The sequence below is a fragment of the Lepisma saccharinum genome, chromosome 1 (assembly GCF_977018435.1).
Source record: "Lepisma saccharinum chromosome 1, izLepSacc3.1, whole genome shotgun sequence".
NCBI classification, from domain to species: Eukaryota; Metazoa; Arthropoda; class Insecta; order Zygentoma; family Lepismatidae; genus Lepisma; species Lepisma saccharinum.
This window is the reverse complement of record NC_139229.1, coordinates 161,658,219-161,721,201: the sequence shown is the minus strand read 5'-3', so window position 1 is coordinate 161,721,201 and position 62,983 is coordinate 161,658,219. Positions and strand designations below refer to the sequence as shown.

The window sequence follows — 62,983 nt, the reverse complement described above, 5'->3', positions numbered from 1 at the left end:
TCCTCCCCTCTTTTCTGATTATCTCTTTTTTTGCGATTCTATGCCCACTTTCCAAAATGTGTTCTGAGAGACCCGTTTTGGGAACTTTTTCCCTTATGTCCTTTTCATGCTCGCTCCATCTTTTACCCATATTTCGGCCCGTCTGTCCTATGTACTCCTTCCCGCATTGGCATTCTATTCGATAAACCCCCTTCTGTTTTTCCGGTATTTCCCTAGTTGTCTTTCCTTTCTTATAATCGGTGAAGTATTTTTCTACATTCTTTGGTGCTTTCATCCCGCAAACGATTCCAAAATCTCTCGTTATTTTTCCGATTTTTTCCGATACGGATTGATGGTAAGGGATGCCAACGTACTTTACCCTCCTATTTTCGATTTTTTCCCCTTCTTTTTGATCCCCTTCTTTCCTAATAATTTTCCGTGCTCTCTCCGCAATCTTATCCATTTCTCTATTTGTGTATCCGTTTTTTAATCCTGTTTTTCTTATCCACCGAATTTCGTTGTCTTTTTCTTTTTCATTATTGCATAGTCTACCGGCCCTAATAAAAAAGTTAAGGAATACGTTTTTCTTTGTTATTTCGGGGTGCGCCGATTCCTTGTTAATATATAAGTTCCCCGATAGGGGTTTATGATGTACTCCTGTTCTAATCCTATTCCCTTCTTTCAAGATACTAAGATCCAGGAAATTGATTTTTCCATTGCTTAAGTTTTCCCTAGTGAAGTTTATTCTTTCATCTTGTTTTTCTAATTCTTCAAAAACCTTGTTCAGTGCTACCCCCTTTCCTATAATCAAGATATCATCAACGTATCTCCCATAATATTTAATACCCATTCCTGTTTTTTCCAAAGCTGCCTTCTCAATGAAGTGCATAAAAATGCTCGCTACTATACCCGAAATGGGGTTTCCCATCGCCAAGCCTTCTTTTTGTCTATAAATACTGTCATTGACATAGAAAAAATTATATTCCGTTACAAGGTTATACCATCGTACATATTCCCAAGCAGTTAGGATGTCTATTCCTTTTTCTAACAGCCACCTTAGTAAACAATCTCCCGCCCGCCCCCTCGGTACACTTGGGTATAAGTTAACAACATCAAAGCTACTTATTGTGTCCTCGTCATCAATTTCCAGATTTTCTATACATTCTTTAACTTCTACGGCATTCCTAACGCTATATTGGGTGTTCTCATTTACCTTCCTTATTCTTTTTACCAGCATTTTTGCTAGCCCATATCCCGGATGTTCGTATGTTGGTATAATAGGCCTAAGTGGTATGCCTTGTTTGTGTGTCTTAGGTATTCCAAAAGCAATTGGTATGTTGCCAACTTTAATTTCCTTAATAAGGATTTTCTTTTCGCTTGTGCCCAATGTAATGCTTGTCTCTACCCCTTTTTTGATCTCTCTTCTAATCTTATTAATAGGGTCTTTCTCTATTTTCTCAAAATCGTTACCTTTAAAGCTATCTTCTAATTTTTGGTGATATTCCTCTCTGTCCATGATAACCATCTTGTTTTCTTTATCAGACCTAATTAGAAATACGTTATTCGCCTTCACCCATTTTCTTACATTTTTTAAATCGCGTCTTAGGTTTTCGTTTACTTTCTCTTTCCGTGTTCTATCTCCCTACGTAATATTGTAGAACAACACTTGCAAAAAGAAATTAAAAAGGAAACGAACACGAAAGGGGGAGATAGAACACGGAAAGAGAAAGTAAACGAAAACCTAAGACGCGATTTAAAAAATGTAAGAAAATGGGTGAAGGCGAATAACGTATTTCTAATTAGGTCTGATAAAGAAAACAAGATGGTTATCATGGACAGAGAGGAATATCACCAAAAATTAGAAGATAGCTTTAAAGGTAACGATTTTGAGAAAATAGAGAAAGACCCTATTAATAAGATTAGAAGAGAGATCAAAAAAGGGGTAGAGACAAGCATTACATTGGGCACAAGCGAAAAGAAAATCCTTATTAAGGAAATTAAAGTTGGCAACATACCAATTGCTTTTGGAATACCTAAGACACACAAACAAGGCATACCACTTAGGCCTATTATACCAACATACGAACATCCGGGATATGGGCTAGCAAAAATGCTGGTAAAAAGAATAAGGAAGGTAAATGAGAACACCCAATATAGCGTTAGGAATGCCGTAGAAGTTAAAGAATGTATAGAAAATCTGGAAATTGATGACGAGGACACAATAAGTAGCTTTGATGTTGTTAACTTATACCCAAGTGTACCGAGGGGGCGGGCGGGAGATTGTTTACTAAGGTGGCTGTTAGAAAAAGGAATAGACATCCTAACTGCTTGGGAATATGTACGATGGTATAACCTTGTAACGGAATATAATTTTTTCTATGTCAATGACAGTATTTATAGACAAAAAGAAGGCTTGGCGATGGGAAACCCCATTTCGGGTATAGTAGCGAGCATTTTTATGCACTTCATTGAGAAGGCAGCTTTGGAAAAAACAGGAATGGGTATTAAATATTATGGGAGATACGTTGATGATATCTTGATTATAGGAAAGGGGGTAGCACTGAACAAGGTTTTTGAAGAATTAGAAAAACAAGATGAAAGAATAAACTTCACTAGGGAAAACTTAAGCAATGGAAAAATCAATTTCCTGGATCTTAGTATCTTGAAAGAAGGGAATAGGATTAGAACAGGAGTACATCATAAACCCCTATCGGGGAACTTATATATTAACAAGGAATCGGCGCACCCCGAAATAACAAAGAAAAACGTATTCCTTAACTTTTTTATTAGGGCCGGTAGACTATGCAATAATGAAAAAGAAAAAGACAACGAAATTCGGTGGATAAGAAAAACAGGATTAAAAAACGGATACACAAATAGAGAAATGGATAAGATTGCGGAGAGAGCACGGAAAATTATTAGGAAAGAAGGGGATCAAAAAGAAGGGGAAAAAATCGAAAATAGGAGGGTAAAGTACGTTGGCATCCCTTACCATCAATCCGTATCGGAAAAAATCGGAAAAATAACGAGAGATTTTGGAATCGTTTGCGGGATGAAAGCACCAAAGAATGTAGAAAAATACTTCACCGATTATAAGAAAGGAAAGACAACTAGGGAAATACCGGAAAAACAGAAGGGGGTTTATCGAATAGAATGCCAATGCGGGAAGGAGTACATAGGACAGACGGGCCGAAATATGGGTAAAAGATGGAGCGAGCATGAAAAGGACATAAGGGAAAAAGTTCCCAAAACGGGTCTCTCAGAACACATTTTGGAAAGTGGGCATAGAATCGCAAAAAAAGAGATAATCAGAAAAGAGGGGAGGAAATTAGGAAGAAACGTGTATGAAACAGCGAGTATTTGTAGGGGGGGGAAGAATAATCTTAATAGGGACGAAGGAAATTTGGAAGAAGGGTGGATCAATTTCCTCAAAAAATGGGATAAAGCCTGGAAGATTGAACCCAATATCGGTTTCCACGTCACTCCGGAAGTTATGCAAGCTGCAAGAGAGGAACGTGAATTCACGTTGGATTTGTGATGTAATAAGGGGAAACGAGAAAATTAAGGGGAGGGGAAATATTCGTTGTGAATTGACCTTCATGTGGATGGATAAGCACAGTTGGGTAGGAAAGGCCAAACCTGCAGGTTGCATTGTGATTTATGCAGGTTTTTTAGATTTTTAACTTTTTTACCTGTGAATAGGTCTACTGTACAAGTTTTATTAGGGAACGGCTTGGTTTTTACGTACTTCTAATAGCAAAAACTTAATATTTTAAATGTACCCTAACCAACCCTTAACCACAATCCTCATATTACATTTTTGACGCAGTACTATGCCAAGTACTTAGTTTTTATACGAACCTGAGGAAAGAGATAGTCAATCTCTGAAACGTCGTTCTACAATAAGAGCACTATACTCACATACGTAAGTACAAATTTTTAACTTTCCTTTTTTATATTCTGGATTTGTGAGTAACACGCGACAAACCTATAAAATAAACTAAAAATAGGGTGAAGCCTACTTTCAGTTTCCCTTGTTGGCCACTATTATTGCTTTAATCTGTGATTTTAAAGCAAAATTAGTCAAAACACACATATACATATATAGATACATACATACATATATTATCTGATGCACACAAAACAAAACTGTATTTTTAGATGCTGACCGACTACTGTATCGTCCAAGGTCCAGTCTGAAAAGAGGTGAATGACTTGCACAAAAAAAGCTTGTGGAGTATTTTCTGTAACCTTGAAGTTAAAATATAGAAAACTACATTAGAACATTGTTAGACTGGCCGCGGTGGCTCAGGTGGTAATGCATCTGACTACCATGCTAAAGGTCCCAGGTTCGAACCCAGGTCGGTTCAAATCCGGGAACTTTTCTAATGTTGGAAGCGGCCCCAGCACCCACCCAGCGTCGAATGACATGGGTAACTGGGGGAAACCCTGGAGGGGTAAAGGTGGTCAGGGACGTGATGCTGATCACATCACCCCACTCACGACCAGATCAAGAAAGTATGGGGCGTTACCCCTATACGCCTTCATGGCATGGTGCTAAGCACAGGGGAGCACTACCTATTACATTAGAACTTAATTGCCTTTTCCCTTTGCTTTGATAGTTTAAACCACCAAACAACAGATTTTATCAAATTATTCAACTAGTCTCTTGTAATTTATGAAAATCAAGCTTTCTTCTTATGGGTGGAAATTATTTTTAGGTCATTCTGTAGGACCTTTTTTTAGAATTTTTAGGCCATCAACTTCCGAGCCATACTGATGTTTCTGCAAAGCAGCATTGGGTCTCACCAAACCTCTCATCAACTGGAATTTAGGAGCTAAAGGCAGCCAGAGTATGGTACCCATAACATCATTTTTCATCAAAACACACACATGAATAATGATAAACACTAAAGTGCGCTTCAAATCTCCTGCATATGGCGATAGCCAATAGCAGTGCACTGCAGCGGTGCCATGTGGAAATCTCACACGGAAAAGAGACAGCGTGGTTGAGCGAAACGCCTTGTCAAGGAGAGCACGGCAACGCCGCACGTCTGTGATTCGCTGGTGCTGTTCAGCAGTTCAAGGCCATATGCAGGAGATTTGACGCGCACACTAGTACAGGCAAATGTGAGAAACGATTCCTCTTCTCATGGACCTGCACCTGGGTGTAATGTACAGAGGAAGCTTTATCTCTTTTTCTATTTTAACAGAATTTCCAGCATAACTTGAGATTTCCATATTCATTTTTGTAGGTTAATAGTGATAATAATGATGAATGATTATCAAAATAGATGCAACATTGTGTGAATCCTGAACCTTAGGTTAAGCACCTCTCCACTTAGTGTGTGAAATACTTAGGGGAGAGGGGATTGGTGATTTCATCCACTAAAAATGTTGTCCTACAAACCCCCCCCCCCCTGAATTTTCTCAGGAGAGTTTTTGTTATAACAACAAAGATAAGCAATTAGGTTTGACCTCAAATATACTTTACTAAGGACCACACACAAAAGAACGAAGTATATTGTCAGTCTCTGTGTGGTTGCATGCTTCTCTTTCTCAATAAAAGTAAAACAAGAGTGCAAGACATGTATAAGAATGAAATCTGATTTATGTTAATAGAAAACAAAATTTGCATAATACAACCATTTCAACTATTTTATAATTTATTGACGTGTAATAGTTGGTAAAGGAATTAGTTTGCTACTATTTAAATATGATACATATAAAAGTAACAAGCAATTTCGTGTATGTATTTAATGATACATATATTTTTAATATTTAGTCATTTACTTTTTAGATGTCATTACATAATGTACGTGTGTGAAAATGAATATCTTCATCCATCAACCATTCTTCAATGATTTTGCAACCTCTCTCTACACCGAGGAGGTTCCAATACTTGATGATTTTAATCTTCACATTGGATTGCGAAAATTTTTGCTTTACACATTATTATTTATTTTGGGATTACTACCTTTTGCAGTTTTTCCCATGGCTATCACCTTACACAGATATATCTAGTTTTTTCTTTTATTTTCTCTTGCTAGCCAGTTCTAGTCTTACTCTCAATATTTTCTGATTTGAATATTCCTCATAACTTTAACATGACAAATCTGCAAACACAATAGGAGTAATTTGCATAATGGTGATTTTTAAACATGTTTTTTTTTCTTCAGTTACTTCCAATTTTCTGATTTTGAGACACCCACCAATTCTGTCCTTTCTTTTAACTGATGCTGTTTGAAAAAAAGATGCTTAAAAAATCATAATTGCTTAATTTACTCCTATTGTGTTTACAGATTTGCTGTATTAAAGTTATGAGAAGTGTCCAAATTATTCTTAGAGTGTAGGACAAAAACTGGTGGGTTATTGCACAGAAACACATTCAACTGTCACAATTGAAGTAGGATATAATTGTTGGACTGGTTACTATGACAACGATATGAATGCCATAACAAACTAGTTTTCACGACAACTACCAGGTAGCTCCATACTACCTTTCATGACATCATGGTGTTTGTAAAATTTACATAGGAAGCATTGGAGGTATGCATGACCTGTCCTGTGGAGTTCAACTGAGGAACTGCATCAAGGTGGCTGACATGCTGTTTCTCTTTCACAGCAAAAGAATTTGTTGTGTTAGACACAAATATATGACTTACTGTGTAGAAATTTTACCAAAAATTTGTGAAAAGTCATTTATTGTTCATTCTCAAGGTGAATACTGAACATTCCCCAGAGTTTTAACATTTTGGTTACGAACCTGATATCAGTGCTAGAATCATGGTTGACATGTCGAAAGTTCCAGTGGAGGGTAAGAGGAGTACCAGAATGTAAAATGGTCATGTCTGAAATAAACTATTAGAACTTTGTTATTTAAAATGAAGATGTGTGGTAGTGTACTTTTCTAAATGTGTGAAAGTTATGAAAAATAATCCAGTTCTTGGTACACAATGAGGATGTAATATTTGGAATGTAAAGAAGCTTAATTGATGCAAATAAAACTCTTATTGCAAAAGGAGAATGGGCAAGATTGTAGTTCTAGTAATCCAAGTTACTGAGCAAACTTATTTGCTGCTTCACCCTTGATTGTTCAGTCTGGAAGGATGGGACACACTAGTACCAAATACCCATCCCTGAAAGTGATGATATATCTTGCTTTTTTTCCCCTCCGATTTTAAATATATATATTCACCTTGAAAATTAGTGATTACATTTTTAGACAGTTCACGTTGTTGTCAAGAGAGAGGACTAGTGTTCTGGGAGCATATATCTATCTCTCTCGCACACACACACACACACACACACACAACAGAAGTTGAATTCAAGTAGAAAATTAGCAAAAAGTATATGAAAGTTCACCTTTTCATCAAGAGATTGTGCTAGTGTATTAGGACCATATCTGTAAAGTGCTTCTAATCTGATACCAAATTCGATAAATACAATAGTTCACCTTTTTGCCAATAGATAGCGCTAGTGTGCTGGAGGTATATTAGGTGCTTATGATCTCCTGATACCAAGTTTCATAAGCATAATAGTTCTCCTTTTCATCAAGAGATAGCGCTAGTGTGCTGGGGAATACCTCTTAGGTGGTTATGATCTCCTAATACCAAATTGAGGCAAAAACGAGGAATGTTGTGGTTTTTTCTAATTTTTCAACATAAATTTGGTATCGGGAGATCATAAGTACCAAGGAGGTATCTTCCTAGTACACCAGTGCCATCTCTCGATGAAAAGGTGAACTACTTTGTTTATCAAACTTTGGTATCAGGAGATAAGTACCGAAGAGGTATGCCTCCAGCACACTAGCCCTACCTATTGACAAAAAGGTGAACTATTAAGTTTATCGATTTTAGTATCAGATCATAAGCATCAGCGACATATATTGACAAAAAGATGAACTACCAAGTTTGTCAAATTTGGAATTTGATCATAAGCATCAGCGCCATCTCTTCATGAAAAGGTGAACTACTTTGTTTATCAAACTTTGGTATCAGGAGATGATAAGTACCGAAGAGGTATACCTCCAGCACACTAGCGCTATCTATTGACATCAGATCATAAGCATTAGTGCCATTTCTTTGATGAAAAGACAAACTATTATTTACCAAACGTCGTATTCTTGCTCGATTTCAACTTTTGGTATGATGAGATCATAAGCCCCCCCCCCCCCCCCCCGAGGCATGCAACCAGTACACTAGCACCATCTTTTGGCAAAAAATTGAACTATTGTTTACAAAATGTACTTTTTGCTAATTTTCGACCTTGGAATTTTATATCAGATCATAAACACCATAGATACATGGTCCCAATATACTAGCACAATCTCTTGACAAAAAGGTGAACGAACTACTCTCTCATACTTTTTGCTAATTATCTGAATTAGATTTCTGTTGCCAGGGATAATAAGTAACCCCCCTCCCCCCCCCCCCAAGAGATGTATTCTCCCACAACACTAGTGCCATCTCTTTGACAACAATGTGATACTCTTCACTAATTTCAATCTTATTAATGGTTTTTTGACAATAGTTCACCATTTCATCAAGAGAGAGCACCAATGTGCTGGGAGAAAAACTTTCAGGAGTTTTCCTCCCAATACCAAATTGAGGCTCAAAAACTAGGGATATGTTTTTGCTCATTTTCATCGTAAATTTGGTACCAGTAGATCACGATAACCTGGGAACTATTCTCCTAGTACACTAGCCCGATCTCTTGACAAAGAGGTGAACTATTATGTTTACCGAACTTCGTATCAGGAGATTATAAGCACTAGCATTATGATGTTTATCGAATTTAGTATCAGGTTGTAAGCATCAGCGATATTTCTCGACGAAATGAATTATTATTATTAGGTTGGAATGTTGTTTACCAAATGTACTCTTTCTGGTTTCAACATAAATTCGACTTTGTTAAGAGGGGTTCATAAGCCCCAAGAAGTATGCTCCCACCACATTAGTGCCATCTAATGACAAAATTGTGAACTATTATTATTACCGAATTTTGTATTGGGAGACCATAATCCCCCAGTCATCTCTTGATGAAAAGAGGTTTACAAAATGTACTTTTTGCTAATTTTCAAAACAAATTTAGTATCGGGAGATCATAAGTTTTCTCTCTCTCTCTATATGTATGTATGTGTGTGTGTGGGGGGGGGGGGGTCCTCAGTGCATTAGCACAGTCTCTTGATGAAAAGGTGAACTATTGTATCATACATTTTGTTATTCTACTTGAATTCGACTTCTGTTATCAACGATCATTAAGTACTCAGAGAGATGACATCTCTACCCCCTCAGCATTTTTGGATGACTTCACGTAGAACCTTTTGTTCTGGTGACTCTTGGATACCTCAATCGTAAAAAAATATCTCTTCCATGAACAGGATATTTTCATGTCTACCTTGTGTGTGTGTGTCACTGATGAAGGTGTATGGCTGTTGCTCGCCAATTTCCTTGAGAGCCGGTGTGAGGAGGTGTCAGGTTAACTTGTGGTAAGCCCTCAGATGTAGGTTGTCCCTGACAAGACATCGACCTCCTGTCTCAGACAAGAATTTTCCACTTCCAGCAGGGGTTCTGCTAAATTCGTTCTCCAATAGCCTTGATGGCTGTTGCCATCCAGACAGTCCTCAGATGTCCAGATCTTTGTCTGTCCTCAGCTCCCTGGAATTCCTTGTACTGTTTAATGCTTCGATACACAAACATTTTTGAAACATTACATAACATGATTTTAGCGAACAGCATATTGATGCGTCTGGTGCAGAGTACACTCAACTTGCAAGAAATGCCAAAACCACATGCTAAGTGCTCTAAACCTGGTCCTCCTGACCTACAATTCCACTTTGGTCTAATAATGTGAATGTGGTTAGGTTAGGGGAGTCCAGTTTAGAGCTCTTAGCATTTAGTTTTGGAGTTTGATGGAGTTATTTGGGATTTTGAGAAACAATTGAAATCTGCACTAGTAGAACTGATATGAGGGTTAAGTCATAAGTCATGGCAACTATTTTTTTTCTCGCGAACAGGGGCCAAAGTATGGAATGTAGTGGGAACCATTCTAATTCCCCGACGGCGGGGAGGGAAGCTTCTCCTTCCGGACAGCTGTGACTGCGAGGCTGTTGCTGGGGACGAGCCAAGTCAAGTGGTTTCTACCTGCCTGCTACGTCACAATGGGCATCATGCTACGTGGAGCTCACAAGCCCGAACTGCGAAGGTTGTGGGAAAGAAATGAAAAGATGCGTCAGATGCATTGCACATTATGTGTGCACATTTCAGCAAGGGGATATGTGCATGGTAACTATCACATTAAAAAACTGCACATTTCAGTGCACAAACTGTATGAAATGTAAAAAGATAATGAAGTCAGTTGTGCTGCATATACACTCATCTGGTGAATCAAGTAGAATAATACTAATACAATACTAATGATAATACTAATATTAATAAATTTTGAATAAAATTAGTATATTTTTATTAGTATTTAATAGATATTGTGAAATAATCATAACCATGATGATCATTATTATTTTTGGGCCTTGCAGATGGTGTATTGGAAGCATCATCGACTTGTAATCAAGGGGTCCGGGATTCGATTCCCGGTGGAGGTATTTAGTGGTTCGGATCTCACTTTAACTGTAGATCCGGTCCCGATTAGCAATTCTGTGCATAAGGTGCACTTAAAACAACAATTGAATCAAACTGTTCAATTCTATATTGTTTTTACTATAGATTGCTGACCCCCCTCCCATCACAATTTTTTTTTGGCGACGACCATGGTAAGGAGTTTATTAAAAAACAAACCTATGATTTGCTCAATTTTTTTTTAAGTTAATAGTTATGTGTATACATTTGCAACGTGGATTTTTGAATGATGTGGTTATTCAGGTTTGCTTTGAATTTTATGTCTATTTTCATGGGCGTTTATTATAATTTACTGACAATGAATGTTCACTTTTGAGGATAAAGTCAAGGAAAGCTTGCCTTCAGTTCAAGTATAGCGCCTGCTGTAGTTCAAGCATGTTACATGTTCTACGAGGTTTAGCTTATCTACAAATAACATTGTTACTCTTTAAAGTAACGGTAAACTCTGGAAATAGGTTAAATTCCATAAAAAGGTAACTGTCTTAGTTACTTTTGGGGCAAAATACTACAACTGGTTTACTATTACGAAGTAACTTTACAAAGTCTGAAAGCAACAAGCTCACGAAATTTCATCTGTCTGTACGCTGGAGAGGATAAGTTGCTATTAAAGAAATTCAACTCATTTTCAATAATTCATTTTCATTTCTGTCACATGTTGGAAAATATTTGACTACATTAAAATTTATATGTAAAAATACTCGTCCAGGGAGATTCGAACTTTAAACGAATCATTATTTTATTAGCTCAAAATACTTTACTATTTTGTCTTTAGCGAAGTTAATCTGTTACATTACGTGCATATGCTTCATATAGGGCTATACTCACCTAACTTTGTGTTTTGCCAGCTCCTGTGCAGATTGGTTGTCGGCGTCTGTGGCAGAGTGGTTAGCATAACATGCTATGAAGCCAGGGGTCCCAGGTTCGAATCCCGGCTAGGACTTGGATGTATGTGTTTGTCCAAAATGAGTCAAGACGAAAATACAGTAAAAATTGACATGTCTGAAAATTTGAGAAATGTGTGAATGACGGGGGGATACTGATTGGTTAGCGCATCGCGCTACGATGTGAGGAATCCCGGGTTCGAATTCTGGCCTGGGCATGGATGTTTGTGAGTGTCCATTCATCAATTTCATCATATCATCACTCATCCTCACCTTCGCAAATTAGCCAAAGGTGGCACAAGAAGCGAAGTAAAATAAAGAAATTCAATCAATCAGCTTTGTGTTTTAACTATTAATAGTAAAATACTTTGGGAAAATAATGGAAATTAACAAGTGCTTCTCAGGTTGCTGCCCGGTGATTTTGTTGAATTACTGCATTGTGTAATCTATCAACTTCGCTTTCTAAACGTAAAAACAAATTGATGATATTGATAAAAATGATCATTTTCACAGGATTCAAATCCCTCTGGTCTACTGGCAGACGCATTATCAATCTTACCTTGACATTCCGCACTGTAGTGTTGAGTTACAATCGTATTTTTAAAATATATAATCACATGTGCTTTGAAAGTAATAAATCCTTCATTCCTCTCGAAATCCATGGAAACGTTTATTACTCCATATATATATTCCCTTCGATGAATGCTGTTATAGGAGTGTTGTGAGCACGCAAAAAAATGGTTCTCCAGCTTGCCTGGGATTTCAAGTGCACCAGGTGCTCATTGCAGACACCACTTGGCTCGTACCCAGCGACAACGTCCTACCTGTCTTGAGGTGAAAACTTCCCCACTGTCTGGGAATACAAATGATTCCCACTGTACCTTCGAATGAAGCCACCAGATGAAGTCTGGATGCAGGAGACTCTCGTAGGGAAGCGGCAGAACACAGGACATTGGACAACAGTGTTTTATTTTGGCATGAACAACAAGTACACAAGATTACACTGTTTAACAACCTTCAAAGTATTCACCCAGGTTATCCACTGTTCGTTGCCAGCGATGGGGCAGGCGCTGAATACCATCCGCTGCATGTGCAGTGCTTACTTGTGCTACCTTTCGCTGAAATACTGTTACGATCTCTTCTTTGTTGGCAAACTGTTTCCCATGCAATGGCTTCTTCACTTTGGGGATGAGATCATAGTCACATGGACTTAGATCAGAAGAATAAGGCACGTGTGGAAGAACCTCCCATCCCCACTGCTGTAAGCGATGCCTAACGATGTCCGCCGTGTGAGCTGTCATGTAGGATAATGGTGTTGTCCAAAAGTTCTGGACATTTGGTCCGTACTGCATGGCGCAATTGTGACACCAAAATCGAGTGTAATACGCTGCATTCACAGTTTGACCCTCACACACTGGATGGCACACAAGAACACCTTGACAGTCGTATGCCAGAATGACCATAACTTTTGTGGGCGATGGATTTTGTCGAACCTTATGTTTCCATGGTGACCCAGGATGATGCCATTCATTTGACTGTCGCTTGAGCTCAGGTTCGTAGACACATGCCCATGTTTCATCGACTGCAATGATGCAATTCAACATGGCATGTCCCTCATTCTGAAACCTCACCAGATTGATGTGACATGTTTCGTAGCAAATTCACTTTTGTACCTCCGTTAAGTGATGTGGCACCCACTTTGCACCAAGTTTCCACATCTGTAGGTCCTTGTGTAAAATGCAACACACTGTCAATGTCGGTATTCCTGTATGCAGTTGTAATTCCGCCACAGTCCAGTGCCTGTCCTCAGGTAAACACTGTTCAATCACAATCACCCATACATCTTTGTCCTTGGACACAGGATGCCCACTGCGAGGCAGATTGGCAGTTGACACCCTGCCCCGTTTGAAGGACTCCACCCACCTCATCACTGTTCGATAGGGTATGGCATGCACACCCAGTGCTTCCCATATCTCTGTATGGCATTCCCATGCATTTCTGCTGCGGAGACTGCTATTTTAACATACAAACGTTGCTCCCGCTTCATGACCTCCATTTTTGAATGCTGTCATTCACCGACTGAGCTTGGGTCCGTGCTTACTACCCCACCGTTGATCACATACATCATCTGGTGGCTTCTTTCGAAAGTACATTCCATACACTTTCAAACGTATATCTTAGATTTTTCATGTTGTCCCCTGTTCGTGAGAAAAAAAATAGTTGCCATGACTTATGACAACCCACGTATGTATCATGGTAGTGAAGTCAGATGAAAGGAAATTCTGCTACAGTTCAACATCCTAATATACCACACAGACTACTTATGGAACTGACAGGATTGATACATGTTGCTAGACACACTTGAGGTAGTAGAACCCTTAATGCACTGAACATAGGATCATTCTCTCTTACTTTTGTAATACACTGTCTTCTCTCATGCACACTGGAGATGCCTAAATATTCACTTGTTTTTGGACATTGAATTACTGCAATGAGATGAACTGTTGCAAATGTCTATCAAGCTCTTCAGGCACCTCTGGAATAATTTTCAGTTATTTTTCAAAATCCCACTAACGCTGGCATTAAGGTTCACTCTGCCAGCACAGAAAACGTCTCTAACTTTGAAGATCCATTCTAATATTCTAAATTGTGGGAAAATAGATCTGCTTGACTATGTACAATTACTTAATTTTGCTGTTGTAGAGATTTGTAATAGTTCCATGGCATCATAACCATATTTTCTATTCTGAATATGTTGAAAGCGGTGCTCAAAGTGAGGGGGAATGGTAATCCTCTGATATCAGTCCGTTTCCCTTGAGTTAGAACCGGAAATTTTTAATTTTTGCACACTTTTGATATTTTCACAATATTCTATTTTTCTTTATTTTGCATGTTCCCCCTAATAAGACAAATATTTACATTTCAATGTAATAGTATTCAGAGTGTATACGATTTTGTAAAAATGAAATTCCCTGACTTTCCAGATTTTCCACACCAAGAACCAAAATTTTCCTTCCTGGAAGAAGGAAATTATATTTCAGCTAAATGCTTAGAATCTCACTAAACATAATACTGGAATACCTACTTCACAAGTAGAGAAGGGAAACTCAACAGTAATTGACTGTTGGGTATGGGGTGGGAAGCAAGTATCAGGGGTGAGTTTTTATGTGATACTTGATCATTTACTAATGACTAACAAATAATTATTTTTTGAAAAATCACACATTACTGCATAAATAATACATAATTATAGTACAATTTAATAACACATGTATTGTTCAAACTATCAAACTGACACAAAAAAGAAATTGTAAATTCTCATAGCCACCTATTGTAGTAGATTTCTACATGAAAAATAGTTAAAATTTTACTCCAAGAACTGGTAATGGTCATTATATTAAACTGAAGTTTAGTTTGTCAACAACTTTTAAATTTCTTGCTCGTCCTTTCTTCCTTTCTATGTTCAAGAACCTACTTTTAGTGAACTACTACAAAAATGTTGACCTTTTACAGACAGTACATTTCCCTGGCATCTCCACGAAAAAAAAATTCCCTGAATTTTCCTGGTTTTCCAGACTGGTAGACACCCTGAACCAATATTTTGAAAACCTGATTGTTAAATTAATTAAATTGTTAATTAATGCCAGTGAAAATTTTGAAGTGTGTTAGTTAATACGGTGCCAGTGAAAATTTCAAAGTGTGTTAGCATTAGTTCAAGGGTATATCAGATCAGCCCCAAAATTTCCAAAGATCCTCTTAATGACTAAAATATTTTTTTAATCAATTACACAACTATTTTTAAAAAAAATACAGAAAAATTACAAAATATTTCTACTGAAGTTTCCATGAAGTTTTCAGGAAAACTTCTGTTGCACAAGATCCCACCAGGATATATGAAGGGCAGTTCATTTCACGACTTGAAATTCTTAATGCTACAGAGAATTAATTCTTAACAGTCTCTTTGTAGTGAAGCTTCCTTCTCATTGTGTGGACATTGCAAAATCTTTCTTACAATTACTGTGCCATTTTCTCAAGAATAGTGTACCATTTAAATGTGACCTTGGTTCATTTGTAAAGGTTTTTTTGGGGGGGCTTCTTTTAAAACTTACATTTTATCCCACATTTGAGCCACAGATGGTTAAGATTTTCACCAATATCGATCTCTCTGTCCACCCTATTGCCTCCTGTAAAAAGTAAGTTAGTATTGGAGAAGCTACCTAGGTATATGCAAAAACACATTCCAAGTGGTATCCACAAGTAATTAGATATATCAAAAGAATAGGTTTAATATTTTTCATCCTACAAATGTCGACAATATACTAAATAAAAAAATGGTTCTACAGAAGATTCGAACCTTTGATCTTCAGACAACTGAGCCACTTTTTTGGTACTGCCCATAGTATCTGATGTACCTAGATAAGTATCTTGTCTTTCTGATGTGTTACTACATTATGACTTTACAGTTCGTCACAATGAAATTCAATTATGTGGTCTTGTTCATAGGCATCTTCAAAAACACATCCTGAATAAATACAGAGAAACTAGTACTCACTTTTTCCACAAAACTGTTTTCTTTTGTAGTTCTATTAATTTCAGTGGCCCCTGCCACCATTCTTGTTGGAACTTGTTGCACTGTTTCTTGGCATGCTTCTATTGTTTTTAGAAAAGCAACAGTGCAACAAGTTCCAATGAGGATGGTGGCAGTGGCCACTGAAAATAATAGAACTATGAAGAAAAAAAAAACAGTTTTGTGGAAAAAGTCTGTACTAGTTTCTCTGTATTTATCTACTACCGTGTCTCTCATTTCCCAAATATGTACTACACATCCTGAAGTTGCATATTATAAATATTTGTAAAAATATATTCATGCTGCTTACAAACCATGTATTCAAGAACAATTTCTTGGTGTATACTTAAAACAAAAAACCCCAGCTACCAAAATTACTGCCAATATTAGATCACCTGCCATAAAGCTTCAATATAATTCACTTATTAAGAATAAATCACTCGCACACCCTTGAAACTTCATACTTGCACACCACACCCATGAGTTGCATCAGCAAAAGCCTCTGCAATCTTAAAAGCTGTCGCATTCAGACCAACATCATGTATATTGCAAATCATTGCCACCACTATACCTTTTGGTGGATTTTCTACTCCTTGAGACCTTTTCGGAGGTAGAATAAGAAGTACACTACTGGCCCCCATGGCACCACCAGTGTGACCCACATAAAATGGCTGCTCTAATCCACCTCCATAAGGCATCCTATATGGAACAACACTCCAACCCATGCCATAACCATCATCAATCTCATAACTCTTCTCGGTTTTTGGTGCTTTTGTCCACAATTCCTTCATAGTTTCAGGCTTCAAGTAGCCAGGTACTAAGACACTTGATTCTTTTGCTTCTGCAACCTGTGAACTAATAGAATTGTTCTGTCTGCTACCAGGTACTTGCACAGTTTTTTCAACGTAGTCCCCTTCATTGATTCTTGTGATGTACTTATGTTTGCCAGCATACTGATAGCTGTACAACATTGCATTCCCAAACTTCATGAGGTCACCGACTGTAGATAAAAATCCACCTCCAGCCCATTTGTAGGAATTGTCCACATAAGGAGCATTAACATTTCGCCCTCTTTTGTTCTTTGTGTAGTATCTGGAAAATGAGTATGATTTAATACAAATTGTGATTTGATATTATGCCACAACCAACATGCCCATGTATAGTCTGCACACTTTTGGATTTTACAGCCCCATATTTTCAGTCTAGCATTACAACCCAGAGGTATCTGTGACTACATTTTGTATAGTTCATGTAGCAGATGCCATCTCATTGTTGCTTTTCTATGTATATACTACTGAATAGTATGGAAACCAACCTCAATGTAAATTTGATATCATTCTTACCATGCTCTTTCACACTTAAAAGAGCAGAAAAAAATTTAGACTTTTTGAAATAAGCCATGCAACTGTAGCTCAAAAAAACCAAAGGCACAGTCTTGCACTTTCTGAGTAAAGCTGTGAAATATATATAAAAAATCTGCATAATCGAGGCATCAATATTGTCAATATCACCATTATTAAATTTGTCAGTATTAAAATATGGATTTCTCACAAGTAAGCTTATGCATTATATTGCTTTTGACAGCAATTTAGAACAATCAGCACATAGTAATGCAATGTACTGTATAGGACTGACAATTGCCCCTCCTCGATTTGTACAATAACATTTATTTTGCTTTCTTCTTATTGACAATGTCAGATGTCAATTTAAAATGAAAAGGTAGATTGGTCAGCATCTTTGATTTGTTTGAAAGGATTTCTTCTGCAAATTTATCAACAGCTGAAAATTGTACTCACCCCATAAGAAAAAGCATTACCAGAACATGCTGCCATCTATTCTCTGTCATTTGAACTATTTTCAAAGGAAATAACTTGTTTTGGTTCTGAACAATTGAAAAACATGTACCGTTGTGTGTATGTAAATAACAATGGCAACAAGAATCATTTATCTGCTCAATGGCATGCCCAAGATTTTTGAAAGGAGGTGAGGGTACATATACTTTTTTTTAGTAGTTGGGCCATATTTTGCTATGGACCAAAAGGAAGGGTGTCAAGCCCTACCAACCCCCTCCCCCCCCCCCCTTGGGCATGCTACTGTATCCACTTCAATATGAATGAAAATCTAACACAAGTCCTGGCTATGACTCTTTTTCAAAGAATAGGGGAAGAATTCATAAAGTACTTTAGAATACATTTCTTTCCCAAATTTATGCAATTCTGAATATTTCCAAAAAAATTATGCAGCGAAAGCTATATCAGCATGCCAAAATCCTGCAGTGAAAGAGTTAATAATCTAGAACTTTTCTTGTGCAGTAAAAGATCTCAATCTGCTTCCTTTTGCACTGTATTCCTAACCATGCACCTGCACAGAAACAAGAAAGAAATTACTACTACAATGAGTTAACACTTGTAATGCATAAACAAACTTTCACTCGGACATATTAGCATCATTCTGCTGATGCATTAGATTGTCTAAACTCATATTCAAGAGATTCAAACACTTGAAAATTTGGGTTCTCAGATTACCCATCTTCTGCAGCTCACGAGACCTTTCAGTACATATAATGTCATCATCATTCTCACCTGGAACGGTTGTAGATAATTGGCTCATTCTCATCAAGGTAAGTATTCTTCATTCCCATCACTTGAAAAAACTTCTTCATTAATTTAGGAAATTTTGTTTTGGTCACTCCTTCTACAACTGCACTCACCAGTGTCCAACCGTGAGTTGAGTACAAGAATGTGGTCCCTGTAAAGAAAAAAAATACATATATGCTACTGCTATGATAAGCAGAACAACCAAAACTTAAGATCAATAAAGACTGAAAACAATACATCCCAGTTTTAAAGGTCTCCAATTAGTTCATTATGAATTGCTTACTAAATGAACTGACTCCAGAATTAGGTAATTATGTGTAAAAAAATTCTACTTTATGTATAAAGTATGTACAATACGTAAGAAATATTTTTGAAAACTAGATACCATCTACGTCAACAGTGTTTCAAAGGCAACAGATTCCATTGCAGGAGCAATGACAGAGGTAAAGCAGCAAGAGAGACAAATCAGGTGAAACCAGGGCTAGCTCTGTAGCTCAGTTGGTAGAGCATTGACGTAGTGCCACAGACTTCAAGTTTTGGTTGAGCCTGCATTTTTCACTGAAATTTCTATGTAGTGTATCACGAAATAAGGTTATTTAATTATTGTATTACTACCAATAGTTCCCTGTCTCCAACATATAGAAGACCATGGACCCCACTGTGGTAGAACTCGGCAGAATATGAACAATGAAGTCATCAAATGCAGTCTGCACCCCATCTAGATTTTGGAACTGTCGTATGATTGACCAGTAATTGCGACAGATGATAATCAGTTGGGGCATTTCTCTCTGTTTTATCTCTCTCCCCCTCTGCTTCTTTCTTTCTTTCTCGGCTCTCTCTTTCTAATGTCTGGGGAATAAGGCGGACACATCAGTGTTTCCAAACCAAGGCAAAGAATGGTGTCATATGTGACCTTAGCCATGTGTGGTCTCAAATTATGTGCTAAGTAGAGGACACCTTAGCAATTAACGAGTGCTGGTGCCATGTTTTTCAGTTTCTCATTAACACGTTTCAGCTGCTGAGAGTAAACAGTTGCATTGATTGTCTGTCTAGGTGGCAGCAGTTCACGATGCACAATACCCTGAGCAGTCCACAAAACACAGAGCACAATTTTCTTTTGATGCAGTGGTGATTTCAGTTGTTTTGGAATGGGTCCATATAATGCTAACCAATTATGACGGTGCTGTGGAGTATCATGAAGAACCCACTCCTCATCGCATGTCAGCACTCTGTCCAAAAGAGATATTTTTCCAGACATGACAGTAAGGGAACACAGGCATCTGCTTGCGTCATTTCTTGAGCTGCAGTCAAGGCATGTGGGGCCCACATGGAATTCTCCCAAGTCATGCCATGTTTGTCTTAATAGCCACCTGCAGAGCACCATTGTCTATTGCTGTTGGTCTTCCAGCATCATTGAGGAATTCATTGCAATTCTTGAATCTCTTAAACCTCCGTTGTCCTGCCTTTTCATTCACCACACCATTGTTGAAAGCCTGGCATATGTTTTTCCATGCTGCTGCCCCATTTGTTCCAAGTCCAAACTCATATGGCATTTAGGCCCTTGTACTGTTTGGAGTACCCATTCTACACCTGTTCTCATTGATGTTCACATGGAACTGCACTGAGCATAGCCTGCTGGATAAACATGTATATGGCCACCAATTGATTATTGCCTTGTCTTTCTAAACCTTGGAACTCTCAGTGTGTAAATGCATGATGTTCGACATTGCCAGAAACCAACGGAACCTTCTTGATTATCTTTACAGAATGCATATAAGTCATTTTTATGCATGTACTACTTGGGTATTTTGTACAAACATTACAGTTAAATTTCCCTTGTTCTCTCCTCCCCACCCCCATTACTTGTAAAGATGACAGACACCCAGAAAATACATTTCAGAGGATTTCAAACCCTTATATCCTATAATTCAATAATTTTGAATTTATGAGGGTCATCCAGAAAAAAAAAATGAATGTTTTGATGTAAAACACAAACGACAAATGGTGTGTGCAAAAAAATATATAGTACAGAAACTACATGCTTTACTCTACTTCTCCACATATTTGCTATACCCATTCAAGCCCTTATCATAGCATCATACCAGTTGGTTGATACCATCATTGTACTCGCTTGCCGCCTACCATGTAGTGACAGCATCCTTGAGTTCATCAGCTGTGGCAAAGTGCTTTCCAGAAAGAAGGAACATTCGACTGTAGCACACTCGACCTACGTTGCCTCCGTTTGAGCCAAGCAGCGAGACTGTGCACACGTGTACGGTATCAAGCTGTGAACCCTGTACATGTGTGACAAATTTGAGAATCTTACCAAGTGTGAGGTGCGGAGTGTGGTAAGGTTTCTGAATGTGAGAAAAGTTTGTGCCATTGAAATTCATAACCAAATAACAGAATTGTACGACTTTCCATATGAAATTACTCCATCCTTTCCAGTATCCTTGTTTACCATAAAATCAAATTAACTGTTATTGAGACTGGTAGTGACTGTAGACACTGAATTTGAAACCACACAAATTAGCTATATTCTATATAAACTGTATATAAATCCACTCTCTAAAGACATGTACATGGAATATTTTTTGGATCAAGGACACATGAGGGGTGGGGGAGCACAAACCTGAAAGAAAAAAAGATACAGTTATAAAAGAATACCATGGAAGGAAACTGACATTTAGATATCTAAATTAGAGAAAACAGGAACGTTTATGATTACCTGGTTCTGACATTAATTCATCATTCTGAAAGAGTTGCAATGCCTTCTCTACTGAATCATATTTTTCTTTAATGAAGAATTCCGGTATCCGATCTTCTTCTTTCAACTCTGATTCAACACTTCGCTTTCTCTCAGCTGTATTCTTATCTTTGCTGTTTTCTTCCTTTTCATTAGATTGCTTTACATAGTGTCTAATTCCTCCTAGATGGCTTACTAGCATCCTTGTTGTAAGTGTCACCTAAAAATATGAACATAAAAGAATACTTGAAGGAATCAGTAAGTTGAATGTCTTCTACAATACATCATATTTTTGTAAAAGTGCAAATGTTCGCTGACCTCAGGTCATTATCATATTCCTATTCAATCATGTATTTTTGTACAACAAAGTTTTCCCTTCCTGAAAGATTCTGTGAGTGAGATCTACTCACAACAGCATAGCAGCTAACACAGTGACTTGTAATCAAAGAGTCCTGTATTCAATTCCCAGTGGGGCCAAGTGCTGTAGTTTGGATTCCACTTTAAACTGAAGGATCAGTCTCAATTAGTCTGTCCAAGCATGAAAGTAGATTTGTAAAACAAATTTTTCTTTTGACATAAGACAGTGGAAAGAATATACAGCAAGTGTGTGTCTAAACGTACATTTTCACATTAGAGAAAATTTAGTGTGCACTATTTTTCAGATGGCTATTAGATCTTAATATTAAAATTGAACGAGAAATTTATTTCCTACATTTTCTCTAAGTCTCCAAAAGCCCAACAACAAGAACATAGAAAAGAGTAAAGTCTGGTGACTTGCAGTTTACTGACATAAAGAAGATGTGAGCCAGGTCTCTTGATGCTGGGTAAGGGAAATTCAAAACTTTAAGACATTTTATCTTCTTCGACTTCACTCTGTTCACTTGGTTAAACTTTAAATGTATGATTATGTCTAACATTTGGTGGACTGAGCCTGTCACATTATGCTACCACCTTTTGGAAACTGGGCTTTCCCGGCAGGTGCTTTTTGAATGTGCCAAGAAAAAACTCTTGAAGAAAACTAATTCTTGTAGAGGGCTGAAGTCATTTTTATCTTTGTGCTGAATAACAGTCCATTCAATGGTAATGTATTTTATCCTTGTTCTCTCCCAAAATTGAAAGTTGGAAAAAGAAAGAAAATTGAAAATTTTACATATACCGGGTGGGGCACCTAAAAGTAGGACCGGAAATATTTTGTGAACAACAATAAATATTGAAAAACTGCTTTCGCAGATATATAGGTATGAGAGGGGTTCATGAAATTAGTGGACACAATACGTTCAACAACGTAAGGAAATATGGTTTTCAACACAAACTTAGTTTTTTTTAATGGAAACCCCATTTTATTTTTAGCTCATTTGAAAATACAGAAAAATTTATTATGACTGAGCCACCGCGGCCATATGCATACTAAAGATAAAAAAAGACAACTGAAATATCATGTATAGTTTTCAAGAGAAGGCACGTTAATTGTTGCCAGCCACTGCTGGTGGAAATATCGACCATCTGGCATCATGGAGTATACATGTGGTGGTCAAAATTTCGACCGCCCGGTAGCTAAAGGTTAATGGGTTATTGTTCCAGGTTTGTACTATGGGAAGGGACCATTAATTCTGAGAGGGAATTGGTGGCAATCGTTATACACCAGCTTTCCAAAATTACAGAAAAATTTACAATTTCTTGCAATAAATTCCCTTTTTACAGATTTTTTTCAACATGTGGGACAGTAGCGTCATGTTGTTGATTAGTGGTTGTTTGCCATGATTACTTGCAAATTTTAAGTGATTTGCGTCCACACGTCTCATGCCAGAAGCACTTTTGAATAACAATGAAGACCTTTTCTTCTTAAAAAAGGAACACTTTTGTAAAAACAGTTTTGAAAAAAAAATGCTACAAATAACTACAGTTTTGTTATTCAAATAGATCATAAAATAAAATGCATAATAATGAACAAAAAAATTGAACTAAAATATCGTCATCTTTTTTGGAGATATGATTGTTACATGTAATCATATGGTGCTGATCCACACCAGGGTTCCTCAAAGGAGTATTCACGTGCTGGTTCACATTATGGATCAGTGGGCAATAAGAGGTTAACAATGGTATATTTCTCCTTACCATATAAAGTGTTGCATTACTGACTGCAGTACAATGTGAAACTGTATATACGAGAGTAGAGAGTCAAATATAAAATTTGAACCACAAAGATTTCAGGTTAATTTTGTACTTTTGGTGAACAGTGTAATACATTTCAGTCATTTTTTTCAAAATGTGCAATTAAGTCTCAACAACCAACTACATTGCAAAGGTAGCTAACAGCTAAGAAGTGAAACTTCTGAAGCATCTCATCTATGACATAATGTACTAGAATTAACTCCCCCATTTTTTTAAAATCAAAGTATGATTCACACTAAAGTATACTAGATTACTGTGACATACTGGAAGACTATGCAGTTCGTATGGACGTGGGCAATTACGAGGGACATATACAAATGATTTAGACTGTGGCTATGATTTCAATGCAGCAGGTGCCATCAGACTGTTATTTGGTGAAACCATAGTGTTGACCTTGAAGGTTATGTAGCTGTGAGATGGTGCCACAGTGCAGTTTGTCGTGGGTAGTGCCATAGTACAGTAACCAGGCTGACAAGCTATGGAGAATGACTACCATGGGCAGAAATGGGCTGCATGTTTCTTATGGAAGGAAGGAGAGAACGCCTAGTGTATTCACAGGCATTTAGTGGTTGTGTGTGCTTCTGTTGCTCCTTCATGTAGAACTGTGTTCAACTGGGTGACAGGTTTTGCATGAGACAATGGAATAGTGAAAAATCCAGCAGTGGTCATCCAAGAACACTGAGAACTCTGCAAATGATTTAAGGAGGTTCAGATCCAATCGTTGAAAACAAACAAATCCCTTTCCAAGAGATGATTACCGACATTGGTGTGAGTCACGGCACACTGCAACAAATCGTTTATGATGACCTTTAATGCAAAACCACACACTATTTAACAGACTCAAACTGAGCTGCAGTCACTACGGTTCACCATGTTCCCATGTCCACCATATTCCTCTGGTCTGGCACCAAGTTAATAGGCACTCTTCCATGAGATGAAGAATCGCCTGCATGGTCAATGATTTCCAGATTTTGAAGCTTTACATGATGCTGTCAGAAAGTGGGTCAAACACTCCCAAACAATGGTTTCGTTAATCAATACAGAAATTGCAAGGGAGATGGCAATTGTGCATTAACCTCCAGGGAGAATATGTGGAAGGGGCAAAATATATTCAGGGGACCACCTCCTTCAAGGATCACACAATGGAGGTTAGTCTGAATGATTTGTATACAGACTTTGTATTTGCCTTATTGAATTTCTCTTAACAATATTAGTCAAATAATGTCTATTTAGCATGTTGTTAAAAGGGAGAATTAGAGTGGGGATAAATTGCAGTTGGGACGTGCTAGCAACCGGCATGGAACCACCTGCTCTGGTAGCGACACGCTGTTGCCAGATTGAACTACTTCAGGATTTTCGCGAGCCCACAGAAACACATGTAGGATTAAACATCTGGTTAAACAGTCAACAACAGGACACTTCCATTGTTCTCATTCTCAGCAAAAACAACTGATTCTTTAACTACTACTTCTGTTCTTTCATTCATTTTTTGTTTTTACATACAGGTAGCTCGAAGCATTAATTACACATGTACCAAATGTATCATTAATGTTAAGGAAATCGAGCAATTGCCAAGCGTTTCGTTGTAATTTATTGAACTCTGTAAGTGGCCGCGGTGGCTCAGTCGGTAACGTGTCTGACTACCATGCTAAAGGTCCCGGGTTCGATCCCCGGCCGGTTCAAATCCGGGAATTTTTCTAACGGTGGAAGCGGCCCCGGCACCCACCCAGCGTCGAATAACATGGGTACCTGGGGGAAACCCTGGGGGGTAAAGGTGGTCAGGGGCGTGATGCTGATCACATCACCCCCCACTCACGTTACTCCCACACCACCTATACGCCTTCATGGCGTGGTGCTATGCACAGGGGAACACTTTACCTTTATCTTTTTACCTGTATTGCCAGAGCCTATATTCCCCATGTAGCTTCCCAAATTATCTCACTTCACACACCCACATGTGCCTCCCCAATGGTACAGTGGTAGGGTAAGCATCGTCGCCTTGTAATCAAGTAGTCCTGGGTTCGATACCCTGTTGAGGCACATAATGGTTCGGATCCCACTTCCAGCTGTAGGTCCATTCCAGATTAGCCGTAGTGTGCATAAAGTGGATTTTAAAACACCAACTCAATCAATTCAGATGCAATTGATTTGTTCTTGATAAATTCTTCTCCGTAATACAGTAACTCAGTTCTGTGAAATTCTGTTTTAGAGGTGATTTTTTGTAGATTCCGCAAAATATAATTTAAAAACGTGTTAATGAAACCAAGTTGTACGGAATTTGTTTATACGTAATTCACCCTAATTTTCAAGAAATACATTTCATTTGTACTGAAGCTTCAACAATGTTACAGAAGTATAAATTCCATGTCTTTACAAAACAAAGGGCGAGTTTCGTATACAAAAACAATAGGCGGGCATAGCTGCGGTCGGCATCGAGTTGCGAAAAAGACGAACGCCGCAGTGTGACAATGAAGGCAAAGAGAGGCGGCATGAAATCAAAGGAGAACGATTTGCCACAGTTGTTCATAACACAAGATGCATTTTCTTTTGTAGGTAATTGTGATACGATTCAACACAAGTAAAAAGATGCCGGTAGCTGATGCTTGCAATGTACCATAATAAAAACACAACAGAGGTTCATTCAGTGAAGGTTTTTGGTTGCTGTGTAGAGCAGGAAGATAAAATGTTTCATGCTTGCCAGAATGTAAAATTCACACGGGAAGTTAACGTTAACCTACAAGAAACTTCAGATTCAAACTTCTAGATTCGTTAATTTATCACTTTACGACGGAAATAACATATAAATGGTTTTGCAATAAGGGCGGGTCGATGTTGAAATGGAATAAAACAAGCTGTGTGTGAGGTATGAACGAAATTCTTTTTTTATTTGAAAGGCCCATGTATGGCATTATGTATGGAATATAACATTGTTCAAATGTCTGCCCGTGGCTTCTCACGGTGGCTCGTATCCGAGTGGTCCAATTTTCAATGACTCTGCCGCATAGATCCAGCTGAATTTGGCCTGGGTGATGATGACTTTAAGGGCATCGGTCGATTGCGGCTTATTGGCATAGACCTGCTACTTCAGGAAACCCCACAAGAAAAAGTCTAGCGGGGTCAAATCGCACAATCTTAGTGGCCAATTCACGTCACCTCTGCGAGAGATAACCATACTCTCAAATCGTTCATGCAGAATGTCCATTGTGGCGTCCGTTGTGTGGCACATAGCGCCGTCCTGCTGGAACCACATGTCGTCTACGTCCATATCGTTCAATTTGGGCCAAAAGAAATTGGTTATCATCGTTCTGTAGCGCTCGCCGTTGACGGTGATGGCCTCACCAATGTCGTTTTCAAAAAAGTACGGACCAATGATGCCGCCGGCCCAAAATCCGCATCAAACAGTAACTTTTTGTGGATGCAATGCCACCTGGTGAACCTCGTGTGGGTTGGCGTCGTCCCATATACGGCAATTTTGCTTATTAACATAGCCATTCATCCAAAAATGCGCCTCATCGCTAAAGATGATTTTTCGGCCAAAATTGGGGTCCTTTTCCAAATGCTCCGAAGCCCAGTCAGCGAACAAACGGCGTTGTCTATGGTCATTAACTTTGAGCTCCTGGGTCAGTTGGATCTTGTACGGGTGTAGGTCCAAGTCCCAATGCAAAATTTGCCAAGTTGAAGTCTGCGAAAGGCCGAGTTCTTGTGCACGGCGAGGAATTGACTGCCTCGGGTTCTCCTGCACACTTTCACAGACCGCACTGATGTTCTCAGCCGATCTGGCGTTCCTTTGACGTACGGGTGTTTGCTGATTGTTTACCGAACCGGTCGTCTCGAATTTGGCCACCAAACGTTGGAGAGTCGACTTTGAAGGGCCACTAACGAACACTCATTTTGATAATAAAGTTTTATCATTTGGACGTGCTGCTGAATCGTGTAACTTGCCATGGTGATTTGGCATCAGTGCCTGAAAAAGAAACAAAAGATTAGACAGACGCCACCAAAACAACATGGCCACCACAGGCTACCAACATCGACCCACTCTTATTGGAAGACCCTATATTAGCATACTGATACGTACGTGCTTAATTTCGCGTTATGTTTTATTTTTTCCCGAGCTTGCCAACAGCTGATTAGCCTGTCTGCCTGTTTGTGCGAATGTGGCAATGAGGAAAACCCCCAGCCACATGGCAGCCAACTAGAAGACAGAATTTGGTCACATTATGCCGTTATGCGTTATTGCACACCGCTTCTTATCGCGTCACAACTGTAACAATTGTACGATTGTACTAAGAGGACATGCTGAACAGTAATGCCTCCTATTTTTTTTTTACTTTTCAGCATGGCCTCGTATATTAATGAAATATATTTCATTCATCAACTACCAACTACACATCTATCTTTGATTAGTACCCACAAAGCACACTGCCATAAATGCAACTTCTACACAATAAAGTTAGACAAGAAGGGAAGGTTAAAAATCAGCCATAATGGTCATTCTGGGCTTACCTTACATTCTCAATTGCTGCCTTAGAGAAATAGGCAGGAAGTGTATCTTGCACTAGTCCTGTCTGTACCTGAATGTGCAGAAAAGCTCACCTCTTTTCCTTTGTATGTTTTCTTGGGAAAGCTAGGTACATATTCTTGAACTGGCTTGTCCAGATCTAACTTTCCTTCTTCCCATAACTTTGCAACAACAGCCATTGTTATGCTCTTACTAATACTTGCAATTCTCATCACAGTATTTGGATGGCAAGGCACTTGGTTCTCAATGTCAGCCAAGCCAAATCCTACAAGAAAAAATATCAAGAAATATTCAATATCCTTATTATACAATATACTTTATTTATACACATTTTACTATGTTCTTGTCAATTATGGGGATATCTTTTTTACCCATTGTAGATAGTACAGGGCTTGGGGAAAAGGATAGTGCTTGCATCAGACGAATTATCATCATTACTGTATCCAACAGATATCATGAATTATCTAATTACTGACAGCCTTCAAAACAAAGCCTTGTTACCAAAGTCGGTAAACAAATATGTACAAAAACACTGCAACTACAGAGAGAGCATGATACTATGACTTTAAGAAAAGAAAGGTCCATACAGAAGGTCTTCAGTGCTGCATCATTTTAGTGTCATATAAATATATTATTACTAGGGAACGGATTTATATGTATATAGATATCTTGGTATGATGCTAAAATCAATGTTATTTTGTATTATCTTTGAGAATCGTGGTATGTAATTGCAAAAAATACTATTTTGATTTTCCAATATTCCCATCTAATTTCCATATTTTCAAACATTTTCCAACATACATTCTATATTCATAGTCATGGGTGGTTCAAGATAAAATTTTCACCAGGGCAACGAGGATTTTTGGTGCCTCCCCTACTTTCCACCTTGCCACCACTCTCCTTAACTTTCTCCCCCTGGTCCACCTACTTTCCACCTTCCTCCAACAAAAAAAAGGCCCTGTTCATGCCGTTAGTACATTTTCCCTTCTTGTGTCAAATACCAAAAGTTTTCAGTTTACCTATATTCTGTTCGTTTCTACCCTTTATCTTAAATCTTGACAATAGACAATGCAACTGTCATTCTAACATTCTTGTCAACAATGAAGAATACAAGCTCAAGCATTTGAGGTGAAATCCATTCATTTTTTTAATGTACTTACTCCCATTGCATCATGCGGTAATAAATGCAGTTTGGAGAACAGGAGCAGATTTGCGTATCAGAACTTAAAAGCTTGGTAATCCTCTTAGTTTTGGTACTAAAAAATACAACACATTATGTACTTCAATTTTGCATTGCATTTAATGCTTGCTGTATGCTAGGCGAGCTGCTTGCTTAATGGAAATTACTTTTTTTCAGAATTGTAAGTGTATATTTTGATTAAAATAACTAAATATATATTCACATATCTAACACTTTCTTAGCACATATAAATCCGTTCCCTGAGTGCTACAAATACGTGTTTACTTCAGAATTAATTCTCAATTCACAGCATTCTACCATTCAAATACAAAGGGGCACGGAAGTGAGTACCAGCATGTTCTTGAATACAGAAAAAAATGGAACTTGCACCATAATCTGCCAGTCACTAACTACACACCCTCAAAAAATTAACTTTTTATTTAATTGGTAGATTTCAGTATTTAAAGCAACATAATGTTTATTTTAAGATGCAGAAACAAAAAAACAACTTAAGATATTTAGCCAAGTCACTTTAGATAAGTGCAGCCAGTGTTCACCCGATTCTGCACATTGTGGAGCAGTTCCACTATTTTCTAAAACAAAAAATCTCATGCACACACATAAATAGAAAAAACTCTCAAAACTTCTAAGCGTTACCTAATATTCCTAACCAAATAAAACCAATCCTACCACGAAATATATACACACATATAGAGCAACCACAAACAAAAGAACCTTCAGACAGAAGCTTTCATGCATCTTCCTCTCCATCCGTTCAGCTTGGCCCAGGGAGAAGCCTGATCCACTCTACCACACCCCTCCACATGTGAGTACAATGCACACAACATATGGTTCTGCCCAAGTTCTCTTGCTCATGGTCCTACTATTCCTTGAAAAATGTGCATTTCCCATTACATAGTTTCAGAGGTAAAAAAGATATTTGTGAAGATGTCAGTATATTTGTTCAATTCACAGTATCCTAGAATGGACGCACACAAAGAAAAAAAGATGGAAATTCTGACAGCATTAAACTTAATACTCCTAACCTAACAAAAATCCACCACTACTACCAAACAGCATTGTAACATTATAAATAGTCACACACAAAAATGTGCTAAATTTTCCATTTTCTCACTACTGTAATGAAGATCGTCAGCACTGGATTAACTAACTATGAGGAAGATGATCTCATCAGAGACCAAATTTAGTGTTCCAAGTAGTTTATTCCCTGGTTTTGTGTGTCAAATGCACACATAGTTTTGAGTAAGGACTCAATATGTTATTCATTATTAAAAGATGATAATGGAAACAACAATGTTCTAAATGCTCAATGTTACTAGATCCTGTTCTTAATCTAATACGTATATAAATTCATAGCCATGTCAGCATAAAGCCTTGCATAAGAAACACAAAAATTTATACACTGCTCAAAACAATTAAGGGATCATGGAAAAATATCTGAAGGTTGATGTATCATCATAGACATTATGAATGAAAAAGGGCATAATATTGCTCCATGACATGAAACAGCATAACTGGTGCACATAAGCACGTGTCTCAGGCAATTGTGGTGTCTGATGGTAGGTAGATGGGTCATTGCACAGTTGTGGAAATGGCAGTTGTTGTCAGACATTGTAAGAATTTGTGGAGAAACGTGGGCAGCAAGTAGTACACTCACCTCACTTAGTACTCCATCATTTGTTTCTTTATACATCACATTTTCACAAGATACAATTAAACCTTCAAGTGTATCAATTTACGCTGCATAAAACACACCTTATTACTAACTTCGTTGACAGTACAATGCTGCAACAACAAAATTTACCATAATAGTCATGGGAAGGGTGGAAGCTGTAGAGAGACAGCAAGAGGTAGCAATATTTCTTGGGAGTGTCTAAAAGTTCAACTTGCTGCATGTGGATTCAGTTCCAAATGACAAGAAATGTGCCGGGAAGGCAAGACCACCTGCAACAACAGCAAGAGACAACTTGTACCTTTTGTTAAGAATCCATCAGAATAGATGACAAGAGTGTAATGAAACTGCAATGTGCTCTTCTCACAGCAACAGAATGCAGGGTGTCATCTCAAACTGTCTGCACTCGCTTTCATGAAGATGGCCTTAAGATGATCTGTTCTTTTCATGGACGATAATGGCCATCCTCACAGAGCTCTGTCAAAATACTACAAGACAAAGGAATCAAGAAGCATGGCCAGTGAACTCACCAGACTTAAATCCTATTAAACATGCCTGGAATGCACTTGGCAGGCCAACTCCCCTAGAGCTCCAGAGCTATAGATTGCCCTAAGTGATGACTGATGAGCAGAGCTAGGAACTTTAGGTGCTGCACCTTAATTTTTTTTGTGTGACAATGGGTAAAAAAGTGACTCATCCCCAAAATATGCCCGTATTGAACTCTACTAATGGTGTTTCGGTTGCACCTTTTTGCACCTTTTTCACAATCAGAACCTTTTCGCCCTTTTTGCATCTTTATCATTTTTTTAATACAACTCGCATGCTGTTTAACCCCACCCACATTCGAGGCACGGCTTCTTGGGACGCGTTTCTTGTTCACCGCACAACAATGAATCGGCTTTCTTCAGTTCTTGTACGTTAATGTAGTAAGCGCGCGGACTTTAAACAGTGCCAACAATGACGCGATACAATTGCTAGAAGTTGTGCTCTTTTTGTCCTATGCTGTATTGTTTACGAATTGTTGTTGGAAAGCTGTTTTGTTTTCGTTTCCTTCTCCAGTCTCAGCGAGCAAGGTAACTGCAGTCCGTGATCGACTGATCGATGCATCGGATTTGTTTGTTCACCATGCCAAAATATTTTCTCGGCAAAACAGATAATGTAAGTGTAATGCAAAGTTTCAATGATGCATGTTTTGTATTGTAGCCGGAGGGCGTAAAATATGATAGTGTGTGGTTAGTTCTTACAGACCAAGCATCTTACATGTTAGCTGCATTTTCTAATCTGAAGAATATGTATCCTAACTTAAAACAAGTGACCTGCCTTGTTCATGCTTTGCATCGAGTTTGTGAAGCTCTTAAGATGAATATACATATGTGAACGAATTTGTTTCTAGCATTAAGAAAATACTGAAAAAGGCTCCTTCTAGAATACAGAAGTACGTAGAAATTACGAAACTTCTACTACCACCCTCTCCCATCCTCACTAGATGGGGTACATGGTTAAAAGCTGCAGTGTTTATTTGCAATCATTTCCATACAATATCGAAATTTTTAGATGCTTTGCCTAGTGATTCCTCAGCTGTAGAAAAAGCCTAAAAACTTGCACTTAAACAGGAATTGGAAGTACTTGAATATATATATATATATATATATATATATATATATATATATATATATATATATATATATATATATATAGAATATATTGTACTTGGTTTCTCTTTCCTTACTACTGCAATCACAAAACTGGAGGAGCAGTGTCCTGAAAATGAAGCACAGTGGGCTGTTTTGATGGATGTACAACGAGAGCTGCAAGGGGTCGGGAAAGAGAAGTTAGAACAAAGTTTAGCCAAAAACCCTGATGTTCAAGAAGTCGCAACCAACAAGGATGTGGATTACCGGTTGAAAACAAAATACACACCACTTGTGTCTGTTGACGTCGAACGTTCTTTTTCAACTTACAAATATCTGCTTAGTGACTGCAGATGTAGCCTCACTCAGAAGAACATAGAAATTTTGAATGTAATCTATTGTAGCCTCACTCAGAAGAACATAGAAATTTTGAATGTAATCTATTTTAACAGTTTTCTAGATGACTAATTCTAAGCAAGTAAGAAGAAGCATGTTTTCCTTTATGTCGCTTTCTAATGTATCAGAGAATTTTCTTTGCTTAGTTATATTAAAACGAGAGAATACTCTATGTGTTTATCCAGACAAGTTGAATGATATATGTATGCACTGCTAACAATAAATTTTACATCTGAAAATTAGCACCTTTTTTGTACAAAAATTGGCACCTTTTTTGCACCTTTATTGGCAAATTTTTGCACCTAAAATTCCTAGCTCTGCTGATGAGTCCCCATAAGTATCACCAATCACCTCATCGAGTCCATGCCAAACAGGCAGTGACGGTGCCAGCCTGAAATAAGTAGGGGGGGGGCTACAGATTTCGGAGTCAAATTCTTGGGGGGCTAACTAAAGTGAATAAAATGTATTTACTTAATAATTTACTATGGTATAATTTTACCGGTGACATATTTTACAGTCAGAACCAAAGATAAATCACTGAGATGTTGCATTTTGTTCCATCATATACAAAATAACTTTTAGGTACGAATCTTTTATATCAAATAAAATGCAACAATTATATTGTTTTCTTTCCCTAAGACATTATGGAATAATATCACAGACTTATGCACACCATAAAGACTACACTGCGTATATGAATAAATACTACACGTAACCTTATTTCTAGGTTGAGAGTACTGCTTTGCTAAAATGAGAAAATGAACCACAGCAAGAAACTACAATAAGACACGTCTGTTTTTATGAGGAGCTGCAACCTTGTTTAAATCCAAAGATTTTGCAAGCTCTTTAAAGGGCAGAACAGACAGAGCCCTCAAACTCTTGTTACCAATTCAATTACGAAGGTAACACTTGATTTGCCGCAAGCAGCCATTCAATAACACAAAGCTTATAACATTCGTAAAAGGCAATTTTGAATTTTTCAACCACTGCAAGCAGCTGCTGAAGGGTTTTTATTTTAAGTTCCTATCTGCCTCATAGTGTGCCATAACTCGAAACTGTCCAGATCACAACAGTATGAAGCAACTAAAGATTGAAGCTTGTCGTGCTTCTGAAAAGTGGCACTAACTTAATAAAGTAGGCACCAAATAAACACCACCACCCATGAATAGAAAATGTGTTAGTGATACCATTTTCTCTGCCATGATGAAATATCTTAAGTCTTCTTGTTCAACGAATGGAATTCAGAACTTAGGGCTAAAAATGGGGAGGATGCGAGTAATACCGTCCACTTACGAGGTGCCACTATCAAGGAGAAAAATATTTTCACTACAAATTCAATTCCACTAGGAGACAAATACATTGGCATAAAAGTAATGAATATAATTGCAACTCTTGCACTGGGCATTTTGATTAGAGAATGTAGCTGCTGAAGATTATAATTTTATTTCAGAATACAGAATTCTGTATATTATGAATAAATACTAATCAGAATTGGATCAGTAGTTTTAGAAATATTGATTCTCCTGCGCAGAATCAAATCACTATGACGGTACTGGAGAAATTATTTTTCTAGCCCCACAAATGATAATAAATTAACATGTAGGACTAGGACTCCGACCAATAACATTGCCCAAGCATTCTCATTTTTGCACTATATTGATTACTTGATGGATTTATATTAAGGTCCACCATATGCACTGCAGTGATAGTGGTAACGTCGTTGCCTTGTAATCAAGGGGTCCGGGTTCATTACACGGTAGAGGCACATAGTGGTTTGGATTAGGGATCCTAAAATTTTTCGGATCCGGATCCGTTTTGCCATCCAACATGCGCTTCTTTGGAAAGTAAGAATGTGTTTATAACATATTGTTACCTGCTAATATACATATATATATTTGAGGGGGGTGGCCCCCTAAAACAGTTTTTAGCCGAAACAAAAAAAAACACGTATTTCTTCCTTTGGGCCCGTTTATACACACACCTGCCAAGTTTCATGGAAATCGGAGGGGAACACAGGGGTCAAATGCCCACTTAAATTTGTCCTCATCTTGACATTTGAGGGGGGTTTTGCCCCCTAAAACAGTTTTCTAACCGAAGCAAAAAAAAACGTATTTCTTCCTTTGGGCCCCTTTATACACACACCTGTCAAGTATCATGGAAATCGGAGGGGGAAACAGGGTCAGATTCTCACTTCAATTTGTCCTCATCTTGGCATTTGAGGGGGGTTTTGCCCCCTAAAACCGTTTTTTTAGCTGAAACAAAAAAAATATGTATTTCTTCCATTGGGCCCCACTATACACCTGCCAAGTTTCATGGAAATTGGAGGGGGACACTTAGATAACCTCCCTTGTTAGTCTTAGACTTTGTAATTATATAACACTGCATATATTATAATGTTTTATTTTAATTTGTAAAACTGTAACTGTAGAAAAATTGTATAATTTTTGTATAACATTTCTATCTTGTTATATGTGTTAAAGGTTTCATCCTGGAATGGAATGTCTCACATTTATGTGTGTTTCCATTTCCAATACATTCAAATGAATACATATTCGTTTCAATGGCATTTACAAAATCACCTCTGACATTTTATGTTAAACAAGTAAGATTATTTTTGTGCACGAGTGTGTTAGCCGATGCATAGCAAAGTATTTTAGGACCACTTGAAAAAAAATAATATTGTAGGACTAACTAATGAAAAATTTCTTTGTAATCGAAGATAATAATACCTTTTAAGGTGTGGTAATCAGTGGCGCAGGAACATTGTACCCCCGCAAATTTTTGAAGGGGGTACTGTACCTCCCTAAATCCGTAAATCGAGTTGTACCCCCCCTTTGGTAATTTCACAGCAGACGGAAGGTGCTACTGTTAAAATTACCTATTATCAATTCGCCCAATAAAAAATGTATTATTGTTTATAAATTTTAAGCATTATAGTCCTTATCACAGAAATTCAAAACATTTAATTTTAAACTTATTATACTACATTGTGCTTGCTACTAGTTAGTTCATTGACCTAAGTTCTTGGAAACCTGTTTAAGGAGATGAAAATTGTTTAAAATGTGTGTGGAACGATGGAATCAGATTGACTCTCAGACAATTACGCTGCAGACGATTGCTGCTTTGCGTAAAGGGGGGGGGGGGTACACATTTCTAAAGCAGTGGTCGCGTCGATTCGAAGATAAGGTACAAATCTTCATCAGAAGAGTATATGACTGACCCCATTTTCTTTTGAATATTTATAATGGAATTTTCCGAAACGGAACACTTACACGAACGAGACACGACAGACCAACTGGGGGGGGGGTGTTACAATGCACTCCGGCACCTCACCCATATTTTTCATAAATTTGTAAGAGGGTGTTGGGAAAACTATACTTAGACCTATATATTAAGATATATATTTTTTTAAAAGATAGAGTGCCGATTAGCCTATCTGAGAATGAGGTGAATTTGGAATAAGTTTTCATAACTTCAGAGTGGAAACCGAAAGAAAAATAAGCACAAACAAGAACGAGAAGGACCTCACCACACAGGAGACGAGATGAGGCTGTGACAATCCTCGACTCATCGCATTGCGATATCATTCCTAGGTGAAATGACTTTCCTAGACATTTAAACAGGGTGCAATTTGCGATTTTATCAGAGGGGGGACTATTTTTTACCTATGTATTAGGTATACTTATAATTGGACATAAATTGCTTAAAATCTAATTGTGATATCGAATGCAACACAAACACAACGCCATTTTATGTTAAACTCTAAAGTCAAATTGTAAGAAAATTACATTAGTCAGATGAATGCACGAGATAAATGAGACTCACTGCAGGTTCTATTGGTAGATTTTGGATTGGATTTACAAGGTCTCTGGGAGTAAGATGGGAATATTTGATTGATTTATTTGGTTTATTTTACTTCGCATTTCTGCCACTTTTGGCTAATCGCGAAGATGAGGATGAGTGATGATGATATGATGAAATTGATGAACACTCAAAAATAACACCCATGGGCAGGCCAGGATTCGAACCTGGGACCTCCGGCGTCATAGCGCGCTATGCTAACCCCTCCGCCACGGAGTACGGCGAGGTGGGAATGTGTTTTGGATTTTCTTTGTAGATGCGAAAATCTTTAACTGTGACGTGCACATGCTTCTGCTTGCTTACATTAAAGTTTACATTTTCACATGAACGAGAAATTGACATGTCATCCTAAAACACACGCATGTATCTGCATTTAATACAACTACATACGAAAATAAATCTTGGCCGGCTCTTCACATTGTCCACCAAAAATTGAAAAGAAAGAATAAACTTTTGAGCGTATGGCTTTCCTTGCTACTTCTGAGAGCTGAAGGATTTTGGTTTTGTAAATGTACCGAATGATTACTTTCAGTACTTGAAGAGCGTCATTAGGTACAGCTAATTATATTACAAATAAATGATTTGTCAAATTTTTCACAAATATTTGAAAGTTAGACTTCTTACGAGTTGATTGGGAACCATCTGAACTCATTTTTTTCCTTTTTAATACAACACCCTATAGATGTCTGAGAAAATACCAAATACATGGCTTCTAAAAGGCATTGGATGTGGTACACATCTGCCATAAATTGTTTAGATATTTTTATGCGTAGCTATGGGACTTTTAAAATTAGAATGAACGGAACTGAAGTGGAACTCTATATAATGTAGTTTCTATATCCAGTGGGTGGGAGATGATTATTCCTGGTTGGGGTGGCTCAAGATCCCCCTCACTCCTGATTTTCCGTTCAGACTCACCGGAGCAGCCAGTGTTGTCACATCGGATTGGCAGAAAAGAGCTAAATCCCGCCTAAATAGGAATACAATTTCTGCGAAGCAAATAGAGGCAGAGCCAAGGCTGGATTGAACTACAACTGAGACCAGTTAGGTAATAGACGAAAGTATAGTTCCTTTGTGTGATTCGTGATTTGGACAAACCTTGCTCCAAAATACTAAGTTGGCAACAGTAGTACGTACAGCTGAGTTTCCCTTCCACGAAGGAGCAGAGTTCTGTCGTCTGCTCAGTGCTCACCACACAAACGTCAAACTGACCCGAGAAAAGTGTGGATCTTCTTCTTCCCCTTCGCAGCTCATTGCAAAGAAATGGAGACAGATGAAGAATTGACAAGGGTCGACCACTATTCATTGGATTTTCGTGGTAACTGTCTCATGAGTGTTAGTTCTTTCTAGGAGTGTTTGTAGCTAAATCAATGTGCTGATAGCAAAACAAGAACGAAATAAACAAATATCTAGCTCGAAGAAATGTTTTCTTTACCGAAGGGGGGTGGGGGTTGTAATAACGTCTAGCAGGCATAAATGTCGTACTGATAGCCGGTAACACTTTTTAAAAAGTCACGCAACGCCACTGGCCTTATATGTTTCAGAATTTTTATCTGATTTTAAAATGTTTTTTTTTTTTTTTTTTTAAAAACTTAAATTCTAACAAAAACAATTAAAAATATTTATGCATATTTTGCATTAAATAACAGGACATTCGTGTGTGCTGTTCTAAAAGAGAATATTTCTCATGGCTTCACATTATGCCTAGGTATCAAGGACGTTTTTGTGGGGGTCCAGGGGTCTGGACCCCTTCCCCCCAAAAGACTTACCAAGTAGTAAAAGTAATTTATCAAAATATAATTGTTTAGCATTTGTTATACTCAATTTCCATCAATGCCAATATTATGCTTGAACAGCGTAACAATTAAAAGTAAGGGTGCGGCAGAAATATCTCCCGGATTTCATTTGTGAATAACAAAGCAACGATAGATGTTATGCAAAACTTTATTGCACAGTTGGAAAGAACAAGGTTTACCATTTTATTGCACATTTGCCAAGAACAAAATGTTCCAATTATTTTTTACAAAATTGCCACAAGTCACCATTTTGGGTGACATAGTTGACTTTGTTTTAAAATGATATCGTCCAAATGCCTCGCCCTGAAGTTCTGCATTGCCCTCCTAGTCATGTCTGGTCGGTATTGCTGCTCTTTCCTGTCTGATACCATCTTTCAGATCATTGGCTGTCCTCGGCCTTCCTTGGTAAACTTTAGCCTGCAGGTACTTCCACAGAAAAAAGTCGCATATATAAGTCTCGGATACGGATCCAGATCCGTACCTTTTGGATCTGGATCTGGATTTTTCCGGTCCGGATCCATTTGGCCATCCCTAGTTTGGATCCCACTTTAAATTGTAGGTCCAGTCCCAATTAGCCTATCTGTGCATAAAAGTGGACTTAAAACGAAACTCAAATATGCCAATCTGGACAAGAGTTGGTTTGAGTTGGTGTTTTAAGTCCACTTTATGCACAGTAAGGCTAATCGGGACTGGACCTACAGTTTAAAGTGGGATCTGAACCACTTTGGCTTCCACCGGGTATTGAACCCCGGGACCCCTTGATTACAAGGCGAGGATGCTACCACTGCGCCATGGGGGAGGCCCACCAATCTGGACAAGAGCTACAGCTTCCAGTGTTACCGGGACCCCTTGATATCGAGGCAGCAAATTTATCACTAGACTATCGTGACTGGGAGCCCAATTTTAATCTTGCACTTTAACATTTAAGAATTAGTTTGTGTACTCTTTGAGTCTTTAACATCGCATTTCTTTCTCTTGAATATTTGCAGCGATAAGGATAGATATAACAATGGAACCAATGAAAGAATTGATAACACTCATGCAATCATCGTTACTTGAATGAGGAACTAAGAAACAGAAAAGAGACATAGCCCTTCTTTAGATTTTGAATGTCGTCCTACTTATAAAAATTCATTTGGTACATGTGTTAGATCTATTTCGAAATACAGTGACACGATTTAGATGCATATGCCAACAATCAAAGAACAGTCACTGAATGCTTCTACCTACCCGACAGGCAACAGCTATCGTAGCAAATTTGGCGAATGGCAACTCATGATTTGACCAATTACTTAGTATCAAATGATCAGTAGCCACTGTTATCCAGGCATATCTGTAGCTGACCCTATTCCCTTGATTTTAGAACACATCGTAATAAAGTAACCTTGCCATCTAACCGAAGTACTAGAAAATGTACTTGAAGATGGAAGTTTTATAATGGAAAATGTAAACTTTTATTTTCTAAATTTTCTAAGTTTTCAGTTGAAATGCATCTACCGATACTACAAAAATCTAGGGGAGGCTACAGGGTACTGTAGCTGTAGCACCGTCCTGCACACAGGTACGCAGCTGTATTGGCCATTCGAGCAGGCCACAAACCATATTAGGGGCCAGTTACTGTTGTGATGTTAGCTTCTGGGCTGTTCTACTGCTTCACACATTGCTCTATAGTGACGCAGGACATGTAAACACTGTGTCAAGTGACACTATGGCCTTTCTCTTACCTGCACTAATGCATACTCTACTACATCAGCTCTCTCAATATTCTTTCACTTGCATACACATCAAATTGTACTCATTTTTCTGTCTCCTCTCTTGATCCCCTAATTTGTTTTACACAGTGTATTTTGAATATTTTGTGTTGGTTCCCTGGCTTATCAAATTAATTGCTAGGATGAAGATCAAAATGATGAAAGTTGAAAGAACAAGCAGAAACAGAATTGAAAATTGGTATTTTTCAAGAATATTACATACACAATTAATATATGGTAAGGCAATCTAGCTACTTCTAAAGTTAAGGGTTCTACGTGTTTATTGATTTTTGAAGTTTTATAGGAGTAATACGAAGTGATTAAGAATACTGAAAATGATTGTGGATCAGGGTGGATAAAAATCATGATTCTTATTTAAAAAATCATTTTTGATGATCTTTTTTTTTTTTTTATTTAACCCTAGAATACAAAACCTTGTGAGAGAAATGAAAACACAAAACCCACGTAAATTTTGAAACTCAATTTTATATATTGTCCTCCTCCGTAGGGTTAAGGCGTTCACTCGTCTTGAGATCGTTCGCTGCGGGACGTCTTAGGTTCGAATCCGGCTCTGGTCGGAATTTATTCGGCCTACGTATAGGGCCGGTGGCAACCCACCATCGTGAGGAAATTGGGGAGCTCTGAATGAGTGAGCGGTAACCTGGTCGAGAAGACCTACAACGGCTGGGGGTTTGTCGGGCTGACCACCCGTCACCCCAATACTGGTCTAAGATCTCCACACTATAACAGGTGACGGAGGAACAGTGTGGGAGGGAGACCAGCAGTCGGTAGGTAAGCCAAGGCTCTCAAGGGCTGTCGCGCTGTGGGTTATTATTATTTAATTTTATATATTTTAAAAATCTAGGCCTACTTAATTATTAACTTTTTATATTATTTATGTTTGATGCTATTAGTTTACATTCTTATCATTTTAAAAACATACATTTTTTATAGTTATTTTAGGCCCATTATTTGTATATGTATATATATATATTACTTATGGGTGTTGGGAAAAATTTTAAAAATAGGATTTCTGATTTATTTTTTAAAAATAAACAATACACTTTTTATTTCTTTCATAGTTAGTGAAATGTTATAAAACGTTTATAAAGGGTGGGCCATCTGGTGGTTTCTTTTTTAAGCACATGTTATTTTGACACTGACAGCTCATTCGTGCTCAAAACCTTGACAGAAACACAGTAGCATCTCTCCGTGGTACGAAATGAATCGTTTTACGTTGGAACAATGGTGGGAAATATTGAAAACATATTTCCAAAGTGAGTGCTGTGTTGCCGAAACAGTGCGAATGTTGAAAGAAATTTCGGATGAAATAATGCACCAACCGCACCTGCTGTACGGAAGTTCGTGAGAGTGGCATGCTAAGTGATAACACAAGTTATCCTCATGTTCGTCCAGTGCGCTCAGTCCAGAATATTGCTGCTGTTGCCAAAAGTATGTGCCGAAACCAGAGAACCTCGACTCGCCACAGATCTCAGCAACTGAACATTAGCCGCACTAGCCTCAAGAGAATTCTATATAAAGGCCTTGGATTATTTGCTTACAAGGTGCAACTTACTCAGCAATTGAAGCAAAATGACCAGCCGCTTTGTTATTGCTTCTCTGTGTGGGCTCGAACATAACGTCGATTTTGCTCAAAAAAACATATTTTTGGATGAGGCGCATTTCCATCTGGGCGGCTATGTCAACAAGCAAAACTGCCGTATTTGGGGCTCGGAAAACCCACACGTCGTCGTAGGGAGGCCACTGCATCATCTACATGTGACTGTTTGGTGTGGTTTGTGGAGTGGCGGCATTATTGCTCCATGTTGAACAACACGTTACGGTCAATGGAGAGTGCTACAGAGGCATTATAATTATAACCTATTTCTTTTTCCAGCAATTGCTGCCTTAGACGTGAGCAAGCTTTGGTTCCAGCAGGATGGCGCTAAGTGTCACACAAGCCGTGCAACAATCACTTTTTTGCACACTCAGTTCAATAAACATGTAATCATGTTTGGTTATGTTGCCTGGCCCCCGCGAAGCTACGATTTGACGCAGTTGGACTTTTTTTTTGTGGGGTGCCATAAAAGATCGATGTTATGCTGACAATCCAGAAACGATTCAGGCACTTAAGCACAATATTGATTATGCTATTCGTGCAATAGAGCCACGAACCATCGATAAAGTCCTGCAAAAATGGGTTGCCAGTATGGGCTACTGCCAAGTGAGCCGCAGCAGCCATTTGAATGAAATTATATTCCACAACTAATCGGAAGGTCAATCTTGTCAATAAAACAACAAACTTGAAAAATATTGCACGGTGTTTATTTTATCGCACTTTTAAAAAGAAACCAGCAGATGGCCCACCCTATAATATCATATGATACTAATCCAAAACCAATTTTACAAATAGAAATCAGTTAGGTGCAAACTAGTTTTAAATTTTAGAATATGAAAACACTATGCTTCTATGTGGACAAGTAACCTTCACAGGGCTAGGATGAATATGCACTGTGATTTGCTTAGTCATTTTCTAATCAGAGCATATAAATAGAAATCGAACCATGTAAAAAAATGTGTACATACTTTGGGCCAGAAAACTATTATTACTAGCAGCTCTGCTGGCATATATCATTTCAAATTGCAGTATCGTATAAGGTCTAAATATTTGGGGATCGTTGATGGGCTATGACAGCCTTTAGCCAGTCGCTTGCTAAGTAAGAGGAACGTTGTAAGAGGAAGGGGGTAGCTCTGGAGAGCAACGTCGACACTCAAACTGCAAGGGGACTAGCCCCGTAAATAAGAATACACGGACATATATTTAAAAACACTACCTTTGACTGAACAGGCTGGGGGAGGAAAGACATAAGGAATGTTCTTTACCTGAAGTTCTACAGCAATCTCTTCTCTGTTGGTCCTCGTTGTGACATGGCCCTACTCTGTAAGAAAACGGACGAGGTAGCAACTCCGGGCTCCAAACTCTGTACTTTCGTAGACCGATATTCTAAACGATAACTTTAACTTCCTGATCGTTCGGTTCGTTTGCTCCTTTTTCTAAACTTATGATGCCAGTGGAGCTCTCTCGCGATAATAGGATTCAACGTAAACTGATAACAACTAGAAACGGAGTTCTTTTGTAACTACTTCATCTGACGGAAAATGGAAGACAACTAAGAAAGTTATTTTCTCACACGACCTATTTAAATGAAATTCGAACTATCGGCCGTTACGACGGTTGCTTCGATCGCATCCTTTGGCAACGGCAATTCTGAAGAAGAACGCTGATTCCTGATTTCATTTTCTAATGCAATGTCAGCGGAGTTTTTCCAACTCCGCTGAAGGATGCTGTCGCGATGAGCTTTTAAGAAGCTCTTTTTCAATGCTTCAGAGGGACCCTCTTTATAACGTGATTAGCTTATGTATTTATGATGCCCGGGTCCTAGGTTCGATTCACGTCTGTGGCGTGATACAGTATCTTGTGGAAAATTTTGCACTGTTTATGAAGATCATATTTCATTTGAATGTCTGTTGTTTTTAGTTTGAGGAGATGCGTTTTGATTTTATGTGGCATCATTTATGACACCATGACGTCATTGCCAAATCTGTGTGATGTGAACTGCATGGGGGGTTACTTGTTACATTATGACTTAGTAAATTACAGGAAATTTATTGGAAAACAAGTTGCATGTGGATAGGTCATGTTCAAGTGTGTATATATAATATAGGAATATTGTTATTAGTCATTTTGATTGTCATGTAGCAATATTTGTTAACAGGTGCCACACTGATGTGGCATGATAACTACCCAGCTGTGGTTTCTGCATCTTGAAATAAATTTCAGACTTGATAAAGCACCTGCCACTTAACACATTTCACCCCTGCAATGAGACACCAGGAAGTGCATATTATCAAGGTATGCAAGTAATTTCGAACAATGATTTTATTGTATTTGTGATCGACTTATATGGGAAGAAATGTGGTGCGATTTAAAGGTATTGGTAATTTTACATTGTTAGGTTAGAAGTGTTGAGTTCAATGTTGATAATAATGTGTTTTTCTTTTGTTAGGTTAGGAACATTAGGTTTGATGCCTGTAATTTTACTTTAAGTAAGGCGAGTTAGATGCTTTGAAACTTTAAGTTATTCTTTTAATTTCAATGTGTTTTATGTGTGCAGAATGAAATTTGCTTTTAGAAAGTGGTCACGAATACGAGACATTGGACTTAGGGTAAATATCTAGTATTGCCTGAACGGAGTTATTCATTTTTACAGAAGAAACTACTTACTTTAATCAATTTCTCTGACGTTGTGGAAGTTCGTGAAGGTGTTTTCTTTGATCGTTGAAGCTTTCTGACCTGGAATTCCTTTTTCTTTTCTGAGAAATATTTGCAACACGCAGAGGAGATTGCTGCCATTTGCTTGCTACTTGCCTGCGTTCAATGACATAACCCCGTGTCAGTGTTTCCAAACACGCTTTTTGTTTCCTGAAATCGAAAACCATCTGTTCGACACGTAGTGGCTGTTTATGTCGTAAACACTTTTTTTTTTTTAACTATTTGCCTAACCTAACCTTATCGTGCATGGTTCATGGACGTAATCATGCAAGAAACATGTAAAAAAAATCGTAATAGTATGTAATTTTGGCTGTTTATGTCGTAAACCCTTTTTTTTTTTTAACTGTTTGCCTAACCTAACCTTATCTTGCATGGTTCATGGAGGTAATCATGCAAGAATCGTGGAAACATGTAAAAAAAATTGTAATAGTACGTACTTTTCGGTCATTAAGGTTTGAAACAGTGCTTGCGCACTGCAAATCAACAAAACACAAACACAATGATCATTGACGAGTGCACGCCATCTTGTCTGTTAAACAAATGAAACAAGGAAGACAAATAAGGACTCATAATATGAAAAGTTGACACTATTTTATAGAAAAAGGCATAACTTCACCTTAAAGAATCTTCTGCAATGCAGAATAGGTAAATATCAATGCTAAAATGAACGAAATAAACGAGCGAGAGGTGTTCGGACGATACTATTTGGTCTAGGAATTAATTCGTGCGCCTGGACAAGAGATGGCGTAACGAGCGTATCGTCCCACAGTTCCGTGTAGCCACACATGCGTTGAAAACTCCTGTCAGCGCGCATCGTTCGTAGTATAGGGCAGTTGATTGACGCGTCAACAACAGCATTTTGTAGTCAACTGAACATGGTGCAGTTCGTGCCAGATAAAGTGTTTTTGCGGGGTGTTCTGCTTCATTACTTTAACATGCAGAAAAGTGCTACCGAAAGTCATCGTATTTTGGTGGAAGTGTATGGTGACCATGCGCTAGCTGAGCGAATGTGTCAGAAGTGGTTTGCACGGTTTAGAAGTGGTGATTTCGGCCTGGAAGACCAAGAGCGACCTGGACAGCCAAAAAAATTTGAAGACGAAGATTTGGGAGCATTGCTCGATCAGGATTTGTGTCAAACGCAGGAAGAACTTGCAGAAGCATTAGGCGTTGATCAAACAACAGTTTCCAAACGCCTCAAAGCCATGGGAACATTTCAAAAGATGTCACATTGGGTTTCACATGAATTGAAAGACAGACACGTTGAAAGATGAAAAACCATTTGCGAATTGCTGCTTCAAAGACAGAAAAGAAAGAGGTTTTTGCATCGCATTGTTACTGGCGATGAGAAGTGGATCCATTACAAGAACCCGAAACGAAAAAAGGCCTGGGTGAAGCCAGGTGAACCAGGTCCATCACAACCGAAACGAGATATTCACTGTGCAAAGGTTATGCTGTGCATATGGTGGGATATGAAAGGTGTAGTGTACATGAGCTGCTGCAAGCGGGTGAAACTATTAATGGAGAATGTTATTGACGACAATTAATGCGTTTGAAGCAAGCTCTGGCCAGGAAACGACCAGAATGGGAGAACAGACATGATAACGCTCGCCCACATGTTGCAAAACCGGTCAAAACCTATTTAGAAAATGTCGGATGGGAAGTTTTACCCCACCCGCCGTATTCACCAGACGTTGCTCCTTCGGACTACTACTTGTTCGATTGCTTGAATAACGATTTGATTGGACAGCGGTTCACTTCTTCAGAAGATATCGAGGTAAATATGCGATAATGCCCGGACACCTTTCACTCATTTATTTCCTTAATTTTACCAATGGTACTTACCTATTTTGCCTTGCGGAACATTCTTTAAGGTGAAGTTATGACTTTTCCATAAAATAGTGTCAACTTTTCATATTAAGATTGATTATTTGTCTTACTTGTTCCGCTTCTGTAATAAACAATATGGCGTGCACTCGTAATGGATCATCGTGCATCATGACGCACCAGCTTGTGTTTTGTCGATTTTCAGTGCGCAAGCAGTGTTTCAAACCTTCATTACGGAAAATCATGTACTATTTCGATTTTTTTTTCATGTTTACCTCCACAACCCATGCACGTTAGCCCCACAAACGATTGACGTTAGCCCCACAGACCATTGACGTTAGCCCCAAAAAACCATCCATGGCTAGCACCACAAACCATTCACACAAGGTTAGGTTAGGCCTGTTAGGTTAGGTTCCATTAGCACTCATTTCACCCCTAAATTCATCCAAAAAAGAAAGCGCGGCGAACATAGTTAAAAATAGAAATTTTCGTAAAAAGAATGCACGTTTGGAAACACTGCACAGATCGCGTGACTTTCAACGCTCTCGCCATCTGCACGCACACAATGGAAACAACGGCATAATGTGGCAGGCAATGCAAATTTCTTACGTAAAAAGTGATTAATTCTTGTTCGGCAGCATAAAACTACGAAGTTTTTACTTTCCGTGAAAGAAAATACCTCCAAGAACGTCCAGAATGCTAAAGAAACTCATTTCAGTAAGTACTTTCTCCTGTAAATTTGAAGAAATCCGTCCGGGTGATATCGCATATTAACCGATATCGAAAAATGGGTCTCTATGACTGGATCGCTTCAAAGGATGAGGACTTCTTTCGCCACGGAATCCGTAACTTGCCTGACAGATGGGCGAAAGTGGTGGCTCGAGATGGACAATATTTTTCTTAAGGTATTTATGTATTTTGTGTTTGAACTACAGCTTCAATGTGTGTGTAACAACCGCACGAATTAATTCCTAGATCAAATACATAATTAATGGTCATACTTACTTCTAAATAAATATTTAGGTAACAATTGCATCTCCGAACAACGCATTTCTTCATTTTTACAGGAGAAATGGTACTACTTTCGTATAGGTGAGACACCTATAAATCATTTATCTCACACTTTTTATGTTGCTAACATACTATTCTGCATTGCGGAACATTTCTTTAGGTGAAATAATGAATTTCTAGCGAAAATAATGTCTATTTCTTACATTAATGAGTACTTATTGTTCTTCCTTATTTCCAAACACTACCCCTTCATCGCATGTTGTGCCCGTGTTTTGTCGATTTAGTGTGCATCTAGTGTTGCAACCTTGTTCCCTGAAAAATACCTACTTTTGTGCCCAGATTTGAAATTATGGTTATACCTCCTAAACCATTGACGTTAGCCCCACAAACCATTTCCCTTAAGGTTAGGTTAGACAAGCATAGTTTAAAAAATTCAAAATACTAGACACATCATCTTATAGTGAAAACACGGCGTGGTTTGAAACCCTGACGGATAGCGTGTTGGAGAGATGTCTCCGCTATACGAAAGTGTTACTGGAGAAACTACTTACGGAAATAAGTTTCTGTAGCATTCTAAAAGTTCATGGAGGTATTTTCTTTGATCGTTGAATCTGTTTAACAGGAAATTCATGTATTTTGGAAGAGAGATATATCTCCGATGCAGAATTGCCGTTGCTTTTGTTAGCTTCCTCTAAGTGGATGACGTAACCTCCTGACAGTGTTTCCAACCACGCCGTTGTTTCGCCAGAAGATGGTGAAACCAAATATACATTCCTGACCCGAAATTTTAACTATGTTTGCCTAACATAAACTAACCTTACCATGAATGATTTGTGGGCTATGCATGAATGATTTTTGGGGCTATGTGGGAATGGAGTGTGGGGCATTTTTCGGTTATAATTCCAAATTTTAACTAGGTTTGCCTAACCTAACCATGAATTGTTTGTGGGGCAATCTGTGAATGGTGTGTGGGCATTTTTCGGTTAACATGGTTGGAAACACTGTGAACCCACTGATCCACGATACTAGTCAACCTGGCACGCGCTATATTGTGTGTTACGGAAGCGAAGAAAGCAAGAACAATAATTACTGTTAATGTGAAAAAATGGAACCTATTTTCGTGAAAAAAGCAAAATGACACCTAAAAGAAAGCAAGAACAATAATTACTGTTGGTAAGAGTCTAGTTTACGTCCTTTTCCTAAGGAATACGTGTCATATAATGTTGGAAAGGTTATTTTATAAGGAATTCAACAAAGGAAATCCCAAGGCGAGGAAAAATTTCCTGGAGGAGAAAATCGAGAAAAACCGATGTTGTCCGGATATGCGTGATTGAACGTACTGAGGACATTTTTCGATGATGAAGCACATATTTAGGGGTGAAATGAGTGCTAATGGAACCTAAACTAACAGGCCTAACCTAACCTCAAAGGCATACCTCGTTCCCGTGAATGGTTAGTGACAGAAAGTGTAAAAAGAAAAACTTACTTACACTACGGATGCCGGAGCGCCGTCGGTTTTGTAAACAGGCAAGAAGGAGTGCGCAAGAAAGATGTAAACGGGCAAGAAGGAGTGGGCAAGAAGGATGTAAACTAGACTCTAGCCAATATTTTTACCTGATTTCTAAATCATTGGTGGATAATATTTTGTATACACACTAATAATTTGTATTTGTAAATACATTACGGTACTAGTTTACTATCCTTCGGACACATTTATTTATTTTGGCAAATGTCTGTTATATCGGAGACACATTTCTAACGCATATTTTCAGTTTCAAATGGTTCGTACTTACCAATTGTGTATTGCGGAACCTATTTCAAGGTGCCATTATGCTTTTTACAAGAAAATAACTTCGATTTTTCACATTACGAGTAATTCTTTTGGGTTCTTTCTTCCGTTGCAGAACATAGAATATTTCGCGCACAGCTGTGGATCATCATGCGTCGTACTTGTGTTTTGTCGATTTGGAGTGGGCATGCAGTGTTGCAACCTTCTTAACCGAAAACCCACGAACCATTTCCGGCAAGGTTAGGTTGGGTTAAGTTAGGTAAGCATAGTTAAAAAAATAAAAATGAAAAAATTCTGGTAAAAAAAAAGGCACGTTTGGAAACACTTCTTCCTCTCGCGAGACCTTCGATTGATTGATTGATTTAGTTTATTTTACTTCGCGTTTTGTGCCTCTAGGCTAATTTTCGAAGATGGGGATGAGTGATGAAATGATGAATGGACATTCACAAACAACCAAGCCCGACCGGGATTCGAACCCAGGACCGCGGGACTTTCGACACTCGCGCCATCTGCAGGTTCATAATGGAAACAATGGTAGGCTAGAATGTACAATATAGAGAAAGTCTCCAATTTCGTTAATTTTTGGTATACTAACTAATTTTGGCCTCCTAATCACTAATCTGTTGTAAAAAACCGGGGGTCACGTCTGGAAATTGTACATTTTGATGAAAAATTGTTCGTTAGCACCAAAAACCATCCACGGGTAGCCCCACAAACCATTGACGTTAGTACCAGAAACCATCCACGGGTAGCCCCACAAACCATTGACGTTAGCCCCAAAAACCATCCACGGGTAGCCCCACGAACCATTAACACGAGGTTAGGTTAGGCCTGTTATGTTAGGTTCCATTAGCACTCATTTCACCCCTAAATTCATCGAATAAATAGGGATCGTACTAGAATTGAACATCATAAATCATTTTCTTGTAAAACAACAGCGTGGTTAGACACAATGACAGGATATTACATTTTTGTTCGTAAAACTACGCATATACACCTATATATATAAAAAATTCAATTGGCCTTTTTTCAAATTTTCATACGTGACCCCCGTTTTTTTTCAACAGATTCGTGATTAGGAGGTCAAAATTAGTTAGTATACCGAAAATTAACAAAATTGGAGACTTTCTCTATATTGTAAATTCGCTCCCAACGGTATAATGTTGTCGCTTCACAAAAAAAGCTACTTTATTACATCAAAAGTGCTTATTTTCTGTTGTGCAGCATTCCATAGTGACAAAATACCTCCACGAAGTTTGATAAATGCAACAGAAACTCATTTCCGTAAGTAGTTTCTCCTGTAAATTTGAAGAAAAGTGTCTCCGATATAACAGACATTTACCTTTATTTTTACAGAAGAAACTACTTACTGTAATAAGTTCCTGTAGCATTGTCGAACATCGGGAAAGTGTTTTGTGTGATGTGGAAATGTTTCATAGCTGAAATTCATGTTGTTCGTTGAAAATTAATTCTCCGACGGAGAATAGCTAGCCCCACGAACCATTGGCGCGTGGATAGGTTAGTTCTGTTAGGTTAGGAAACATAGTTAAAATTTGGTGTCGTGTTAGTATCAGGATCTAGAAATTTGAAATAATTGCGAACCATTGGCGCTAGCCCCACGAACCATTGGCGCGTGGTTAGGTTAGTTCTGTTAGGTTAGGAAACATAGTTCAAATTTCATCAAAACAACGTTGATACACCTTCAGGAATGTTCCGCGAAGCAGATACGTACGTACGAATGTCAAAAATTGACGAAACGAAAAAATTAGAGGTTTCCGAAGGATAGTAAATTTTTACCTAAATTACTAATACAAGTTTTCACCTTCTTCCCATACAGGTTGGCCATCGATGCTCACTCCGACTACTAGACCTGGTGCTCCAACTTCATTCTGAACCTTTCTGGTTAACTCTCTCGCTTTGATAATTGCATGTTTTAGAGTACATTGAATTCTACATCTATCACACACTGAAGGTACGCTTGGATTTTTATCCGTTTTTGTCGATTGTGGTTGAAGCCGTATTTGTTCATCGGTTGTGGGTACCTTCTCATGGGCAACTAACTTTGTTCTCTTACAACTATACAACAAAACAACTGTTCCGCTAATTGCGCTCAAAGCAAAAGAAATGCTAGTTTTCATTTTTCGTTGCCTTTGAAAATAACAATTTGGATCACAAACGGAGTATTCAACTTGAATAATTCAAGTAAAGAATAAAAAAGTGACGTTCTACTGTAGTCTGTGCGACATACAATCAGCGTTGCCAAACAGTGATTCACAATTACACACATACACTGATTTTGTTGATGGGCATAATCGAAATAAAATAATCGATTATTTTGGTATTTCGAGACATTTACAGGCGAGACGGGCCACTGTGACAAGTTTGCACTTCATGCAAACAAGAAAAAGGAAAACAGAGAAGAGGAAGGAATTATTTACGAAGTGAAATGTAAAGAATGTCAGAGTGTGTACATAGGAGGAACGAAAAAGAGGCTGAAAGACAGGTTGAAACAACATAGGAATGATGTACGACTTAAGAGAGAGAGAAATGCGATATTTAAACACACGAGAGATGGGATGAGGCTAAGCAGATAGGAAGGAAGAAGAGAATACTAGTGAGAAAATAGAAGGAGGGCACGAAAATAGAGAAGAAAGGTGAAGAAGACACAATGAACTGGAATGGGGGACTGAAGATAAACAAAGAATGGAAGAAGGTGTTAGAAAGAGTGGAAAGGCAAGAGAGAAAGAGGAGAGAAGAAGGAAGAAGAATGAAGGGAAATAAGCGTGAGATAAAGAGTCCAACCACATTCTACATGGAAGAAAATATGTTTAGCCTTTTAGGTGAAAGTACAGTTGACAAGGGAAAGCCACCTGCTAGAATGTTCCAGAAAAACTTTCTAATAGTCTGGAGGGGAGTAATGTAAGTGGATATATATCGTCCTGTTTTGTACCTTGTTACATTTGTACTTGGTGCAGAGTCTGAAGAAGACCTTGCTAGAAGGTTGAAACGTTACGTTTAGTTTATGTTTTTCTGCCTTGGTCAGCATATTGAGTTTTTCAAACATAGAAGTAAAAAGGCTAGCAGAATCTAAATGATACTCAAAATGGAATTAGTTTTCATGTATTTCTTGCATTTCTTTTCTCCCAGACGGCCAAGAGCAGCTGCAGTGAGGGACAGACGAGCAATTGCTCTCCTCAACTTCAAATTCTATGCAAATAATTCGTTAATTTGTTTTGCTCGCTTCGCTCGAAGTGCCCTCCATTTCTTCGTCTCATCAATGGACCTTTCCACAACAACATAGAAAACTAGGGGTGTGCGGGACATATTTTTGGGGGGGGGTCGGGACGGGATCCGAACGGAAAATTTACATTATCCTGAACCTAAGAATTAATATATTAAAGCGCAACGGAATGGTTGCGAAAATGAGCTAAATATAGTACGTTTATGCACAAAGAACACTAAACTTTACGTCATTTCGGTCGTCTCTAGCTGCCGCCATGGGTCGAAAATACAAAAAAAAAAAAAAAATTTACACTATCCTTTGCTTTCTTTCTAGTTGCGAGCATGTGTAATTCAACGGCGGATAGGAATCGAAGAAACTCGCAAAATTATAAAGAAAAATGTATTAAGTGCGTAAATGCATGATATATACATGATATATAGTGTATTATTATACAGTATGACTGACATAATGCCCTATCCGATAATTTAATATTAACGTATATTTTCATTGTATTAAGCAGATATTCTCCCCTCGTATTTTCGTCCTTCTTTTTCTTGGTAACAACAATTTTAAAATTATAATTCCTGTAAATAAGATAGCCCTAGAGGTTGCGAGACATGCAACAGAAGAAAAAATATATTTTGTAATAACTATTCTTGACGATGAATGTGTGAATATAAAACAAAGGACCATATTTACTAGCTACGTGGAAAAGTATAATATCACGTGAAAAAAAATCAGTTATTAAAAAACAACTATAAAAGTAAATGTTTCAGTCACGCGGAATTATTATGCATTATTCTTTACCGGATTCTCAACAATAGATGACTTAAGTTGTGGAAATTGCAAGTGACGTAAAAAAAGTGCTGTGCAAATTTTAAGACTTTTCTGAGTTCCGGTATCTTTTCTGTTATTGGCGATCGTCTTTTCAAAAATGTTACTTTTACAGCACTAATTATTCAACTATCATGTTCAAACATAATTTCTGAGGTTTAAGATGACATTAAACTTGCAATTTAATGAAATAGCAGCACGTTCGGCATCAAATTTCCCATGTATTTAAATGGGAGAACAAATGCCGATCAAAAGCGTGGGGACACAAGAGGGCTGTTCCCACCTACAATAGTTTGCTTTGACCAGGCCCATTAGAACATGTTCTATTCCTCAAAACCAGTCAAGCAGTCAGCCAGGCGCCCATGATTTCTACCTAGAAAGTCAGTTCAGCGCCAACTAGGGCATTCCTACTAGAAATCCAGTTCCGTGTGATAGGGGCTTAACTCAACTCGACGTGTCTTTCGTGCTGTATATGTTATGTGGGCTTTTGGTTACAACACGAGGTTGGGAACAAATATTTTTTCTCGGGTTTCTACACATAGTTTTCAGACAGATCCGATTCGAAAGAATCGGTGAATTCAGGCAGTAAAGCAAAAAGATTGGACACAAATACGAGGGAATAGGCTCTATAGTCGACACTACATCACCGGAGTAATTCAAATGAAAATGTTTTACGTATTTCGAAAATCATAATCGTCTAACGCACATGTGTTGACTATATTTAAAAATTGGAACTGTTTATAAACATCCAGAATTCCATAAAAAATAACTTTATAATTTAATGTAATCAAATAAATAAATAATAATAATAAATCTCGAATAAAATTTGTTCATTTCATTAGTTTAGTAATTATTATTATTTCTACTATTCTACTTTTATTACTGGCCTTTAACCCATACAAAAATTTCTGACGACGCTCTCTCTATGCCATATGATAAAACTAATCTAAACTTAAAGGGGCTGTGTTTGATTACACAATGTCGAAAATTATACATTCTACTGTTGTAACATTGAAGTATTTCAATGCTTATAATTTATGTAAGCTTTATTTCAACCTGCAGAAGTCTTAACACGAAACTGTTGGTAGAAGATCAACATTGTCTTGGAAAAGACTACTATTTTTCCGTAATCGTCATCCAAAGGATCAGGGAAATCGTCAATCTTTTCTAGGTACCTTTGTTCCTCTATATCACTCAAAAAATTTCAAGTGATCCATTTTGTATTCGATCTTTTATAAGATAATAAGCTCGGTGACGATCTGTATTCCACTTGTTTACATTGGAAAATTGCCCAAACCGGAAGTTCTTTCCCCGCCATCTATAATCGAATTGTCTGATCGATTATTTTTTGTTTACTCAGGAATAACCCCCATACATTGTAATCGTAAAAGCTTACCGAAATTTTACATGAAATGCTTCCGTCTAAAGCGGGCCTTACTCACTTTAATCACATTGTAAGAACAGTTGAGGCACACTCATCTTGTGCATGTTGCTTCATATTGTTCTCCGTTAAGCCCCGTTCGGCACGCCACATACTTCAAGTCGGTTTGAAGATCTTGCACGTTTAGCGTTCGGCGAGCGGAAGTTGACGTCAAGTCTTAAAGAGTGAAAGCGTCCGGCCATTCAGACGGCTTACAACCATTTGCAGCCGGAGGAAGTCAAGGAAAAGGTTGACTCGTTTCGTCTGCACAAGAGCTTGCAAGATGGCGGCGTCCGTTGAGATATAGACGGTGTTAAAGGCGGGGCTACTGCGGAGCATGCGCACTCGTCTGGCCCCCTTCGAACATCCGGTTACGCTTACGGTGGTATGGGCGTTAATAATGAAGGGCAAAGTGGAGATTCTTCTACAATGAAATAGGGTGTCCGCTGTGTAGCATATGGTTGTACAGTTCGATCGGGAACAAATTTATTGAGTCAAGTATCACTTCGTAGGTTTCCGAAGGACGTAGAAAGACGAAACCTATTGATATAAGCAGAACGAAGAAAGGATTGGTACCCGGAAAGGATTTGTACGACTGGTATTTTGTTACAAACATGTTGATCATATATCTGAGTATTGTGTTGAGGTGAGAAGCACGCCCCTTAATGAGGTTTCAAACCGAAGCGACACGCGACAGCAGTGGTTCGTACCGAAGTGACAAGCGACACAAGCCCATTTAGTCTATAAATAAGCATTTACCGCTCATGGGAAATCAAGTGCCAGGCGGCACAATACACGCCATTGGAAATCTGAGCGACACGTGCAGCTTGTCGTGTCGCTTCGGTTCGAAAAATTTCATTGATCACTGAGGATTCACTTTTAAGTGGCACGGAGATTATACATCGAAGCGACAAGCAACAGCCCCTTTACTCTAAAGGAAACAATTTACTTTGCATACGAGTACAAAAGACCGAGGCGACACGATGCATGGTACTGAGAAAACAACAGTCCAGTCCAAGCGACACGTGCATTTTCTTGTGGTGAATTGGTTCGAAAGGAAGCTTTCAGACTGCAGCGATACGTCTCTCTTTGAAACCAACATTCAAAAATAAACAACGCCTTCCGAATTAAAGAGACACGACAAATTGCAGGTGTCGCTCGGAATGAGCCGTCTCATCAATACAGTGCATTGTGTTGCACCGGGCCTGTTATTTGCGCAAGCGTGACTGGTGAATGGTTTGCTTTAGATCGAATGCTTCTGCGCGAAATCTCGATATCGCTTGTCCCTTCAGTCTCAAAATTACCTTGTTATTTGAAATAAATTCCTGCACGTGAAAGTGGCATGCCATATCAAAGGTTTTCCCTAATTTCCTCAGGCGGAAAGGCGACATTGAAAGCACATTACTAGCATTTGTTATGTGTCATTTCGTTAATTCTGCAGATTTGTTGGCAAAGATTCACTTAAGCATACTTTATAATATAATGATATCACTAGTTTTATAGAATTATCTTTCCCTCACTTTTCCATTTACAAAATAATTGAATATATCTCAACTTTCGTACGTTTTGAGTTCGTCGTGCGTGTACATGATATACTTGTATGTAGTATGCTATACAACTGGCAGCCACAAAGACACGTCATATTTTAATAATCTGCTCTGCAGTTGATCATCCGACTGATTCTAGACGTCCACTCCTTCATAGTAGAACTTTAACAAATATCTTTCTTGACTATCGTCGCACAACTAATGAAAACAAGCGCCCATTTCTTCGTACGCCGGTGAATCTGCACTGGCAACAACGGGTACTGGCCTAAACCGAAAGTTCCAGGGGGACCGGGCAAGACCTCACCAATGTTTATGTTTACATTTTTAACACGGTCTATATGCGATTTGGGATAGTGTTATTGTGAAGATAGCTATAGTTATACTCGGCGACAATATTCCTTGTACTCAAGATAAATAAATGATACTTTGAAAATGTTGAAATTTTGGTTTGAAGTGAGAGACGTTCATTGTTTTATATGAAGACCACGTTCACTGAATATCTCGTTTACTTCAAAGAACGAAGATCGTGACTTGGACACAAGATTTGAACAATTAATTCAATCTACTTTAATGAATGCTAAGTATATAACTATAATGAGACCTAGAGTGGTAACATTTTTTTCTATTTAGAACAAATATTTTGATTGAACTCGGAATATTATGAAGTTGGATATGAGAATGAACTCAAATTTGATTTTAATTACTTAAATACATTTAATCGTATGACCAAAGATGATATACCATATTTACCCCCTTTCCGAGAATAGTAGTTACTTTTTCATTCTTTCCTAAATATATTTATTCTCCGTAATTTTCCCCTTTGCAGCTTGTATGCTAGTTGTTGCATTGACTAGTTTCATCCACAGACCGCGTGCGATTTTTTTGGTCGTCCAGCGATTCAGCTAAGATGATCTTAAGCCGGAAGTTTGTAGTCACGTGCTTCCTCTCTGATGCATCTTGCAGTTGTCTGGCTCGCCGAATGGGGCTTTAAAATTAAAATACAATTCCTGAACCAGTGCAGTTTGAAGCCATCATGCACGCGCGTTGTCTACAGGCAGCGGACGATTCTCACCGAACAAACTAGCCTCCTTGCCAGCCTCCTGGCCCGTGCGTTTGGTGAATCTCGTTCTTGCACGAGACGCATGGAAAGCGAATTTTGGGGCAGCATAATGAACTTCACGAAACGCACGGAATCACTTATATAACGCGTTATGGTCAGAGGACGGGAAAGAGGAGCTTCATGGGGACAGAGGGGCAATTACCCTCCTCGACTTACTTTTCCGGTGGCGGCGCCACCCCTGTTGTGTCCCTAAATAATTTCGTTCATCATTTGGTTGGAGCGCGATAGGATGGCTATTCAAACGTTATTTTCAACGAAGGTAAGAATTCTAGTGTAAATCGAGGTCTCCCCGATGGCGCAATCGTAGCGTCGTCGCCTTGTAATCAAGGGGTCCCAGGTTCGATACCAGGTGGAGACACATAGTGGTTCGGATCCCACTTTAAACTGTAGGTCCAGTCCCGATTGGGCTCACAGTGCATAAAGTGGAGTTAAAACACCAAATCAATCAATCGTGTAAATCGATAATAAATATGTGTTTAGTAAACCCTTAGATTATGTATCAAGTCATAAGTTTCGGCAAATGACATTCACTTGAACCTAAGAATTAATATATTGAAGCGCAACGACTGGGTAGCTCAAACGGGCTAAATATATTATGTTTATCAACAAGGAGCACTAAACATGACGTAATTTGGGTCATTCCTAGCTGCCGTGGGTCGTAATACAAAATTTTTAATTTTTACACTACGCTTTATATTTTTTTCTTGTTGCGAGTATTTGTAATACAATGGCAGGAGTACGATTCCGAAAAACTCTCCAAATTATAATGAAAAATGTACTAAGTGCGTAAGCGCATTATATATTTATTATTATACACTATGACACTATGCCCTATCCGATAACTTAATATTAACTTATGTTTTCTTTGTATTAAGCAGACAATTTCCCGTCGTGTTTTCGTCCTTGCGACTTGTCACACTGGCTTCAAAACAGGTGTTGAGTGGCTTAATAGATGACGTTCTAATGCACAATTTCCCCCCATATTTGGATACAACAAGATATTACTAAAATTGATCAAATGTCAGTTATAATAAGATACGTCAATATTAAACCTGCTGTTTTAACCTTTCGTACCAGTTTTTACATTGATTCAAATTACATGTATGTATTATTTTCATATTTGTATATATCTAATATAAAAGTAGGCGTGAATTAATATTTCAGAGGAAAGTTCTTTGTAACGAGTAGGGGCACACATCTGAAAGTTCTGAAAGTTGCGCGTGGGGGGAGGGGGGGCGTAGAGCGTGTTTGTTACGCTACTGGCTTAGAATCATTTCATTATGATAGGCAAAAATAACACGGAAAACGCAGACGAAACTAATGTGTACGCAGTGGTTCTTCAAAGCAGTACCGTTTCATCTGCTTGTGACTGGGGTTCTCGGGAATGATTTGAAAATGAAGGACTTCTTCACCTGTAATTGCAAAGCTTGGGTAAGAGAAAAATATAAACATACTGTTGCAGTTCTTCACCCAAAGAGGCAGGCTGGTTTAATAACACAGGATAATAATAATAATAGAATTCACAATTTCATCGAGGCTATCTTCACTGAAAAGGGACTTATTGAATGAAACAGCAAGATTAGCATGTCGATTTTCTTTTTCTGGTTATTATTATGATTACACACATTAATAATTAATTCTCAAATTATTTTCATCTTTCCACTTAATCGACATACACTTGCTCCAAATTTCATACATAATACCACAGACAAGGTCTGTGTTAACTGATAATACACTGTTTTCGAAAAAAAATGTTTTATTCACAAAGAACCATTTTAAAATTTACTGTCATGGTAATAGAATAAACTTTCGGAAAATAACAGACTCGCACATTCTTCGTAATGGGCCTGGTCAAAGCAAACTATTGTAGGTGGCAGCACACTTGTTGTGTCCCCATGCTTTTGATGGGCAATTGTTCTCCCATTTAAATACATGTGGAATTTGATGCTGAACGTGCTGCAATGGACATTTCCACTACTTTTTTTTAAGATCATTTTTAAAATCTACACCATCGACAAATTCCCACGTTCATGTGCGTTTGTTTTTAGGTAAAAAAATCGAGTTTCTAATTTTTGAGCCGAGCGTTGCGCGCAAAACACACCTGCGCCATGTTGTGACGTCGTTGTTCGGCTCGTCCTGTCGTCTGCACTTCTCTTTGGCTGTGTCTGTGTTTGCTATGAGATAATGGATTGGCTATGAGATAATGGATTGGAAAAGATACGAAACTACTAGAACAGGAAATGGTCGTTACCACTAAGCAAGCACTAAACCAGTGCTTTACCACAGTTTTCTCTGCTGAGTTAACATTACAAATAAGATTTTTTGTTGCCTTGTGCCGAAACAAGTTTCCATCTTGTGATTTACAAGAGCAGAGCAGCCCGAATTTTATAGTGGTCAGTGTTGTGGATATCACAGTGGAAAATAAAGATTTCACAATTATGCACAAATATGAGTACCAGATGCTCCAATATGATATTTCTCAACGCACGCACGAATGAAAAAAAACAAAACAGACGACTTGTTTGTGTGCGATTTACATGGCGAGGTCACATAAATGATAAGCTAAGAGAACAATGAAATTGGTCTGTGAAAGCTATGTAAAAGTGCAAGTTACTAAAAATACTGTTAGTTGTATTTGATTACATTGTAGTGCATCATTGCCATGGGCATAGCTGGAAATTTTTGTACGGAGGAGCGGGTTCTGATAAAAGTTAAAACATTAATAATAATAATAATGGTCATTATTGATATTGCACAACAATGAATATTATAAACTAATAAAAATAAAAGTTTTTATTTCTATAATAATTTTATTACATCCTTCCTTGGGCAGGCTGTTCTATTCGGTCCACCAAATGAGCGAATATGCAGCGCAACTATTTATTTATTTATTTATTATTTTCTTTTATATTTCAAATATAGATAGTGTACTGAAATGCACAGTAATACATTTTGTTATTTACATTCACACGCCTTGTTGAAGAAATAATTAACTTACGAGTAAATTTTGGTCATTTCTCACATAAGAAATCTAATTTTTGGAATTTTGAAAACTTAAACCACCTATTCCTTGGATTAAATAATGAAAATATTGTTCCTACATTTTACACTCAACTTTTTCGATCTCGCGCATTTTTTTAATTTGATCATTCTGTTGGAATCATGGACGTCGAAAGGAGGGGAGTCGGACGCCCCCGCCCCCTTTGGAAATTGTCATCGTTCATTTCAAGTAAAAAGAAAGAAGAAAGCTTGTTATTTTTTTGTTAATAGGAGAAATAAAGATAATTTAGTTAGTATTTGAACAGAATATAGCGACAGTAGAAAGTTTATGGGGGTTATTCCTGAGTAAACAAAAAATGTTCGATCAGACAAATCGATTATTGATGGCGGGTAAAGAACTTCCGGTTTGGCGAATTTTCCAAACAAGTGGAATACAGATCGTCACCGAGCTTATTTTCTTATAAAAGATCGGAAACAAAATGGATCACTTGAAATTTTTGAGTGATGTAGAAAAACAAAGGTACCTAAAAAAGATTGGCAATTTCCCGGATCGTTTGGATGCAGATATAAGGGACAATACTAATATTTCCAAGGCAATGTTGATCTTCTACCATCAGTTTCGTTTTGGAAAATAATTCTCCAGGTTGAAATGAAGCTTACATTCATTATAAACATTAAAATACTTCGATCACAACAGTAAAGGAAATGATAGTAATTACTAAGGTTAAATTATTATTATACACTAATACCTAATTAAATACATTTTATTCGAATTTAATTATTATATTATTGTTGTTATTTGTTTATTATTATCATGCTATTCGTACCCGAGTGAATATCCAGCACAACTATTTTCCATTAATACTATTACATTTCATAGTTACTATACTGAAATAAACACATATTGTTGTTTGTTATTAAGTTTTGCAAGTGTCGTTCAAGAAAGGGAATTGAAGTTAGCAAAATACTCACAAAGTTTATATTGTGTGACCTCATCTAAAATTATAATTTTTCAAATTCTGAAAACTGTGGAACCATTTATTCTTTGAATTAAATGGTAGAATATAAAAAAATATCCTGGTTCCTGCATTTTTCACTTGTTTTTTCGATCTAATGCATATTTTACATTGATTACTCTGTTCGAACGAATACTAACAAAGTTAAATTTATTTCTGTTATTAACATTAAAAATAACAAACTTTCCTGCTTTTTTGCAACTTGAAATGAAGGATGCCAATTTGCTGAGGGAGGAGAAGGGGTCGACTGACTTACCGACACCCATGGAGAGAGCGCTTATCAACAACCGAAAGGCAAATGCGTTATAATATGATTATAAATAGTTCCAACTTTTAAATTTAATTAACACATGTGCGTTAGACAATTATAATTTTCGAAACGTAAAATATTTTCATTTGATTTGATGAAGTGCCCACTGCAGAGCCTACTCCCACGTTTGTGTCCAACTTTTCGCCTTACTGCCTAAATCCACTGATCTTTCAATATCGGGTCTGTCTGAAAACGATGCATAGATACCCGAGAACAATTGTTTGTTCCCTATCTCACGTTGAAACCAAATGCCACACAAATATTGTCGCCTTTTCCGAAGACACTGCCTTCACATCATTGAATTCAATGTTATTCTTTTCAAAACCGGAAGTGCAGTCCCCGCCAGCGCGAAAGAAGCACAAAAATGTAAACATCCGGTGAATAGCTCCCATTAGATCAAAAAAATTAAAGGAAAATATAGGAACCAAGTTGTATCTCCATGTTCTATCATTTAATCCAAGAACTAATGGTTCCACAGTTTTCAATATTCCAAAAAAAATATAGTTTTATGGGAGAGGTCACAACATAAACCTTATGAGTAAAATTTTTGTCTACCTTTTACAGCCTTTACGCGAATGATGTATGCAAAAGTTAATAACAAGTACAATAACTGTGAATTTTAGTACACTGAGTGAAATGTGAACAAAAAATGTATAAAATAAGTTTGTACTAGATATTCACGCATCTGTTTATTTTTATTAGTATATAATTGTAAAATAACAATTTTATTATTATCATTTTTTATTATTGTTAATATTTCTACTATTCCAGTTTTATCATTTCCCGAGCTCCATCAAAAAATTCTGCCAACGTCCATGGTTGGAATAATATCTAACTGAATTTATTTTTTGTTATTATTATTTACAATAAAAATAATATACTTTCTGTTTTTTGTAACTTGAAATGAACGATGCCAACTTCTAGGAGCTGGTCAACGGACCGGTTCGAACCCCCGCCCTTCCCGACGCTCATTTGCATTACATACATTTATTTTCAGCTAGGCAAGAAGAAATAAAAAAAAAACGCTGGTTTATACCGTTGTGCAAATAGACACTGACATTTTTCTCCAGGTAAACTTATTGCACTGCAGTAATACCAGCACTACTAATAATAACTGAAAATTAGGAATGATTGCTACTGAGAAAAATCT

At 37.9% G+C, this 62,983-nt stretch overlaps 1 protein-coding gene across 3 annotated transcripts; it reads right to left on the bottom strand.

Annotated features, from left to right (window-relative positions):
- Positions 1-15,764: 15,764 nt before the first annotated feature.
- LOC146003258 (serine beta-lactamase-like protein LACTB, mitochondrial) lies at positions 15,765-51,596 on the bottom strand. 3 transcript variants are annotated; one of them, XM_083141446.1, is made up of 5 exons: positions 51,186-51,596; positions 28,173-28,363; positions 21,387-21,624; positions 18,644-18,809; positions 15,765-17,153 (listed from the first exon to the last, which is right to left on the bottom strand). In XM_083141446.1, the coding sequence occupies exons 1-5, from the start codon at positions 51,499-51,501 to the stop codon at positions 16,520-16,522; spliced, it is 1,545 nt and encodes a 514-aa protein (XP_082997572.1). In that variant the 5' UTR covers positions 51,502-51,596; the 3' UTR covers positions 15,765-16,519. The 3 variants fall into 3 exon arrangements, with proteins under 3 accessions (XP_082997572.1, XP_082997581.1, XP_082997591.1); XM_083141455.1 differs by having other exon boundaries at positions 51,161-51,353; XM_083141465.1 differs by lacking the exon at positions 28,173-28,363 and having other exon boundaries at positions 51,186-51,353.
- Between the last annotated feature and the right edge of the window lie 11,387 nt (positions 51,597-62,983).

Excerpts from the sequence above, each read along its gene's own strand:
- LOC146003258 (XM_083141446.1), bottom strand. The coding sequence starts at position 51,501 with ATGAAAACTAGCATTTCTTTTGCTTTGAGCGCAATTAGCGGAACAGTT. Across the intron at positions 18,810-21,386 it reads TGAATTAATGTCAGAACCAG|GGACCACATTCTTGTACTCA; the intron begins GTAATCATAAAC and ends TTTTCTTTACAG. Across the intron at positions 17,154-18,643 it reads ATTATCTACAACCGTTCCAG|ATACTACACAAAGAACAAAA; the intron begins GTGAGAATGATG and ends CTCATTTTCCAG.